Source organism: Neovison vison, chromosome 1 (assembly GCF_020171115.1).
Source record: "Neovison vison isolate M4711 chromosome 1, ASM_NN_V1, whole genome shotgun sequence".
Taxonomy (NCBI): domain Eukaryota; kingdom Metazoa; phylum Chordata; class Mammalia; order Carnivora; family Mustelidae; genus Neogale; species Neogale vison.
Window position 1 is genome coordinate 217328520 of NC_058091.1, and position 71911 is coordinate 217400430.

General features: G+C 44.2%; 1 protein-coding gene and 2 long non-coding RNA genes across 3 annotated transcripts; 2 read left to right on the forward strand and 1 right to left on the reverse strand.

Moving 5' to 3' along the window:
• The first annotated feature begins 9552 nt into the window (after positions 1 to 9552).
• Positions 9553 to 22531, forward strand: LOC122901139. The gene is made up of 3 exons (XR_006383369.1): positions 9553 to 9584; positions 20819 to 20980; positions 22460 to 22531. It is a non-coding gene; the product is annotated as an uncharacterized LOC122901139 (long non-coding RNA).
• A 12550-nt stretch (positions 22532 to 35081) lies between these two features.
• Positions 35082 to 42019, forward strand: LOC122918642. Its single transcript, XR_006386650.1, has 3 exons — positions 35082 to 35186; positions 35745 to 35812; positions 38982 to 42019. It is a non-coding gene; the product is annotated as an uncharacterized LOC122918642 (long non-coding RNA).
• A 145-nt stretch (positions 42020 to 42164) lies between these two features.
• TMEM174 (transmembrane protein 174) lies at positions 42165 to 43810 on the reverse strand. Its single transcript, XM_044267315.1, has 2 exons — positions 43054 to 43810; positions 42165 to 42865 (listed from the first exon to the last, which is right to left on the reverse strand). The coding sequence occupies exons 1-2, from the start codon at positions 43677 to 43679 to the stop codon at positions 42760 to 42762; spliced, it is 732 nt and encodes a 243-aa protein (XP_044123250.1). The 5' UTR covers positions 43680 to 43810; the 3' UTR covers positions 42165 to 42759.
• Between the last annotated feature and the right edge of the window lie 28101 nt (positions 43811 to 71911).

Consider the following 71911-nt stretch of genomic DNA (forward strand, 5'->3'; position numbering starts at 1 on the left):
CCCGGGCTTGAGAAGAGGGAGAGCAGGGAAGGACAGTGAAGGACTCGGTGCCTAACCTTGAGTTTTATGATACATTCATTTAGGGGTTCGAAACATACTAGTTTTGCTCCACAAGTCGCCGCCAGGGCGGCCACCGAACCCCTCCGACCCCCGTGGAGGCCAGCTAGTGCTACGTTGCGCGGGGTCCGCGTGGACGCGCCACTTGAACAGTGGGGACAATCCGCGTCATCACGAATGTCCTCCCGCTTAGGGCTTTTTTGGAAAGTCTCTCTCGAAGGTCTGAGTGGGGAGACCCGGGCGTAAAGGCCTCCAGCTAGGAGCCAGGGGCTCCCCTGCCAACCACCCCTTGTGACCCCATGAGAGCGCTACGCTGACCAGTGCCCGGAGGTCTGTGAGGACCGCGTGGGAGGCCGCGCCCCGCAGTCTCGGTCTCCCAGCGCGGGTCAGGACCCGCTGCAGTTGCTCTTGTGCCCTACGAGTCGCGGCGAGAAGGGCGCAATGTCAAGATCGTTCTTCCAGCCGAGCCGGCGAGCCAGGGCCTGCTCCCGCCTCCCGCTGGGGAGGCGCCGGGCCCAGCCTGCTTCAGGGCCCCGCTGAGGGCGCGTTTCTCGAGATTCGCGCCGCACGGTCGGCCTGGGGGTTGGGAGAGAGGGCAGCAAACAAGATCTTTCTCCGGATGGGAAGCCCCCTTTCGCGCCAAAGCGGGGCGGGTAAACAGGCCGCGCGAACGTTCCATGGAACTGGAAGCCCGGGGACATTGCTGGCAACCTCCTACGCCGACCAAACGGGGTGAGTTACAGTTTTAGAGCAAATCTCAAGTCTAGCGGTTTAGCTGATGAACTCAGCTTCTACTTTTAAGAAGCAAATAAAAATTCAGATGGAAAAGGCTAAACGAGTCCCCCTCTTTCTCCAAAGAGCTGCGCACACCCGGTCCTTCACACTGCCTGCACTACTACAGCGATGAAACGTTTCTTTTGTGGGTTAGGTTAGAATAAATCTCAACCAAAGCTATAAAAAAAAAAAAATAGAGGTATTTTTGCCACTGCCCTTCTGCACATCTCATGTTTGTGGGTGGTATCTATCAGTCGTACATAGATAGAGGCATATATATATTTGCAGGAGTGCATACTGTGGGCTCAAATTTGCATTCTAAAACTCAGCAAAAATAGTTGTGGATCCCATCATATGTGCTATGCTTGAGCATGCTGGCCTTCCCAAAGACCAATCAAAACGCTGTTTTATTTAGAATCTCCAAAACAGAAACAAACTGTGCTTTTAGATGAAGCTACTCTACATGTGAAAAAATGATGTGCATACTTGTATTCACAATAAGATGTTTAAAATTCATTTATTTCTCTAAGCTGACTCCAGGGAATTGTGGGTAGGGTTAGGTTTGTCTTCTTGCAGGGGCCTTTAGGCCAAGTCAGTTCTTGGCTCCTAGAGTAGTGCCTGATACTGTAAAACACTACATTTAGACAGATTTACACAGAACAGAAGCTTTACTCTCACTCTTCAAATTCCAGCAGAACAGCTTAAGGGGTTTTCCTATGTTCCAGACAGCCTGACTGTTTTTCCAGGTTAAATGTTTGAGCCTTAGCCTATGGCAGCTCAACTAGAATCATAACATTATTGAGCACGGAAATGAGATGTGTTATCAGATATATATGTGTGTGTGTGTCCACATTGTGGAACAAAGATATTTTTAAAGATACAGGTACAATAACCTTGATGAAACAGTATATATATATACACACACACACACACACACACATATATATGAGATAAAAACTTGGAAATGAGATTTACATGTAAGAAAGACATGTTTTATGTGTAGTCCTTCACTTGAAACTGTCTTCAAACATTTTTTCCTCCCTAAACAATATTTTTATGAAGGCAAGCAATGGGTAAAGATAGTATCAAGATTATTTTTCCAGACCCCCTCTGAGTGAAACTGATTTCTTTGCACTGAGGCAGGATGATTTTCCTCTAACTTGAAAATAAGTGACTACTATTGACATTGGTAGAAAAGCCACTCAGAAAACTGCTTTCCCCCCTCTGCTAATGAAAAGTATATTGTATTTCAACCAAATGAACCCCAGAATTCTTTAACTGGACTGCCAGGTATATCACCATTAATAAATAGAATGTAAGTGCTATTTTGGGAGATGGGAAGCTCCTCTGGTAGGTCCTGGGCGTGCAGAGTTATGCTTATAACAACACAGATACACTTCAGGACACAAACTGTGAGAGAATATTCAAGTCAAATACATATGTACATTTTGCAAAAGCAAAATATATTTGCATTATCAGAGTTAGAACAGAGACTAGACTAGAAATAATGCTCCCTACTGCTACATCAATTCATAGCTGGTAAGATCATTTTAGAACTTTTCTTCCATATGCATTTAGTTGCATGTGTATGAGGTTTGGTGCAACTATGACATATACCTCCAAAGCACCCAAGAAACCTGAAATAGTTAAGTTACCCCCTAGATCTCTCTTCCCTTACAGGTCTTGCTTATGGAGAATAGTGGAAAGTACAATGTTCTGAGTTAAACAAATATTTAATTTGCTCCATGTCCAAGGCAAATCAGATTTCAGGCCAACATATGGGCTCCAGCTTAGGGCTGGAGACATAGTCCCCATTGGGCCGGGGGTGAATGATCTACGTGGTCATTGTCGGAGGTTTTGGCTGGGCTAAAAAGATTCTGGGTCATCTACCTTCCCAAGGAATGGGGAGAGACTTGAGTTCTTCATTCTAGGACCCATCTTGGGTTAAAGTTCCCTGAAGCAGGCCCAGAATGGTTGATGCATATTTATTTATTTTTTTAAAAGATTTTATTTACTTATTTGACAGAGATGACAAGTAGGCAGAGAAGCAGGCAGAGAGAGAAAGTGGGGGAAGCAGGCTCCCTGCTGAGCAGAGAGCCCGATGCGGGTCTCCATCCCACAACCCTGGGATCATGACCTGAGCCGAAGGCAGAGGCTTTAACCCACTAAGCCACCCAGGTACCCCCGGTTGATGCATATTTAGAATTTAGCTTATTTGTCTGACTGAGTTCCTTTAGGTCAGGCACAATGATTTACTGATTTAGGGTTCCCCATACTTAGCATCATGCCTGGGACATGGTAAATACTTGATATGGATCAGGTAAGTCACTTCAATTTTTCAGTTCCTGGGAGAGAAGCTCTCCTTCATCAGGGTCTTGGGTCTTTAGGGGCCTCAGAACATCTAGATACATGCTCTGCTATCATAGCTATGAGCCACACGTGACCACGTGTGCTTGGAATGTGGCTCGTCCAATGGAGATATAGTGTAAGTGTAAAATACATATTAGATTTTGAAGACTTAAGATGAAAAAAAAAGAATACAAGGTATCTCATTAACAATTGTTGTATTGATTCTATAATGCTATAAAACTTTAGGTATATTGTGGTAATTAAAATAGAGTTGTGGTAGACTACTTTTAAAATGATTCCCAATAACCTATACATGTAATTCCCTCCCCAAGAATGTAAACTGGACATAATAGGTCAATGCTAACAAATGAAAAATAGCAGGAATGATAGAATATAACTTCCAAGATGAGATTTCAAAATCTACAAAACACAGCTTCTATCTCGGATGCTCTTTCTCCCCTACGTTAGCTTGTTCCCTCTCCTCTGTTTAGAGCCCTCTCTCCAATAACGGACATGCTGAAGATGCCAAATGGAGATGAGAGGCCCTGGAGGATGAGAAGTCACATGGAGGAGAACTGAGGCACGTCGGCCAATAGCCAGCACCAAAGGCTGGCCATGTGAGTAACACTTTTTGGAAATAGACCCTCTGGCCCCAGTCAGTGTAGCCCAGCCAATAGCATGACTGCCAACCCAGGAGTAACCCTAAGCCAGAAATGATCCAGCTAAATCACCGATGCATAGCAACTCTAAGATAGTAAATGTCTGTTTCAAGCTAAGTTTGGGAGTAACTTGTTATACAGCAATAAATAACCAATACACAATTATGAAAATTAATTTCAGTTTTTACTTTTTACAGTGTGGCTCCCTGGGTGGCTTATTCGGTTGAGTGTCTGACTCTTGATTTTGGCTCAGGTCACAATCTCAGGGTTGTGAGATCAAGCCTGCGTGGAGCCTTAACATTCTGTCTCTCGGGGTGCCTGGTTGGCTCAGTGGGTTAAAGCCACTGCCTTCAGCTCAGGTCATGATCCCAGGGTCCTGGGATTGAGCCCCACATTGGGCTTTCTGCTCTGCGGGGAGCCTGCTTCCTCCTCTCTCTCTCTGTCTGCCTCTTTGCCTACTTGTGATCTCTGTCTGTCAAATAAATAAATTAAAAAAAAAAAAAAGATTCTGTCTCTCCTTCTCCCTCTGCCCGCCTCCCCTCATTAGTGCTCTCGTTTTCTCTCTTTCTCTCCCTCCTACTCTTTAAAAAAGCAATGTGACTACCAGAAAAATTTAAATAGCATGTGTGGCTCACATTGTATTTCTTTTGGACAACACTGGTCTCTGTGGCTCAGATGGGAGACAAGTGCTTTATGTTTAATTTAGGACTCTAGGGAGCTGGACTCTAATTTATGATCTAGAAAACCATGAACTATTTAGGTGTAAATCTTACAAAATATGTTAAAATCTATAACCCCTTAGCTAAACCAATTTGTGATACTTCCTTATTAAACAACTGTGGATTGAGAGTCAAGAGTTACTCTATTTCCAGTTTAGCCCCTATGTAGCTGGAAACTGTATCCAGAGAAACTACGTTAATGTCCCTTCCAGCTCTACTATTTTGATTCAGCAACTGCTCACTTCAGCATTTTCTTGCTACCAGGGAGCAATGGTGATGCTGGTGATTGCAAGTTCAGCATTTCTTGTGGTATCCAACCAACATCAGCCCTTCTACTCTTCTGAAATAGCAGAGTGTGGCAAGTGGATCAATATAAGTAGACAATCTGAGACAAAGGAGCAGTCTCCAGCACACCCCCTAATTGCTCCCACAGTCCTCTGCGCCCCTCCACAGCCTTTCCTGGAATCCTTACGTCTCTGGTCATCATCACTTCTGACTTCAACAACACAGAAAACTGTGTTTTCATTTAGGAGTTTTGTAGCTAAGCTGGGAGTTGGGAAGAAATGAAGAACTTAGCTTTCTATTTATTTGTATTTTCAGAACCACAGAGAGCCAAGGTGATAATTAGAAAAACATTTTAGAAAACTGTATTTTCTATTGGATTGTATTTTTCTAATACGGTGACAAGCTCTTATAAGTTTTCAATGGCTAAACATATCAATTTCCATCTTTTGACCAGACGGCCACTCTTTTGAGTCTCTTTTGCTCTGACTCTACAGATAATTATGGAATAAGAGCACATTACAAAATGAACATCATCTTTTGTGCTTTTCTTCTACAGTTAAGTAAGAAATTCTCTCCTTCTGTCTTAAAGACACTTTATTTTGACAGCATGATTGCAGATATAATTAATACATAGCACTTCGGCGGGGAATGATTTCTGTAGTTACATTTTGACCAAAAGTAGATGGTCTTTTAAAAGGCTATCACTGATGGTTCCAGTCACTTAAAGGTGACCCCTGGTGAATGTTGTTGAAAATATTCCAACTTTGGATTTATTGGGTGATTAAGTGAAGGGCAAGTGCTGGCTACACAGGCCATCATTCCGTAAACACTAGTGGATAGTGGCTGCTCTGAAATTTTGTATCAAAAAGCCGAACAGGTTACTAGTGTATAAATCAGCATTACTTTAGCAGCTGACAGGTATTGTTTTATTATATTCATTTCTATGAGGTCTTTAATTTCCAAATTTTTATAACACTATTTTCATGGATTTTAGATTTTCCTTTGGAGATGAATTTTAATCCTATGAGGGAATGGTAAAGTGGTGTCACTGATACTGAGACAACTAAAAATCAGAGCTTTATGTTAAGTGATGATTTCAATTCTAGATTTTGGTTTTCAATTTTCTAAATCTACATAATTTTTTCCTAAAAAATTGTTAATGTTCTTCTAAGTACACAAAAGAAAATCAGCCATTTCAGATGATACCAAAGCTTTTCCAAGTTTTCAAAATAACGGGATTAGAATCGTGTGTGTGCTATTCTGTTTTCCATAGGCACCGACCCAGGCATTGCTTCACAGAACTAAGCAAGTTGGCTTTCCAAAACATACTGAACAGATGCTTCTGATAACTTTCTGAAACAAGTCATGAACAGCACAGTATGTTAGAGTGGGCTTATTTAAATGAAGGTCCAGGAAGTGATGGTTCTTGGTTTTTCATTTTTATTCTCATTTTAAAGCCAATTTTCTGTTCCTTAACATTTAATATTAAGCTATATCCATCCAACTCTTGGAGAGTTTGTATTTTTTCACATTTTCAGACACAACATAAAATTTTTTTTTTAAATAAAGAAACCTATTACTTTACCAGAGAAATTCTATTACTTTCTTTAGGAAATGATGATTTACATTATAAGGGTTTAGAACCTGGAATTTTATATCTTCCGCTCTTAGAAATCAATCAAACCATTTTCAGGCCTTTGCCTCCTCTTTAATCCTCCTCCTTCTCCACCCTTCGACCTCCTTATCCACCCACTAGACCATCTCCCATCCTTCCCAAGCCACACACAATCTTGTTATTCTTCATTCTCTCTAACTCTCTCTCTCTGAGCCAGACCCTCTACCTTTGGTGATTGTGCAACTTGAGCAGACCTGTTCCAGTTCCTGAGCCTTAGCCTAATTCAGCCTCTGGTGAATAATCCTGTTCCTTCCCCCACCACCCCCAACCACATTCAGCTGCGTGATAGGATGCTCTCTTCCTCTCTACCTTGCCAGATGCCAAAGAGGACTCACAAGGAGCTTGCCAGACAGACCCAGCTTTAGCGAAGGAAAGTGCTTACAAAGCCAGGAAAGGAAGAAGCAGTTCTTCTGAGGACTTAAATTAATGTTAAAAAGAAGGAAAAGAGTTGACAAGCAGTTTTCAGGGTATGCATGATGCTTCCAGTTGTCTTTCTGAAAGCCTTGCCTGCTGGTGCCCCAGTGTCCCCAAGGCACTCCCACATAATTTGCTGTCACTGGCCATGCAAATATTTTTTGAAATCGCAATTCAAACCCAGACTCACAAACAGGTGCCTTTGAGTGCAATCAGGATAAAATACACATGTGGCTATTATTCTCTTGCTTTGAAAAGGTGACGAAGGGCATAAGGGACTATCAGGCGAGGCCATCCCATCCTTGGGTAAATTGCCATGAGCCCCTGTGTGGATCCAGACCCTCCCTTTGTTTGAGATCCAGTATGTGATCCTGCAGATGACTGACAAGGGCAGACTTGTAACAACATTATTTCAGGAGGATAATAACCAGCCATCATAAATTCCTTTTTTAATAGTTTATTGCAGGTTGTAGGCTATTAACCATGGTTTTATTTTACAACACCAAAGAAAGTAGTAGTTCCTTCTTGCTGCTAGTCTCTAAAACCACTGTAAGACATTATAGTACCCTCAGAGAAAACCTGGCCTTTCATGAAATGAATCATAAATAGCTGAGTTAAGAGAACGACTGTTAAAGAGGAAAAGTGAGGAAGGAAAGAGAAAAAGAAATATCTGTCTGAGATACAAAAGAAATGTTCTGAGAGCTCCTTCCTATACAAATAAAATTGGAACCCAACTTTCATAGCCACACTTACTTAGTCTTACTTCCCTGGGCGATAAAGGAAACTGAACAAAGAAATCTCTAAAAGCTTTAACCATACCTATGTAGGAAAATGAAAATGAGTTAGGGAGTAGCTCATTCTGAGATTTCAACGAGGAGTGCCCGGTTCCGTTTCATTTTGTGTTCTGTTGGGGGTACACCATTTCATGGCTAATTCCTTGCAGTGAAAGAGAGACATTACAGTTTTCATTAAAAATCTCATGTTTTCTCAGGATTTTTACATCTTGACTTCAAGGCATGCTGCAAGAAGTCTTCACCACTGTGAGATCTTATAGTTTCAGACCACACAGCAGTACCTATGCTGTCAGTGGCCATCACGAAATAGAAAATAACTTTATAGATATTGAATTAGAGGAGATAGTTTATAAGAGCATGTATATCTCTTTTTTTTTCCTTTAAAAATCTTTTGGTTTTCTTTGGAAAAATATAGAAGCCCTGAAGTATCTTTTTGAAAAACAATTCTTGTGAAACACACATAGAGTTAAAGCCATGCAAGTCAGGTACATATGTGACTAATCATATTTTTGATATATCTCTCTGCCTAATCATTAACTTGAAATGCCATATAAGAATTTGTAATCCACAGTAAATTATTTCATAGAAATAATTTAAGAGGGCTGCTAATGTGAAACATTCTAGTTTCCACCAGCAGTTTGCTGCCAAACGTTGTGGGAAAAAAAAGGAATCCCAGATATAAGTTGACATAAATTATAGTGAATATAAATCTCTAATGATCAAGTGGCAGTTAGAGATTATTGCATTTAGAAAATAGGGAAAAAACACATTTTACACCATAAAGTCTTTCCAGGGTCCATTTTACATATTAGGAAACTGGATCTTTAAAAATCCTCTCAAAGCCTTTTAATTTCTTTGTTTAATGCCCTAGACTCAGTGTTGTACTTTTCAAAATATATTGTAATAGTTGAGTTTATTGAGCATAGGAAATAGAGGGGGAAATCATATTTTAATTACCAGAGAGACTGCCTAAGCTCTATGTTTAAAATGTTAGAAAATTTTAGCTTTCAAACTAAAACCTTTCACTTTTTTCAAATGTTCTTCTCATAGTATCCTTTTTGCAGAAAAAAATAAGAATAACTCCAAATGATAATTATCCAAGTAATAGTTAAGAGAGGTTCCCCCCCCCTTTCAGATTCCTAGGTTTTCTGCAAAGCTGGAAACATTTGAGTGGAAATAATGTTCAGATTATAAAAAGCAGCAGCACATGAGTGAAATCAGGCAGAATTGGCCTGACAGGGGGTCAGAAAAAAGAAACAGTGACATGCAGCCACTCAAATGGCAACATTATTCAGGTAGAAATCCATAATTAGCTGAATTTTTTTTGAGTTTAAAGGATTACTATAAAGCACAGAAGGAAAATAGTAAGTCTGGTTGAGAAAATTAATGCCCTTTCCAAATCTTCATCCTTTCCTTCAAGATGTGACTCCAAAGAAAGACAATTACGTCAAAGAAGGTTAGAGGCCTAATTCCGAACATTGCCTTTTAAGCACATTCTAGAGACCTATTAGACATCATGTAAACTGTAGACAGCAGTGTTTCTACCACCCCAATACTAAACATCTGTATGCCAGCTTCTTGAGAGCAGAAATGGAGACATATGCATTTAACATATTCCAAGAGTATAGTCACAAGGGAAAATCTACCTTTCACCATATATGGCCATAGTGCAACTCTATCCAAGAACTCAATGCAGATATTTATGTAATATCTCCACTCCTTCTCCCTGCAGGTTGGCAGAGGTTTAAGGAAATTCTTTGGGGAGGCCCCTGCAAAGTCAGTCTTCTAAAATGTGAATGGTGTTGATGGAAAAATCTGAAGTGCTCTTTTGAGCATGAATTGGACTATCACCACGTGGGTATGTCAGAGAATTTCTTATCAATCTTTCTAAAAATATCAATAGGTATAAAACTTACAGTTGTGATGCTACTAGACATTTCATTTGTGGCAGAGTTTTTTGCTTGCTTTGTTTGCTCTTGGTAAGGTGTGATCTTGGCCCATTTGATTGGGGAATATCTTACTACGCACTCAGATTCTAGTAATGGAAAAGAAGAGCTACGGGATAAGGTGAACACTGGGTGGCATTTTCTAAGTCAATTTATAAGTGACTTTGGGAAATTGTCCCACATGACTAGCTTAACACCTTGCTGATTATTAAGGAAAAGAAATACAAATAAAGGGCAGAGCTTCAATAGTGGTATTCCAAAGGAGACAGAGTGTTAGGAAGGACACAAATTTTTTCACAAGTGTAATTTGCTTAATTAAATCAGTATAAAATGAGCATGCTTGAGTACAGGGTATTTAATGAACATAGAGCAGGTGTGATAATGCAGTCATATAACTATGATATTTTACCACAGAACTTTATTATTTATTTTTAAAAGATTTTATTAATGTATTTATTAAAGATTTTATTTATTTATTTGACACAGAGAGAGAGAGATCACAAGTAGGTAGAGAGGCAGGTAGAGAGAGGGGGGGAAGCAGGCTCCCTGCTGAGCAGAGACCTGCTCCCCCAAGTGGGGCTCAATCCCAGGACCCTGAGATCATGACCTGAGCCAAAGGCAGATGCTTAACCGACCAGGCCACCCATGCACCCTTAGTACAGAACTTTAATGGTACATCAGAAAGGCATGTCAGAGAGACTGGATTCTAATTCTACTTTGCTCTTTACTGGCTTTCTGACTGTGGCTAAGTTCCTCATCAGAAAGAAATGGAGATGATCATACCGTACATCCTTACCTCACAGTTCCTATGAACATCAAATAAGAGAACAAATACAAAATTGCTTTGAAAACTGTTAAACACTCAGAAGCACAAGATACTATTATTACCATATTCTCTACCACCCTGCAATAATAGAATGCCATTTTCATGTCACTGCTAATGGAGGACTCCCACTGGGTTTTCTTTTGAAAAATCCAAAGAATGCCATTGCCTCCACTGCTGCTCCCTGGAAGGGGCCCTCTGAGTATGGAGGAAGGGCCCTGCTGGCTCAGTGAGCATCACCCACTGCTCTGGATGGACACTCTGTGTCCAGGGTGCTTTCCAGGAGGAGGGGCAGCATACTTGTGCCCACAGAGAGAGCATGGCTCTGCAAATCGTCTTCTACCTGCCTGTCTCCCACACAGGTTAATATCAAAAAATCCTCTCAAACTTCCAGCATCAGAATATATGTTCTGATGATAGAGAAGTTTCAAAATGCCATCGCTGCCTGGCCTAATCTCTCTTTATCTAACAGTAGTACATTTACTGCTTCTCTATTCTGCTCACCCTTCCTGCAAAATATATTATATATTATATATAAAATGTGTTCAGTAAATTGCTTCCTAGTAGTAGTTTTAACCACAGGGTTCTAGGGGCGGGGTGGGGGAAGGCCTTAAAAATGTTAATTATCTGGAGCATAGAGCTTAACATTCTGGACTCCAAGATGGTATTTAAGCCTATTTAGATTTTCTCCAAATTCTTTAAGGCTAATGCAACTTCTGAATGTATCTAGTAATCTCTAATTATTTGTGGAAATGGTAGATGTGAGAAGACCAGATTAAATCCACAGATAATCCCCAAATCTCATTTTAGCCAACATTGTGGCTCTTTTCCCACCAAGCCCAGCACTCGAAGGACCATTAAGAAGAGCTGAGTGGAGTTTCAAGCTCCCTATTCTCCTGACCACCCTCTGATGGAGAAGTTAATGAATCAGCCAAACTGCTGGAAAAGAAGCCAGGAGAAAGGATACTGAAAAATCAGGAGCCTGGGCCATGGCCAAGGTAGAAAAGCAGAAGGCCCTGGAGTCCTAGCATAAAGGAGCAACCCACAGAGCCACACCCTGGGAGCACTGGGCTTCAGTTTCCAGGAGTAAGGGCCGTGCTGTTTGGTGGTGCTGCCACACTCAGACCATGCTGTCTGCCCAGTGTGACCAGCTGTGTGTTCATCTAGGGTGAACAAGACAAAGCTATAATCAGAAGCCTGATTCCCTGGCTCATAGTAAGAAGGACCAGGCAGTGGACTGAGCCAAGTGCTCTCTCTTCACTTGAACAGAATTTGCTAACAGGATGAGGAAAGGAAGAGGAAACAAAGACTGTTTTTAGGACCATTTTGTAAATCCCACTGCCTTGCATTTTATTGGTTTCTCCTCTTGGTGCTTTCTGGTTTTTCTAATACAGTGGCTTATTAAGGTCATAACAGCAATGTCTCACTATCTTTTTGAATCTAGGTGTAGTTTGTTTTTTAAGATTTTATTTATTTATTAGAGAGAGAAAAAGAGAGAGCAGTAGGAGGCGGAGGGGCAGAGGGAGATGGGTAGGGACAAGCTGACTACTCCTGGTGAGTGCAGAGCCTGAGAAGGGGCTCCATCCCAGGACACTGTAATCTTGACCTCAGCCAAGTCAGCCACTTAACTGCTTAACCCGAATGAACCACCCAGGCACCCCTTAGGTGTAATTTTAATGAACATAAAAGTTGTGCATGGTCTATATAAGGGTTATCTGAAATTTCAAAATAAATATCAGTGAAACAAATCAGTGCAAGTCATTTTAGAATAATTTTTTCTAGCAGATGAAACATTGTATGAAGCAGTTTAATGTCTATAATGTCTACTAGGTAAAACACACACACACGCAGTTTGATTTTTGATAGCCTCATCTCCTCCCCCCTTTTCCTGGGCCATTTCCATTTATGTTGGGCTCTCTCGCCGTAACTTTTGGAGAGTTTTGGTTCAGCTGTGTCAGGAATTAAATTTGGAAGCAGGAAGAGGAGAAGTGGAGACAATTTGATGAAGGGAAGAGAGCCCGTTTACTGTAAAGTTTTGGGGTGGGATGATGGAAATCTGTGGAAGTCTGTACTATACTAAGAGATAAAAGACCAGCGTGGAGGAGCTACGGTTGGCAAAAACAGAACAAAGAGGGGTGACCAGTCAATTAGATGTAAAAAGCTGGCTCCTGAATTTCAACTCTGAACCACAGAGCTCAGGATTAGCATAACTGAGTCATGTTCAGAATTATGTCCCCTCGGCCCATGCCACCTCCGGGACTCGATATCGTCAACCCGAGAGTAATGCCCAGACGCCAGAGGCTGGGAGGGCGGATGTGGACCTTGGCAAAGAAGGGACTCTGAAAAACAATCTGAGGGGTGTGAAGTGGCGGGGGGGGGGTGGGAGGTTGGGGTACCAGGTGGTGGGTATTATAGAGGGCACGGCTTGCATGGAGCACTGGGTGTGCTGAAAAAATAATGAATAATGGTTTTCTGAAAATAAATAAATTGAAAAAAAAAAAAAGAAGGGACGCAGGGACCTTCCCCACGGAGGCTGCCGTGATTGCCCCTGGCTCTCGTCGGCTGCTGGGCCCCTCGGCCCGCACAGTTCTCCCGCTCCCAAGCGTCCGTCGCGCCGGCCGGAAGGAGCAGCGCATCTAGAGCCGCTGCGGGGTATAGCCGGGTGTGTAGGCGCCTGATGGCGGGGGGGTCTCGGGCCGAGCTCTCCCCAGAGGCGGTTTCCGAGCTCCCCGCTCACCAGGGTCCCGGCCGCCGGAGCCCCCGCCTCCCCTCATTCCCCTCATCCTCACCCGCGCGCCCCTGGCTCCTCGGCCACTGTTCTTAGTCCTTCTTTCCTGCCCCCCTGCGGCCATCGGGGGGAAAGCAGCGCGACCTCTCGGTGGTGGCTGCCAGGGCCGCCTGCACTGCCACTTCGACAGTGGGTACCTGGGTCCTGCGTGGATGCGCTGCGCTTGGGTGGGAGGGAAGGGCTGCTCTTCCAGGGGGGACAGGGGTGATGCCGCACATGGGGCATGGGGCGATGTCCCATGCCTCGCCTGTGGGGAGGATGGCAGGGACACACTTTTCACAAGGCCAGGGCTGACTGCTTCCTTACAATGACTTGATGAGCCGCTGAAGGGTGGGGACAGTCTCCAGTGTGGCTGGAGAAGGAGGAGTGTGAGGGTTTCGCAGACTAGGGTTTAAGGCCACACGAGTAACTTGTAGCCACCACCTTTGCAGATCAGGGCTTAGGTGTTTACTGCATTTGGAGTCCCCCTTTGGCTGTCTGCTGGCCCAGAGGGAGTCACAAATGAGGTCCACATTCTGGTAATCCGTGGGTGCCCCCGCCTTTCATTTAGCTAATGCAGCCAGTGAGGTGATGGCTGCCAGAAAATGTTTCCTATTCAACATTTCTCTCACAAAGACAAATAATGATGATGATGATGATGATGATGAGTCTAAACATGGTGAACTTCCTGTCGGGGCTTCCCTTACCCACCCTGGTTCCTCACTTAGGAATAAGACTTGAGTAACAAAGATTAGTTGGAGACCTACTGTCCTTTGTACATCCCAGGTTTCTGCTCGTTCAGTGTCCTGTGTCAGGTGAAATTATTCATGAGGCTCTGAACAGAGTTGATACGTCTTACTCCTTCCTCCTAGAAATTCCAAGTGGATTTAAATCACTCCCTAGTTGCTGCAGAGGGTCTGTGTTTTATGGGAGTTCTCTAGTGAGCTTTGAAGTATTTGCTTACCAAGTCTGTTTCTCAGCTTCCAGCTCCTGAATGAATTACCCAGCCCTTCTCTCTGCTGCCACTCCCCCTGCCCCTTCAAGTGTGAACTGTGGAGATGTTCTCTAGACAATAGCTTGGAATGTGAGCTCAGGGACCGATCAGTCAGTTGCCAGTCCTGGGACACCCATTTGCTACATGCTCGACTGAGAGATTTCAAATGTCTTGTGGAACATGCAGGGAATGGGGGCCGTTGAACCTTATTCTGTGCACAGATTTATCCCTTTCTCACAGGATCACTTAACTAGCTTCACCATTTAGTATCTAGAGCCTGTCGCCTTGTCAGGAAAATGGCCGTTAGCATACGCATACTTTACTCATACTCCTACTTTAGAGAGCGCATTAAAAGCCTCATGTTGAAAACATCTTGGAGCTTCTGTGAGGATTGCCACTTGCCAGAGGTTAGTGTTAATTGATGTCAGGCAGGTCTGTTGCAAAGACTGTAGACTTTTATTTATTTTTTGTTTGTATAAGGGCTAGAGAGGGTAAAGAGAAAATGGGCAGCTAAGGCCCTTAGGGGAGCCAGGCAGCATTTTGCATGACCTGCCAAGCTACTTTAAAAAGCACTGTCATCCAGCCTTCTGGAGGATTAGGATGGGACATGGCTAGGTTGTGTGTTTCAGGGCCTGCGCTTATTGTCCCTATGCTTAATGTGTCACTAAAATCACCATTTCTCTCATTCACACAATGTGTTCAAGAGGTAATTAAAGACTTCCCTGGAGGTTCATGAGCAGAGACGCCCCTGCTGGAGTGGAGATTGGTCACATTCTTATGTTTTACCTCACCAGGGGCCTCAGCTGCATAAGGATTCCTTGATTCTCCTGCTGGGCTTTCCCAGGAAAGGGCAAGGACTTTGTGACACTCTTCTTATTTAGAGTTTTACCAGAACAACATCATCAACAACAACAAAAAGTAAAACAAACAAGAAATCAAAATATACGAAAGCATAGACATCTGGCAAGTTTACAAAGCGCAGATTTCTTACCCTAAAATAATTAAAGCCTGTCAGACTTCGCTGATGCTGCCTCTGGCTGGGCTCATAGCTCCGGATTCCTTGTCACCCACATCACTGCTGATTCATCAGAGGAAGGAGTTCCTGCCACTCTGCTCCCTGGTCTTCTTCAGGGACCTCAGCTTGGCTGGACTCTCACTTTTGAGCATTTCCCAGTTCGAAGTTGAGGTTCCTCTCTGCACCTCTTGGCAGTCCCAGGATTTTCCAGAGCGGCATGCAGGGAAGTTTGGGCCCTCACCTGTCACTCTCTACTTTCAGGCCCAGGCAGCAGGCCCCAGACCCACCCATCCAGAAGCCCGCCTACTCTGTATTCACCCTCCCCTCCCCACCTCTCCCCAGCCAGCCAGCAACGCTGAAAACCACCTGTTTTGTGTTTTGAAAGCCTGGAAACACCCCATCCTCCACCCTTACAGACCTCCCACTGCGTTCCAGTTTCCTGTCCAAACTCCAGATTTAAGTTCTCAACTCAACTGAAGAACATAAGAGCTTGCTGCATATTCAGGCCTTTCCTTCCTGGAGCAGAAATACAAAAAAACACACAGGAGGAGTTGCCAAAGTTTCCCCTCTCAGGGGAAGAGTGGCCTTGTAAAGTTCAAGTCCTGGCAGCCAGTTACAGGTCCTCAGACTTGTCAAGGTCATCTCTGCAGGCTACCATGTCACTGATTAGTCCCCTCAAATGTGCTAGAAATCATTTTACAAGCAAAAACTCTGCCTGTGCTATGGCATGTACTATGAAATCACAACCATCAATGAACAGATGCACATAGACACCCAGAGGAAATGATGGAAGCTCCTGACTGGCAGATTTTGAATGTTCTGGTGATGCTAATTTGTTCAGTGATGCTTTTAGCTTTCTGCCAGCATTTGCTACCAGCTACGTGGGAGCAGGTGTCAAAGACTGGAGGAAAACTTTTGGAAGGTAAAAAGCTAAGAAGTGACAAAGCTGTCCCCATGTAGTAGGTGAATGGTGGCCATCCAAAAGTTATTTCTTCTTCCCCAGAACCTGTGAATGTGTTGCCTTGCATAGCAAAAGGGACTTTGCAGATGAGATTAAGTTAATGGCCTTGAGATGGGGAGATGGCCCTCCGTGGACCCAGTGAGATCACAAGTTTCTTTATAAGTAGAAGGGGGAGGTAGGAACATCAGAGTCAGAGAAGTATTTAAGATACTGAACTGCTGGCTTTGAAGATGGAGAAAGAGGCCAAAAGAATGCTGAAAGCCCCTAGAAGATGGAAAAGGAAAGGAATGGGTCAGCCTCCAGAGCCTCCGGAAGAAATGCAACTCACCCACATGTTGATTTTAGTCCAGTGAACCCCGTTTCAGACTTCTGACTTCCAGAACCCTAAGACAATAAATTTGCATTATTTTAAGTCACTAAGTTCATGGTCATTTGTTACAATGACAACAGGAAATCAGTAGTCTCCATTAACTAATTGTTTATGTGACTTGTGAATAGAATCCTCTCTTCTGGATTTGATGGGAACACTCTGGTACAAGACAAAGAAAAAGACAGCATTTCCATTCATTTGTTTCAAGAGCTGTCATCCGTCATTAACTTATCACCAACCCTAAGCCAGGTCCTGTGCTTAGTCACTGATAAACTAGCAAGAACTTTTTGTGCACTTGGTATTGTTATGCACTTGGTAAAACTGAGGCTTGGTGTAGTTCCCACACCAGTGCCTCCCGGTGGAGAGAAAGGATACACCTTCTACTTTAGCGAATTCCAGAGTCCTTGTTACCTCCTTTTTCTGCCCCTCTAAGCCACTGTTCTTCATCCCCAGGCTGTTCTGTCTATAGGAACGCTCACTCTCACACTGTCAGAGAACCGCCTTTTTCGGCCATTGAAGGTGGCAAGCCGCCATCAGTACTGCTGCTTGGAAAGCTCCTTTCAGTTGCCAATATGGTTTGGGTTGAACCTCCAGCCAGTGGCATAATCAGACATTCTTCGTGTGCAAACTGTACTTGGCTCTATCAGTTTACAGGATAATGTCCATTTTCAAAGTCCCAGAGTGGGGAGATTGAGTAGATTGGGTAGTCCTCTTTCCTGACATGACCTTGGCCATGCCACCAGCTTTATAAGCCCCACACATACTTGCAAGGGGTGAGGAGGGCACCAGTGAGTGGCCTGGGTGATGGACACTTGGCCTGGGTTCAGTGACTCTCAGTCTGACTGCATTCAAATCACCTCAGAAGCTAGAGAAACCTGTCAATGCCAGGTACTGCCCCAGGCAATTAAACCGTACTGTGTATGGTGGGGCCTGGGCATCAAGGTACAGGTCCACTCTAACATGCAGTCAGGATCACTGAAGGATCCCTACCCAGTTGGGTTATATCCCTTGCCAGAGCCTGCTGTCACTGTGAGGATTTCTCTGGGTGCATCTGCTCTGCGAAGCCAGTAACCATGGTTGGTGTCTGAGCCCGAGGGTGGCTGTCAGGAGAGCAGGTAGACCCTCATTCGTAGCACACTGCTTGGCTGTGAAAGCATATTAGGTCTCTGCCTGGGAAGATGCTTTTTAGGGTGACCAGATATCTCCATTTGCCCAGGACTTTAGGGGAGATGGAGTGTTCCAGACATGAGACTTTAAGTCCTAAAAACAGGCAAGTTTCAGGGATTTTGAAAGCGAACTGGAAGTTTGAAGTCCACAGGAGCAAACTCTCATGGTTGGGCGGTATGTTCCGGCATCAGAGGAAGGGTGTGTCTATGTGTGTGTGCGTGCCAAAGTGTGTGTGCACACGTGTGCATGTGTGGAAGTCTATGTGAATATCACATGGGTGTGTGTGAGGAATTTGCCCATTCGTGTATGAGTGCAAGTACATGAGAGCACGTATGTGCATGTAGATAGAAGTGTGACTGAGTGTGTATGGACATGTGTATGAGTGAGAATGTAGGCATTCTGGGGAAAGGGGCCTCACCAACCCACAGTCGCCCACTATAGTGGCTTCTAAAACATCTGAGCATGGGCCAAGGCAGCTGGCCCTGAGTCCTGCCAGAGAGCAGCTTAGAAAAAAATTTGCCCTGAGTGGTTCAGTGAGCTCAGGGGTAGAAATTGTACATTTATTTTGCTCTATGACAGTATAATTAGCTTTTCCTCTTGTGAGGAATGAAAGGGCAGTGTGCTTTCTGACAGCTGTGGGAGCTGCCTTCCTGCCTGGATAAATCTAGTATCCCCCGATATTGCTACACCTGTTTAAACAAGGAACAAAATAGATATTTATTTGAAGTTCAAGAGGCCATGTGAGCCATGGCCTAAATATAGGCCTGGATATAATTATAAAGATACTTAATTCTTTGTTCTGAAAGACTTTTGCAGCCTGCTGTTCTCGCGGAGGCTCTGGCCGTTTCCTTGAACACGTCCTTCTCAGAATAAGTAAAGGCAGGGGTGAGGAAGTCCAGTGGAAGGTAGGGTGCCAGTCTGGGGGAGCAAGGGAGAAATGATTTCCAGACCCTGTTTGACCATCAGAACTATCAGGGAAGAGGCTGGGTAGAGATGTCGATCTCTGTGTTCTCTCCTAGAGATTCTTTCCTTGGGCTTGGAATGGAGGGCAGGAATCTGTATGTTTAAAGCTCCCCATGTGATTCTGATGATTACCCAAGTTTGGAAACCTCTGACCTAAGGCACTGGGGTGGGGGACTCTTTCCTGTGAAGAATTTCTGGGACTAGATCAGGAGTACTAATAATTGCCATTTCCTGGACATCCTTCACATGCAGGCATGCATCTTCATTCCCATTTTGCAGATGAGGCAATTGAGTTGTTTCCTTCATTTCTGTGCTGTACACCAGAGCTCTTCAGGGCAGGAGTTCATTCTGTGCTTTAGGTCATAGGCACTTTGAGACTTTAATGAAAGCAATTCTCTTCACAAAGCAAAGCTGCACATGCACAGAAGATTTTGCCCAGTTTTGGAGGGTTCCAGGGAAACCCCTGTGCTCTTAACCTGTGGTTAAGAATGTCCATCCTATGCAAGCACTCTGGAAAACAGTGTGGAGGTTCCTCAAAAAACTGAAAATAGAGGGGCGCTTGGGTGGCTCAGTGGGTTAAGCCACCACCTTCGGCTCAGGTCATGGTCTCGGGGTCCTGGGATCGAGCCCTGCGTCAGGCTCTCTGCTCAGCAGGGAGCCTGCTTCCTCCTCTCTCTCTGCCTGCCTCTCTGCCTGCTTGGTGATCTCTCTCTGTCAAATAAATAAATAAAATCTTAAAAAAAAAACAAACTGAAAATAGAGCTACCCTATGACCCAGCGATTGCACTACTGGGTATATATCCTAAAGATACAAACGTGGTGCTCTGAAGGGGCACGTGCACCCGAATGTTTATAGCAGCAATGTCCACAATAGCCAAGCTATGGAAAGAACCTAGATGTCCATCAACAGATGAATGGATAAAGAAGAAGTGGTATATAGATACAAAGGAATACTATGCAGCCATCAAAAGAAATGAAATCTTGCCATTTGCGATGACGTGGATGGAACTAGAGGGTATTATGCTTAGTGAAATAAGTCAATTGGAGAAAGACAACTATCATATAATCTCCCTGATATGAGGAAGTGGAGATGCAATGTGGGGAGTTTGGGGGGTAGGAAAAGAAAAAATGAAAGAAGATGGGATCGGGAGGTAGACAAACCATAAAAGACTCAATCTCAAAAAACAGACTGAGGGTTGCTGGGGGAAGGGGGACGGGAGAGGTTGGTGTGAATATGGACATTGGGGAGGGTATGTGCTAGGTTGAGTGCTGTGAAATGTGTAAACCTGGAGATTCACAGACCTGTACCCCTGGGGATGAAAATACATTATATGTTTATTAAAAAACAAACAAACAAACAACAACAACAAAAAAGAATGTCCATCCTAAAGGACATCCCCTAAGGGAAGTCCACAGACAGGCACGATGAGCTTGATCCTCAGCAGGCTGAGTGAAGGCTTATGGGGCACTGTGGGACTTACGGTATTTCAGGGCACCTGGAGGGAAGCCATGGACCCAAGAACTAACATGAAACACAGGCTCTGCTTCCAGTTTAGTTGGAAAGACATGACTGTGCAGAGGTTCAAGGTAATATATTCCAAGCCCACTCAAGGGGTGCCCCTGAGCGCAGGGAGGTGAGACTGCATTGTAGCAAGGCTAAAAGGTGAGGAGGTGAGACTTTGGGGGAACCTGGTGTGAGCTCGCAGGAAGAAGCAGGAAGGAGTCTTGGCAGGGGGAGCTTAGTGATGCTTTGGGGGAGGAGGGGAGAAAGCCATCCCAAGGCAGAAACAAAGAAAAGCCATTAAAACAAAACAAAAAAATGATTCTGTGTGTTAAAAAATGACTCTCTTCCCTGCCATTCCCCACCCAAAAAAAAAGGGAGGAAGAAAGGAGGATAAGAGAAGAAGAGAAAGATATGTTCAATAGAGTGATAGCATTTGTGAACATTTAAAAATGTTACACTGAACAATTAAACTACTTTAACACAAAATATAATGCTAGATAATTATGCCTTACAGTTACAGAAAAATATAATTACAGAATAATTACATCATTTACCTAAAACACATTTTATGTTTCCCCACAGATAACGTGGCCCAGTAACAGGAGACCTACGGTAGTCACATAGGAACCTGTGTTAGTTTGTCTCTGAGACTCTACGCATAGCCTCGTTTGAAGATTATGGTCGGAAGTCTAAATCTGAAGCTCTTTGTGAAAATGAAGTTTGAGCCAAAGGCACTCCTGCCAGGTAACAGACAATGACACAATGTGCCTGAGGGTCGGTGCAGGGTAGAGTTGGGGAAATGGGTATGTCTGGAGCCATTGGAGAAGGCTCTGAGGCCCCACTGTGTTTCCTCCTTTTCCCTGTAGGGGGAGCTGCTGCAATTTTGAGGGAAGGTGGAGTCCCAGTAGGGCAGAGGGAGAGGACTCAGGGTGTGGGAGAAGCTGGAGCCTGGGAGACGAGCCAGGCAGCAAGTACAAAGAGGCAGATGCAAGGAGGAGAGCCCGGACAAGGGCCAGCGAAGGGCAGATTCCAAGAAAGCAGGATCATCTTCCCCTTGAGGCATGGGGAAGAGAGAGGAGGTAGAGAGGAGCTCTGGTTTTGCCACAGGGTGACTGGAAAATGATGGCTCCACAGACAGAACCAGAATTCACAGGGCCTGAAATGTGAACACAAGTTCTGGCGGGAGGCAGGGAGGCTCACCCCCCAGGTTATCTCATTGGTGCCTCCCCTCAGTAAGAGTATCCTGATACTTCCTTAAAACACAAATGCTGCAGGCAAGGTCCCCTGCTGGCCTGGCACTATGTTCCCTGAAGGGTGCCCAGATTCTGAGGAGCACTGCTTTTCCAGCTAGGGAGGGCCCTCTGTCTGCTCATAAGGTGAGATTTGGGTTCTTTAAATAGACAAGGCTTTTTAGCAACTGCAGGGCAAGATGCCTTGCAGATATTTGCGGAAAATTGTAATGACAATTAAACATATAAAAATGAACAGTAAAAAACAAACCAAGAGTGAATCTGTGGTTACGTGGAGGCAAAAATAGATGTGCAGGCCCAGAGGGGCTTCTACTCTTTGGTAGTAGCAGGGATTAACAGTGAAATATGCTTAAGAGAAAGGAGAAGTGTGGGGTTAGCTACCTATTTCCCACAGTGGTTCAGTTCCGTACAGGGAACTATGAGTTTCAGAAATGCTCATTGCCAGGGGCACCTGGGTGGCTCAGTGGGTTAAAGCCTCTGCCTTCGGCTCAGGTCATGATCCCAGGGTTCTGGGATCAAGCCCCGCATCGGGCTCTCTGCTCAGTGGGGAGCCTGCTTCCTCCTCTCTCTCTCTGCCTGCCTCTCTGCCTACTTGTGATTTCTGTCAAATAAATGAATAAAATCTTAAAAAAAAAAAAAAAAAAGAAATGCTCATTGCCGCTGTCTGGGATAGTGAAATGATTTCTTAGACAAAGTAGTTTCCTGCTTCTGAATGCAATTTCTTTGCATAACAATGAGCTTACTGAACCCACCCAGAAATCATTACAAGATTTTTTTTAGCCCATTTTTAAAAATGATTAGAAACATGTGGAGAATCTGATTTCCCATGTTTAGACAAAGCTACATATGACCCCTTTTAAAGAATAATTGTAACATAAAGATACATTTAGCTCTATTCTCATTTGAAAGAACTCCTTGCAGGGACGTGTGATTAGTTCTAGACACTAAAATGTGAAATGTCTCCCCTCGCCAGATACTGAATCTGCTGATCCCATGATCTTGGACTTACTGGCTTTCAGGCTGTAAGAAACAAATATTTGTTGCTGATGACCCACCAAGTTTAAGGTAATTTTGTTATAGCAGCCAAAACGGACTCAGACAATGGATGTTTGTGTCGTTTCTAGTTTCCAGGGCTGTGGCTGACACCCTTTCAGTATCTCTTTGTGCTCATGCATGAGAGATTCTTCAGAGTACATAACAAGAAGTGGAATTACTGGGTCACAGAGAATATTGATTTTCAGAACTGTTTGGTATTGCCAAATGATTCTTAAAGAGGCTGTACAAGGTTATACTGAAGGCAGCTATTTTTAGAGCTTACATTTTACTCTCATATCTTTGCCCTTGGTCCTCATGTAGACAATGTTATGCATTCACCTTTAGAAATCTTCTAAACTAACCACTTTTATCGTACATAGTTGTGTGTTATGACACTTTAAAGATTTTTTTAAAAGACATATTCATTGCAAAAAATTAAAACAGTTCATTAAAGTGTTCATAAAAGGTAATAATCACCTGATATCCTAGCACTCAAAGAAAACCACTATTGCCTTTTTAATGAATATCTTTCCAAACGTTTCTGGTGCAAATGGATATGTGTGCAAAGTTGCATAAATGGAATCTGGCAGGCTAGTTTATTCCCTGCCTTTTCATTCAACAGTCAGTTATGAACACCTTGAGATAGTTGTCCAAATCTGCAAAACTCCTTGATTTCTTTTGGCTTGGAGTGGCTTTGAAGTTAGAAGATGAGGGGAGGGGAAGGGAGGAGAGAGGGCTAATAGTGGCAAAGGGCTTGGTACATGTTCCCTCTGATTTCCTCATCCCAACCATCCCTGGAGGCAGGTGCTACCACCCAGCCTACAGATGGGGGAATTAAGGTCATAGCAACAGAAGCAACAGACTCAAAATTCAGTAAGTTCTCCCCCCTCATCGCACTGCATCTACTCCCCCTGTTCACCCCTTCTCCTCTCCCATGGGGCTTCCTCAGTCCCTTACAGATGCAAAGGGTGAAAGACACTGGAAGACCCAGAAGATGGGAGGCCCACGTCTCACCAAAACCTTGGTGAAGCCCACAGGGGTGAGAATACAAAAAGCTTCCCTCACTGAGGTAAACATCTGCTTTCCCTCTTCTCACCTCAGAAAAGACGGCAGCAGTGTATTCCTGAAGGCCCTCTGAGGGGCATTAATCTTGAAGCATCTCAGAGGAGAGGGCAAAGGGCCATGCCTTGGCTGGGTGGAAGCAGCCAGATCCTGAGAAAGGGTTTGAACCAATCCCAGACTTGCAAGGGGTAGGAGGGTCAAAGAACACAGGAAGGCAGAGATCAGGGTAGCTAGTGGTTGTCAAGTCTGTGTAAGTCCCTCTCTGAGCTGCCAAGCATGCCTGGAAGACCTATGGTGAGGAGCTGGGGTCAGCTGTGGCTTCATGTAGCCGAAGGAGCAACAGTAAAGAGGGAAACCACCGGGGCCCAAGGACATGGCCTCCCTTCCCACCCCTGCCATTGGGTAGCACCACATAAGCCCACATTTCTAGTAGGCTCCCAGGATTGGGGGAGGGAACACCCTAATCTTTTGGATGCTAAATTTTGTTTTGGAGAAATAAAGGAAAGTGTCATTTCTTGAATTGGCTATTGTGGCCTCAAATGCCGAGCTGATGATACCAGTATGCAACCCATACGGTCACCCAGAGCCCTGCCCTTGGTTTAATGCTCTGCCATCACCATCTTAAAACTCTTGGTAAATTTTTGAAGAAGGAGCCCCACACTTCCATTTTGCAGTCATGCAAATTACATAGCAGGTCCTGTGAAAATGCATGTCTGCTGTATGCCCATAGGGCAGACATTCCAAAAGTTTTCCATATTTAGAAGAAATCCTCACTGAGAAACAGGAGCAGTTATGAGAATGCTAACTACTGACCAAAGCCACTGTGGGGTTGCCTAGATACATCTCTCCCATGAAAACAGGGTTAAATATAAAGGGAATATGTGTCATGATGACACTAAATATGAAAACCATGGTGGTACAGAGAAAGGGGTGGCCACGATGAAAGCAGAGCGGCTGGGGGTGGAAGCAGGGAGGTGTTTTCTCATGGGTTTCGGTGTTGAAGGCTCGAAAGTGCCAGTGAGCCCTGACATATGCATCTCCAGAGCCCCGGTCTGCTCCCAGGAATGAGTGCTCGCCCAGCGCTGACAGCTCCAGGAATGCTGACGGTTCAGGGCATTTCTCCCTGCAGAGACCCCACTTGTTTTTAGGCCTGAAATTTGCACAGAACTTCAGAAGTTATACATCAATCTAGAGTCTTTGTATATATTTGGAACTGAATAATCTACTTTTGAAGCTGTCAGATTGTGATGTTTATGATGTTTTTCGCTTGGTTTCCAGGTTTTTGGAGCTTAAATGACTGCTTTATGGAAGAGGATGCTTTTTTCTAAGGTTCCAAAATTCGCACTGCTCTAGTTGGAAGCTCCCAGAAGCCCCCTGCAGGTGGTTAGGTGTTTGTTGGTACTGGACAAAAATATCCCCTGGAGATGAGAGGTCTGGTGTGACAGGTGTGACCAGGGGCCAGGAGCCCGGGGTGCAGCACCCCTGGGACACAGACTCCCACCTGCCTCCATGTGTTCACTCTCCCTCACTGCAGGGCACTTTCTCTGTAATTAGCACAGGACAGCTGCCTCCAGTTCCCAAAGGTAGCCTTAACCACCCACCGCAGTGTATCAGGCACAGACTGAGTGCTAGGTTCAGGTGCTTGCCATGTTCTGGGTGCAGCTCTAAGCCTCTCTCATGGGTGATTCTGTTTAACTCTCAGAACTGCCCAGTGAAGCAGGCGCTCTTATTACCTCCTTTCAACAGATAAGAGAAACAAGACACTGAGAGGCCAGAGAAACTGACGCAAGCTAGCAAGTGTTGGAGCTAGAATTCAAAGACAGACTGAGCTGGTCAGTGGGATCTCAAGGTCGCTTACCCAGCGGGTGGGGAGAAAGAGGAGGCTAATTACAATAAGGACCCCAGAGCAAAGGTGCAAGCTGACACCCAGGATCTCTCCTGGGTGTTTGGACATGAGAGAGACCACAGGGCAGTAGCTTCATGGGGGAGATGGTGATGCCAAGCAGCAGGGAAGCAGGGCACCCTGCACCTCTCAGACATTGACCACGGAAGGGCTCCACCCTCGTGGTGCCCAAGCCAGGCCAGGCTCATAGGTTTGCAGTGAGTGACTTGGGACCGTTCTGAGCATTGCCCAGTGCAGCTCACCCAAAGGCCCTGGGGCAGTCTCTACAGCAGAAGGTACTGTCGCCTGAAAAAAAGACCAGGTTCAGTGAAAGATCTGGTCCCCCAGAAACTTGGAAGCCAAGATGAGCTTTGCTCTGCTTTGTGCCCTAAGGGTGGAATATAAGGGAGGTGGGAAGAGTCTGCCCTAGGTACTTGAAACAGCTGTCAGAGCTCAGCAGAGGTGGTCACATTCAGTGTAAGAATAGGAGTGTGTGGGTGAACCTCTGAAAATGCCAAGGAGGTAGATCAAAAACAATATTGGCAATTTGGTTTGTTAATTCTAATCCAATCCAGCCAGGAGCTGACTGTCCACTGTGGCCAGGAGAGGGTAGGTGAACACAGTGAACCAGTTAATGCAGGAAGCAGGGGCAGCCAGCATGGGGAGGACAGACACACTGGGTTACAACAGAGGACAGTTGGGACACTTGTGTGAGACATTCAAGAGAGCCCTTGAGCCTGTAGGAAGGAACTTGTTGCGGCTGCAGCATTTCCATGAGCAGAAGCTGGAGGTCAGTGTCCTGTGAATATTGTTCAGACTCTTGGGAATGAGGGTTACACTTACACACAGGCAGATGTGACCAGGCTGGCAGCATCAGCTAAGTGTCACTGCCGCCCATGGTTCTAGGTGGTCAGGGGAGGCTTCGTGGAGGGAGTGAGTCTTGAGCTAATCCTTCAAGAATGGGTGGGAATTAAAAACATGTGCAGAGAAGGGGAGACTATGAGAGATGGAGAGACCTAAACATCTAAAGGTATTTTATATTATTTATTTTTTAAAGGATTGTATTTATTTATTTCACAGAGACACAGTGAGTGACCGCACAAGCAGGGGTTGCTGCAGGCAGAGGGAGAAGCAGGCTTCCCACTGAGCAGGGAACCTGATGCGGGCTGATCCCAGGATCTGGGATCATGACTTGAGCCAAAAGCAGATGTTTAACCAGCTGAGCCACCCAGGTGCCCGCTAAAGGTATTGTAAAATAGAGAAAGTCACAAATTAGTATGGATACCATGATTCCTTTTTTGTTAAAAACATGTATGAATAGGGGCGCCTGGGGGGTGCAGTCAGTTAAGCATCCAGTTCAATTTCAGCTTGGGTCATGATCTCAGGGTTCTAGGATCGAGCCCCACATTGAGCTCCCTGCTCAGTGGGGAGTTTGCTTGTCTCTGTCTCCCTCTGGCCCTTCCCCTGCTGTTCTCTCTTTCTTAAATAAATACATAAATCTTTTAAAAAGTATGAATATATACATCTGCATATAGGTAGTCATAAATAATAAAATAATGACATATGGAAGATTATTTATTAAAATCTTAACTATGCTGTCATTATTGGGCAGTTTTTACTTCTTTTTGTTTACCTGTATTTTCTAATTATTCTACAATAAGCATTTGTTACTCATGTAAGGTATGGAATACAGGCTGCCCTAAGTCCTATCAATATATTAATACTTCACGTAGGAAGCTACTACCTAACTGTAAGCTGGAATTCATCCAAGGTATTACTGGAGTAAGAAGATTTCTTTAATTCCCAGTGGATATAACATAATGGTTTATGAACATGCACTCTATAGGTTTGATTCTGTCTCCACATCTTGCTAGCTGGTGAAATAGAATGATGATAGTACCTACCTCCGAGGCTCTTTTTGAACTCAATAAATGTTATTATTAGCTTCTCTCTCACCTGCCTTCCGCATACCCAGACCCTTACATGAACAGCCCTCTCAACCATCACCATGAAGGTGGTGTAGACCCACAAGGGCTTCTCAAAATTGAATATGTATGTGAATGATCAGAAGATCTTGTTTAAATGAGGGACGCCTGGGTGGCTCAGTTGGTTAAGCGGCTGCCTTCAGCTGAGGTCATGATCCCAGCGTCCTGGGATCGAGTCCCGCACCGGGCTCCTTGCTCAGCAGGAAGCCTGCTTCTCCCTCTGCCTCTGCCTCTGCCTGCCACTCTGTCTGCCTGTGCTCACTCTCTCTGACAAAAAAAGAGGGTTCTGACTCAGGAGGTCTGGGCCTAAGAGTCTCCATTTCTAACAACCCCAAGGTAATGTCATGCTGCCAATCCATGGACCACACTATGAGACAAGAAGGTAAGGGTGAGTTAATGTCTTTATACAATATCCAGAAACAAAAGTGCCCTTAAATGTATTCAGATGTTACCTGTCAAAAGGGTTCTCTTCTCCCTTGGACAGCACTCTGTCCTGTCCACAAGTAAATTTAAACACCTTCTTCTGTGTGCTGGGTTCTGGGAAATCGAGGTCTCTATTTCAAGACTGGGCCCTGCCCTTAAGGAGCTTGCATTCAACACCTAAGCTGTGAAAAGAACTTATCCCCAGCTAAGCAAGGGCTCCAGACGGTGAGTGAATGAAAGCAGGACCCCAGGGTCTGCTTTAAATGCTTCAGAGAACTCAAGTCCAAATACCTCTGAAACATTGAGGATTAACACATGCTCCGGATATGGGATCGCAAGAATAAGTCTTAACAGTTAACGGATGAGTCATGTCTCTCTACATAAATATATGCTCCCAGAGGGTCTGTGAGGTTGTGGTGTATTGTTTTCATAGTTGCAAGTCCTTCCATTCCTGGTTGAATGAAAGAACCAGGGGTTGAGATATGGAAGTCATCTGGAACATAAATACATAGGCTTGTGGCCCTACCGTGTCATTGTATCCATGGAACATGTTTGTCTCATTTGGCTGCATTTTGTGGGGCTTTCAGCTCCCGCTGTATTCCATTTGAAGATTATTATTTACTATGGAAACAGTGATGTCAAGTTGATGTGGGTGGGACTCTGACCATGAAGAAATACAAAATAGTTCATCACATAGGGTGCAAGTTATTATTAGACTTAGCAGTTGCCAGTTTGGGCAGGCACCCCTGCCCCCGTGTTTGCAGGGAGCAGGCTGGCAGGCTGTGGGGTGGCACACTTGGGTGAAAGTGTCCATTTTCAAAGGCATGAGCATCTTGGAATAAAGCTATCAGCCCTGCTGAAACAGGACTTGGTCTGCCAACAGGAGCAATAGGAACGGAGAGGTGATTTAATGGGGGCCTGTGGACATAAGTGATCCACTGTGGGAAGATTTTCTTGAGCGATGATTGTCCTAGGAAGCCAGAACTCTCTTCTACGTGAGGAATTTCTATCAGGTGGGGACCCTTTGGAAGGAGAACTCCTGGATAATGGAGCTCTCTGGGAGTACTTGAAGCCAAGCAGGCGTGAGGTGGGCAGGAACTGCTGTGGGAAGCCATGGGGCCAGAAGAGGGCCATAGGCCTAGCTCATGGGGGCAGGGGTTGCAAATAAGACTTCCCAGTAATATCAGTCATTTTTATCAGGTGCTAGTTATGTTCCAGACATTATATCCTTTGGTTCTCTCAATAAACCGTGTATTTGACCTGAATTCTAGTGTTGCTTCCATCTCACAGATATGGAAACCGAGACTAAGGGAAGGCAAGAACTCACCAAAGGTCTTAACAGAGTGATGAAATGAGACAATGAAGTCATTCTGACTCCAGAACCTACTTTTTAAAACACTACTCCATGTCCTTAAAGAAAAAGATGGAACCAGGACCTCAGAGTTTACTGTATTCTACTCAAAGAGTTTGGTTATCACTAGATCCATGAAACACACCCCATGGTCTGGAGACATGGCCCCCAACCGGGGGTGGGTGTGACCAGGTTCCCTCCTCCAGTTTTCCCTGGTGAAGGCAATGAAATCTTGGACCGGAGCCTGTGAGAGAATACCATTGCCTTACTTTACAAAGCTCCAGGCACATGCTAAGCAACACAAGAGGCCCAGACTGTTCCACTCAATGGATAAAGGGGACAGAATTATGGCAATTTTCATGGAAATACTCAAAGTTACTCAGCCAGTAAGAAGCCAAATCCTGGGACTATGACAAGACAGCCCTTGACTGTTCTCCTCTTTGCATGCGGTCCCAAGACCTGGTGACTGCGGGTGAGCTCGAGGGCCACTGAGGTCCCAGAGCACCTGCTGATCCAGCAAGACAGTGTAGGAGGCCCGTTTCACAAGGCCGAGTAAAGATGGAGGCCCGGAGAGGGCTCAGCCAGATTTACAGCTATTTAGCACTTCATCTGTTGGGACATACTCTACTTCTTAGCGCCCAGAGCCACCTTCTCGTGTGGTTTGTCCCCGCATTATTCCCCTATACACATGTTCTCTGAAGCGCCGCTGAGTGTTTCCCTTGTGCCAAACATGGGGTCTTTGGGTGGCAGAGAGGGGTCAGTGGGGCCGTCTGACCTAAGGCCCCAGCTCTAGAAAGAGGTTCCCAAGGAGGAGGCTACATCCCCAGGGCTGATTTCACCCACAGACTCTAGCCTCTAAGTCTTTGTGTAGGAATTGAAAAGTCAAAGAGGAAAATGAAAAGAAAATGATTCCCAGCAGACAACATAAACGAAAAAGCTCTGTGTAGAGGCTCATGAAAAACCAGTCCTCTGCTTCTAATGGTATCTGGGTCTGATAGGGAAGGGACCTAAACCCACACACTCAGGCTATGGCATAAGTCTGGGCAGGTTATCCCCAATATAGCTGCAGGGGACACCATTCACATCAAAGTATACGTGAGTCAGACCATTGGTTTTCTTAAACTTGGTTGCACATTGGAATCACTTGGGTGACTTTAAATATTGTTGACATCTTGTTCCCTCCTCTAGAGATTCTGATTTAATTGGTCTGAGATGCAGTGTTGGTACTGGGATTTTTCAAGCTGTTCAGGTAGCTCTAATATGTGGCCATGTTTGAGAACCACTGAATTAGACTATGCTGTGAATGGTGTCCACTGGGGGATGTGTGGTGTACAATGTCTTAGCCTGTCAAATTGGCCCTGCCCATACACATATGTCATCTTCAATGACCTGAACTTGCTAGTAGGGGAGATCACAGATTAAATACATACTTCTCTGCCTCTTGAGTCAGTTTCCCTGAGGTTGAAGAGAGTGTAGGTACTGACCTCTGAGCCTTTGAAGGCTCTCTTATACTTCCTGCATCCTTCTGAAGGATGAGGGAGAGGCAGGGATCTAATCCTGCTGAAAATGGGGAGTTTGTCAAGCTGGGTTTTGGAAGCTGCACGTCTGTCACTCTACCCAGGGGAAGCATGCTGTTTTGATCTCCTGGCTGAGTGATTTAGGCCCTCAGAAGAATCTGGCTTGTTTCCCCTGATGCTTAGGTTATAAATCAGCCACTGTTAGCAGCTGCATTTTACTCTGTCAGACCACAAGGGAACTGTAGTAGTTTTTACTGAATTAGCAACTTAATTGCACTAAATATAGCTCTGATGCCCTAAAGAAATTATGGCAGCTCCCAAAGGTGTCTGGCTTCCTATACTCTCCCCCCTCTCTCCCCACCCTGAACTCAGAGAACCAGTTAAACTCTGAGCAATTCAAATCATTAAATCCCAGCTTCTGGAATGAATGTACTTTGTTTTGAATATGTCAGTATCTTTAAATCCTGTCATGTGAATTTAATGTCACTGTGTCCCTAACAACTAATGTCCTTCACATGTGAAGATGGAGGACATGGAAAATCCCACAAAAACCTAGAGAAATGAGACAAGTATGTGACACAGCAAGTTCTTGGTGTCATGGTCCAGTCCAAACCTTGCCTGTTTTATGAGTTAGATGCTCTGTAACTCATTGATGCTTCCCGCTGATGAGTGCATCTGTTGTTCTAAAATTACAAGGCAAGCTTCTTGGGCTAAAACCTTACATCTGGCATGTGTATTTAGACTTGGCATTTCAAAGTTAGTATTTTTGGTTCAGCAGAGGGATTCAAAACAAATATTTTCTGCAAAGTTCCACATTCTTGAGTGGATAGTTGAATCTAGCCTGAGTGAGAGAGGAAGGACCAAGTATGGAAGAGGCTGCTAGCTGCTACCCAGCATCCATTCTACTATCTTCCCTTTGCAATAGAACAGCAGGAACAAAAATAACCCTATTTCCCAGAATGCCTTGAGCTTGGTGAAGCCATAGGACCAAACTCTGGTTGGTGAGGCAGAAGTGGAAGTAGAACATGGAGCTTCCAGGAAGGCTTTCTTTAGGAGAATCTAATCAGATGTGAGGTTTGTTCTTTTTTCATTTCTTTTTCTTTTCTTTTCCTTCTGCCTTCTATAATGGGGACATAATGCCAAGCTTCCACAGTCACTTGGGACCATGAGATGACTTTGAAGAAGAAAGCAAGGTAACGAATAAAAACAGTGGAAAGATTGGCATCCGAACCACCAATGGTAGGGATAAGCCCTGTCCTATCTACATCTGGGCTTTTATATGGAAGAGAGAAATAAACTTCTCCTGTTTGAGTTGCTGTTATTTGGGGTTTTTAGTGACATGAAAACAAATCTAACTCCAACTGATGGATCATGATAGCGTAAAATTAATAGAAAAATAATTTATCTAATGATGTTAGATATTTTGGCCTATACCCCCAATGCTAGAGTGAACAGCATTATTTGAGGAACCATATGTAACAATTTCTTGCACTCAGCAAGGTGAAGCAACTTGCCTGAAGTCACCTGGCTAATAACTGGCATCCCACCCAGGATTGTACTTGACCCTGCTTTCCCTGTCAGGGCAGCATGTCTTACTAACCACAACTCTGCAGACGTTACAGTTCTTGATCAACAGTGTCCCTAGCAGGCTGTGCAGTGGTCAGGCCTAGCCTGAGTCCACCCCGAACCCAAGGAGCCTGAGGGAAACCTGGTTACTCTGGAGATGCCCCCCCTTCTGAAATGCGCCAACCTTCATGAGTAAGTCCTTGGTACATTTCTCCTTCATCCCGTCCTCACCTGTGATGCTCCCAGAAAATGGTTATAGACTGTAGAACAGGAGGGAGGAGACTGCTCTAGGGTTCCACAAGAAGTTACATTTGCTTAAAAGATTTTAGCAACAGGTGATCCCATTGACAAGGTTTGTTGACCTTCTGCAGCTGTACGTTCAGATGAGGCTGGTTACCGGAGTGATGGTGTAGCATGAGACGGCCCGCAGTAACTGACGTGGCTGGTTATGGGAATGCGATCTGTCAACCCATCAGCGTTAAGGAGAGGGGAGGGCGAGCCTCTTTGTTTATTTGGGCCATTCTGGTTCAGTGAGTGCGGGTGACAATGAAATTTGCTCAAGAGAATTTTAAGGCTTGCCCCAGAAATACCAATTAAGGGACAAGCTGTCCACTTCTCTCTCTACACTGAGAATAGTTGGTTATCTCACTGTGGGGCCCACAGCAGAGCCGTGAGGGCCATGTTAGTTCCTGGGGTGAGGCGGCTCCCTCCATGGACCCCGAGGGCTCTGAGTGTACGTAGACCCAATGCTTGGCTCTCTGTCTGCCAATAGCATGAGCATCCTGAATGTTTGCTGATAAAGACTTGAATGAATTTCTGAGTGCCTGTAATGCTAACCCTGAGAAATGTTTTCTCAATATCATACCTTGATACAATGGTTGGCATGGGAGTGAAACCCAGTCTTAAAAACACATAAATAGTTATATAATCCACATAAAGATGGGCCCTTTGTGGCTAATCTTAGCACACTCTCACACTTAAAGAAATAATTTGCTTTCCCTACATGTAACAGAAAAGTCAAAATAAGGGTGGCTTAAACAAGATTCAAAACTTTTCTTCTCTTCCGTTTAAAAGAAGTCTAGAGTATACAACCAGCATCACAGTCATTGAGGACTCAACATTTTCTGTCTTTCTGCTCCATCTTTATAAGTAGCTTCTATTCTCAGGGTCGCCTTGCTATCTGAGCTGGCTTCTAGGTGTTCTGTGACTATGTACAAGTTGTAGTCTTTCAGAGGAGGAAAAGCAAGAAGCCAAAAAAGGAATTTCCCTAGCTATCTATTTTCCAGGGAGTCTTTCTGGAAGCCTCGTCCCCAAATTTCTGCTTACATCCTGTAGGACAGAACTTCATTACATGCTCAAACTTAGCGGCAAAGGAGACTAGAAAACGTGGTATTTTAGGTAGCATCATTGCCCCTGCTTCTTATCTGTCCCTAATCATATAGACCAGCTGTTCTCAACAGTTTGTCTCTTGGAAATCTCTTATACCCTTGAAATATATTGAGGAACCAAAGAATTTTTGTTTATGTGACATCTATTAGTACTTACCATATTAGAAATTAAAGCCAAAAAAGATTAAATATTTATTTGTTTAAGCATTTAAAAATTACATTATCTATATTAAATCATCACATTGTACAGTTTAAAATCTTACCATTTTACTTGTCTGTTATACCTCAGTAATGCTGAAAAAATTTTAGAAAGCACTAAGATCTTCAAAAAAGTTAAAACATAAAAATAAAAATTACAGGGGCGCCTTGGATGGCTCAGTTGGTTAAGTGTCTGCCTTTGACTCAGGTCATGATCCCAGCAGGGAGTCTGCTTCTCCCTCTCCCTGTGTCCTGCCCCCTGCTCCTTCTCTGTCTCTGTCTCTGTCTCTCAAATAAATAAGTAAAATCTTTTAAAAAATAAAAGAAAATAAAAATTACAGGGGCACCTGGCTGGCTCAGTTGGAAGAGCATGCAACTCTTGCTTCATCTTAGAATTGTGAGTTCAAGCCCTATGTTGTGTGTGGAGATGACTTAAATAAACAAAGTAACTTTAAAAAAATAGAGAAAGGAAAAAACAAATAAAAATTAAAATGATATACCCTTTACATATTAAATACCATATTATTTCCTATATGGAAAAAAAGGTTAGAAGAGTGGTATTTCTTTCTAATTTTTAAATTTTTGAAAAATATCCAACAGAACACAGCCAGATTCTCATATCTGCTTCTCCATTGAATCTGTTGCAATGTGTTGTTTTGGTTGAATTATATGAAGAGAATCTGGTTTCACACAGATGTATAAGTTGGAAAATATAGAAGTTTTTTTAAAGCTTTTCAGATAATCGTAGGTATTATTCTTCAATACTACATCAAAACTCACATGGAAGTTTCTTAAAGTCTAGTTGCAGTGTGGAATCTGAAATCATATCAATGAATATTTAGTACTCTAGTACATGAAAACCCATTGGTCCATCTAACATGTTGAACGCATGTTGTACAGGGGCATGATTTTGAAACATCATCTAGTACTTACGTGGAAAATATTTGTTCACTGTGTTATACGGTCCCTTTGAATGTTGGCACATCTTGTTATATAATATTTTTTAAAATCACATTTTTAAGAAGTTGTCAAGCTCATGACGATAGAAGTTTTTGAGAAATTCTCATTTTCCCTTGAAAGGTTGAATGTTACTGTGGGCCACAAATGCTGTCAGTTGCTTCTCTTGAAGTGACAGACTCACTTTGTTCAGGTTTGAAAAGATGTTAGCTGAATACACAAGTCTAAGTAGCCATGGGGTGCCTCCTGCCACAGGCCTTTGAGAACCACAGAGGAAGCTGGGAGGTCCGTCTGGGCGTCAGCGGAGCACCGGGACCAGAAAGGTGACCCCTGAGGGTGAGTACCTGTGGCCTCCAAGGGGCCGAATGAGATGCAGACACACCCTAGTCTAAACCTGTTCTCTTTGGAGCTTTGCAGACAGCTTTGTTTCCCTTCATAGTCTATTTGCCCTCTGAAAAATTCCAAACATGTTTTTCTCGCTCCTGTTCAGACTGTTGAGGGATCAGAGCATCCTTCCTGGCTGAAGTGGGATCAGGCCAGCCTCAGAGACCCAGAAGGAAGCTGGGGAGGGGGGAGGCAGGGACCAGGAGGAAAAGGGCCGAGGGTGGCTGCTGCAGGCACTGATGTCCTTGCAGGCCCATCCAGAGAGGAAAGAGGAGAAAAATGGTGCACAGTTAGTCCTGTAGCTCCTTCCAATGAGGAATCAGGTAACTTAGGTTGCTCTCTGTTTCACCTCCGAAGGTACAAAGGTAAATGAATGGCTGCTGAGGTGAGCAGGTTTTCAAGGTGTGACGGTGGAGGCTGAGTTGAGAAAATGATCAAAGAAAGAAACTGTGGAATCTGACTCATGATTCTGTGCTGTGGCTATGTTGACATTGGTCTGTGTTTACCTAGCATTGAACAGGAGCCCACAGAGGACTTCAGTGACAACATGGATGTGTGAAAACTCTTTCACACACATGGTGAGTGATGGACAGTGAACACTCGGTTCTGTCCCCCGTGCCCTTATGTGTGTGTGTCCATGTAAAAGTGTGGTTCATATTACAAGGTACTTGTGTCCACATATCTGTATACATACTGAATTTGCATCTTTGTGTCTTGTGTGTTTATCCGTGGGATATATAAGCAGCGGTGACAATGAACATTATTACCTCGGGACTGAAGAAGATGATGTTAACAGTAAAAACACATGGAGAGAGATCATCTCCTTCTCTTCTTTTTCTATTCCTTCTTTTTTTTTTTTAATTAAGATTTTATTTATTTATTTGACAGAGAAACAGCGAGAGAGGGAACACAAGCAAGGGGAGTAGGGGAGGGAGAAGCAGGCTTCCTGCCGAGTAGAGAGCCCAATGCAAAGCTCAGTCCCAGGACTCCAGGATCATGACCCAAGCTGAAGGCAGCCGCTTAACGACTGAGCCACCCAGGCGCCCCTCTTCTTCCTCTATTCGAAAAATAATTTTTTGAACAGGTTGTAAATGAACATGGTAAAAAAAATTCATTAATTAGCATGGACTAAAGTGAAAAATGAATCTCCCACACTAGCATCAGAAATGACCATTCTCAGTTCTTATATATATCGAGAAACATATATATTAAAAAAGTGTACACACACACATTCCTTTTTAAAATTTATTTCTTTAAGCTAATAAATGTGAGGATTCTAACAGGAAGATCACTGACTTCTTACATAAGCTTCATTTTCAGCCCCTTGTGTATCATCAGACCCCAGCACACATAGTTGTGTCTATGATTTACACAAGTGTAAGTTTTGTGCTAGGGGACAAATTCTTTCTTTCAGAGAAAACTTCTGGCACCCAGAAAACTGATTTCCTTCCCAGTTCATCTGGTTATTAATCTTCTTAAAAGCTCACGACAAATAAAATTCCTGTATCTGAGACCTTTGAGGTATCCCAGAGGCAGGTGAGAATCATTCCCATGGAGTTGTCTTCACTTTCTGATTTGTCATCAATTCTTAAGAGCAATCCAGGAAAGGTTTATTTAGTACAGCTCTCTGTTGATTTTATAACCAACTGCTGACTGCTTGGGACATAAAACTCTTGATGATTTACAGGTAGTAAATGGGCAAGAAATCCATAAATCACATTCTATAAGAGAGTATAAGTGAACACATACGCACACATACATTTATACTAACCACCTTCAAAGGAGAAGTTGTAGGCATGTCCAGAAAATACATTCATTTTTAGGGGTGCCTGGGTGGCTCAGTGGGTTAAAGCCTCTGCCTTCGGCTCAGGTCATGATCCCAGGGTCCTGGGATCAAGCCCCGCATCAGGCTCTCTGCTCCGCTCGCTGCTTCCTTCTCTCTCTGCCAGCCTCTCTGCCTACTTGTGATCTCTGTCTGTCAAATAAATAAACAAAATCTTAAAAAAAAAGAAAAAGAAAATACATTCATTTTTAGTTTGAGGAGAATAGGGAACTCATTGGTGAGAGGTCCCCAATCAACCTCTGTGAATTCGATTGTACCAGGTAATATTTTAATGTTCATTTGCCCATGATTTACTTACTTATTTATTGTAAAGCTGTAGTTACTTATTCTAGAGAGAGAGAGAGCAAGCAAGAGGAGGGGCAGAGGGAGAGGGAGAGAGAATCTCAAGGAGACTTCCTGCTCAGAGTAGAGCCCAACGTGGGGCTCCATCCCAGGACCCTGAGCTCACGACCTGAACCAAAATCAGGAGTTGGAGGCTTAACCAACTGAGCTACCCAGAGCCCCTGCCTAATTCTTAAAAAAGACTCTGTTCTCACTTCTGAAATGTTCAAAGGAGTTTTTATGATTTCTAGAGGTAAGAACTTTTTTTCCTACCAAGTCAGAAATGCTAAAGGTTGTCAGAGTTTTGAGATACACCTGACACTATTCCGCAACAGATATTTCTCAACTAAACATTCACTCGAAGATCTCTTTTTGTTTTCATGTATTTATTTCTTCTAGGCCCATGTTTAGGATCATTCCTAGTAATGTGCTAAAATCAGGAAAAACAAGTTTCTAATTCCAGAGAAGTCCTAGAGTTTCAGGGAACTGACAGAGGAAGAGATACAAAGTGAAGAACCCTGAAAAACATTTTTGTCTGGAAAGTGAAATTTAATAAATACGAATCGGCTACCATGAATAATTTGTCAACTGTGTCTGCCTCCCAAAAGATGGTATAGCATAACTAGAAATTTAGGATGCATTTAACAAAAGCTAATCTCATTTGATCCTGATTCAAGCAAAATGAAGAGCTAAAAATAAAATAGAGTAAAGTGGGATAAGTTAAACACTAACTAGATATTTGATGACATTAAGTGTAAATTTTTTAGACATAATAATGGTGTGATTTTTTTTTGAGTCTTTACCTTTTTTCTTTCTTTCTTTTCTTATTATGTCTGGTTAGCCAGCGTATAGTACATAATTAGTTTCTGATGTAGTGCTCAATGGTTCATTAGTTGCGTATAACTCCCAGTGCTCATCACTACACATGCCCTCCTTACTACCTGTTACCCTGTTAGTTTTACCTTTTAAAGATATACAATGAAATATTTTAGGATGACATGATTACCTTTTTAAAAATCCAGTTGGGTGCTACAAATATCAATCATTATGTGGTACTCCTGAAACTAACAAAATGTTGGACGTCAATTATACCTCCATTCAAAAAAAGAAAAACTGTTAAAAAAACCAAAATAGGGTGTCTGGGTGGCCCAGTGGGTTAAGCCTCTGTCTTCGGCTCAGGTCATGATTCCAGGGTCCTGGGATCTCCCCCCAAGTCGGGCTCTCTGCTCAGTGGGGAGCCTGCTTCCTCCTCTCTCTCTGCCTGCCTGTCTGCCTACTTGTGATCTCTGTCTGTCAAATAAATAAATAAAATCTTAAAAAAATAAAATAAAAAGATGAATAACCCTGGAAAAAAATAAAAATGCAGTTGAAGGATTGTGGATGGGGTCTAAATGAAATAGGATGGGCCGTGAGTTGAGGTTGGTGGTGGCCACACAGGGTTTGATGTACTGTTTTCTCTACTCTTGTATTCATTTGAAAATTTTCATAATCAGGAAAACACCAGAACAGCTAGTTGCTCTAGAATGCTCCTGAATTATCTATTTGATAGATAATTTCTTTATTTCACATTTGTTGTTCGACAGGAGCCAGGTGCTGGCTGTGTGGAGGAACCTGCATGGGGCCAAGTGGTGTGAGTTGCAGACAGCGCCCTGGTGACCTTGACAAGCACAGCCACTACTGAGAACCAGGCAGGAAACTCTCTTTGTCGGTAAGAAGTCTACATCTCGGTTCCTATGAGGATCTTCTGTTTGGGGGAGCAACACCAGCCACCAGGGGGACATGGGGCTTCAGCCAGCTCTGCTCCAGGGATCCAACAGTCAACAAAACCAGTGAGGTACCCAGAGGTCAGAAGCTGAAAACAGATACCCACAGCCAGTTCTTCACAAACAAGAGGTTTTATTTTTATGCTGTACCCCCACCCTCTGCCAAATAAGCGGGGAGAGCTCTGAAAGCCTGGCATAGGGGAGCAAAGGAAGAAGGACCGAGGTGTCTGGGGAGTGCCCCACCTGGGCTAGACACCTCCCAGGGTTCTGCAGGAGGGAGTGAATCCAGACCCACACTGCGCAGGGGAATCTGTCCCTCTGTGGGCCCAAGGGCAGAAAGAAGACATCCTAAGAGCTTTGCGAAAGTATCTTTTCCTTGGTGGCCGGGCCTCACCTCACAGGCCTCAATAATTCCTGTCCTACCCTGTCAGGATGGTCAGCTATCATCCATCTCTCCAGCCAAAAGACCCAGCCCTAGTCGGCTCCTGGGAGATGTTTCCAGACAATATTACATTCTTAAGGACCCTGTCTCTTTTGATTAACAAGACCTTTTAGTTTTCTTCTGAATTCTATATAAATAGCCAGAACATGTGCCCCACTAAAGGCAAGGGTGGGGAAGGGTGTTCCCTGGTGCCCTGGTCTCTTGGGTCTGAACTTTGCCAGCAAGGTCACTATTACCCCCAGATGACTCTGGGTCTTGGCCAAACCAGCAAGTGTTCACTCAGATCACAGCTCCCTTCCCATTTAGGCTGTTCAGTAGCTTTCCGGTTGCTCTCCAGACACAACCTAAAAGGTTCAACGAGGCTGACCTCTCGGGTTCTGGCCTGGGCACTGAACCTTTGAGCATGTGCCCGAAACCAGGGCCACTTCCCCCACTGATAATCTCAGGGTGGATAACATAGCCAGGACCAGACAGACTTTAACCCACTGTCCCAGGGATGCAGTCCTCTATACTGCAAGAAAGAATGCTAAAAGGCAGACTTCTGGCTGACAAACTGGAAACCTGTCAGGAATATGTCCTTGCTGGTCAGAGAGACCAAGGAAGGACCTGGGGTTGGGATCCAAAAGCCATGCAGTGAGCTTACCATCATGCTGATGCCTGCCACCCCAAATAAAGACAGAGAGCATGTTGTCCAGAAGCCAGAGAGCAAGGGGGTGGATTGTCGGGTAGCAGAAGGCATCTCTGAGTGCGGCTGCAGTGGGACCATCAGTTTCCACAGCCTGTAAGACACCCCCTGACACCGGAGGGGTTGCCAGCCATCTTCTTCCTTCTCTTTGACTGCGTATCAGCAGCTGTTCCTTCAGCTCCCAGCACAGTCCTCAGACGTCAAGATACACCCGTTGCATGGCTATCCAGTGTGAACAGCGCTCCCTGGGGTTATGCAAGTCGAGGCCCTTGACTACGTTTCCTCAAGCAGGCCCCCATGACCCTCTTGAAGCGTCCAAATCCCTCTTGAAGCTACAGGACCCTTTTTGGATGTTGGAGAGTAACTGGTCAGATCTCTCCACCCCCTGCCCTCCAGACAAGAAGATCTATGAGGGCAGAGCAGAAGCTGTGCTCTCTGGTGGTTGAGTGTTTCACTTCTATATCTCCACTTGATTGCCCATGTTTGGCCACAGGGGAGATACTCAGTAAATGTTGAATGAATGAACACATTCCCATCCCTCCACTCCTGCCCCCGACCATTGCAGGCCTGCCACCCACCCTGAGCTCCTGAAGCTCTGAGTCCATTTGGGAGGCATCAGTTATCTCTATGTTATTAGCCCTTTTTCTCTCTTAGGAACAGTTGGTGCTGAATCATTTTGCCTGGAGATAAAGACTCCCCAAGGCCACTTCCCTGCATGTGGGACTTCCAGAATGCCTGGGAGAAATCGGCAGTCCTGCCTGCCCAGCTGCCACACGTGGACACATCTTTTTACTGTTTGAGCTTTCCTTGATGTTCATTATAACCCAAATCCAGGAAACTAAAGCTGTGGGCTGAGTGAGGATGAGCAGGGAAAGGGGGTCAGGGAGGCAGGCATGCAGGGTATAATGGCCAGTGGGTATGCTGCTGGTGATGCATGGCTGTGTCCCTGTCCCCGCACTTCCTCCCCAGAACCAATGGCCCTCAGCTAGGAATTCAGTATTTCATGAATATTGCTTCTGTAAACGGAATCCTGTTTTTCCATCCCCTTCTATCATCACACATCAAAATGAATTCTCACATAGAAAGGTTCTATTCCTAAGATAAAATACAAATCACAACAATAATGTATCAAGTATATTTTAATCATATCTTTGGAAAACTAGATGTTTTTGATAAAAATTAATTAAAATCACTCCTTATATACACATAGTACCAAAATTTTAAGGTATTGCTAAATCCTGCTTTGGGATGAGTGTCCCTTATCTCAAGTGACAAGAAAATATTTTCTTTTAAAACCCGACAGTTGTAACTGTCTCTTCTTAAATCTTTGATCTCTTGTAGTTGTTTATTATATAGTTCAGATTCAGGAAGATTAAGAACACCAACTTCTTTTATAAAGAAGGCAAGCTTGTCTTGACCATAAGGATTGTTTCCATGATTCATGATTTTCCAGGTACTGACATGAGGCTCTATTTTGTCTAATTCAGCAGAACTCATAGGTGCTTAGAGAGGTCCCCATGTTCTGTTGGTCACTGGGCCCAGGTAGCTCTTTTCCAACACAGATCCCAGCCTAGTGGGCAAACCAGGTTTTAGCCTTGCCAAAGAGTCACTGTGACCCAGTGATAACTTAAGGATTTATTGACACCGTTGTCCCATCATATTTATTTTGTATGGTTTTTAGTTTATTTTGTAGCCAGCTATCTAATCCCTTTTTAATTTTTTTAAAAAACTTTTATTTATTTATTTGACAGATCACAAGTAGGCAGAGAGGCAGGCAGAGAAAGAGAGGAGGAAGCAGGCTTCTTGCTGAGCAGAGAGCCTGATGCAGGGCTTGATCCCAGGACCTTGGGATCATGACCTGAGCTGAAGGCAGAGGCTTAACCCACTAAGCCATCCAGGTGCCCCTATATAATCCCTTTTTAAAATGGAGATATTATTTTATTTTATTCCACTAAAAATTTTTTGCAGCCTTTAAGATACCCAGAGTCCTCAAGAGACACTGGATGGCAACCATGTTGTTTGGGAATCTGCAAACCCTCTTGGGGGGCTGAGAACAGGTGCTAGAAAATCTCCAGTGAAGCCTATTTTCTCTTCCCTGCTCTCTGCCCACCCCTCTTCTCACTGCCATGGAAACTCCCAGTGTCACAATAGCAGTGATTTTCCCTTTGGCTGTTGGAATTAAAATTGAGACACCAGGGCCTTCCTTTAGGAAAGGGGTGGGTTGTGGACCAAGTGAAATTTTTGCCCATGTCCATATGCAGGGAATATCCAGCTATACCAGGAGGAAAGTTCCTCCACCCCCACCTAATTTTTTCCCATCTCAGATGTTTTCCTTCCTGTTTCCCCTCCTGCCCCACTCCCACTCCACCCCCCGTTGATTGGTATCTGTCAGTCTGGTTGCGCTGCCACAACACCTGACACCTCATTTGTCAGCAAAAATGACTTGAATGCTGTTCCTTTGGCATCATAGTCTAGCGAGGGAGGGAGTATATTTCCTCATAGGGGGGAGGAGAGAAGCAGGCAGACACCTCATCTCCCAGCTGTGTCTCTTCTAGCTGGTCAGCATCAGGGCTGGATCTGAAATGGGAGCGGAAAACACAGACCCATTACAGTCCACACCACCTCTCTTGGAACCAGTGCCACCATTTTGGCAACACACCACACAGAAGCTTGCCTTCTCCCAGCCCTTTCCTTACACACCAACAAAGCCATGGGCCACAACTGTGACAGTTGGAAGAGGTGCATCCCCACTCCACACAACATACCTGTCATTTCCACCGGCCACAAAGGAAGGGTATTCTGGGTCACCAACAAAAGCAGCGTTCTCTGAAGGATAGATGGTGTAGTACTGAGGAGGGCTTGGCGTGGCGGTCACCACCCCTCCAGGTGGTATGAGACCACAGGGGTTCACTACTGGCTGCAGGTAGGTGGTGTTCATCCCCAGGGGTTCTTGAGAACCATAAGGAGGAGGGATATACTGCACCACAGTGGCCCCATGGAAGGTGATGGGTTGGTTGATACCAGTGAAAACAAATGATTGTCCTCCCGCCATCTGCTCCGAATCCAGGACCCTTTCCTCACTTTCCTTGCACGCCTGGCAGGAGAGCATTTTGAACTTGCACACGGCAATCAGGATGAATGTCACCCCGACTGACAACAGGATAGGTCCAAGGAGCTGGGTCCATTCAAAGTGGGAGACACCTTGGTATTTGATCCAGCCCATGACGGTGAACGTGATCCCCACCAGTCCCAAGAAGATGCCTGAGAAGAGCAAGGTGGCCCCCGCCTTGTCGTCATCGGACACCTGGATGTCAGCGGTGCTGGGTGTGTAAGGAGTGACGGAAAACACGTTGAGAGGGAAGTCCTCCAAGCGACTGCTGCCTTGCTCCATCGTCTGTCCGTGATCACCCCGCTTCCTGGAGGGGAAAGGGAGTGTGAGGGCTCCTAAGAGCTGAGAAGAGCAATCCCAGGCTCCGATCAGTTATGGAAGAACTTTGGGCCTCTGTGGTTAACAGAGTATAACACGCAGAAGCCTGAACTTTGTTTCAAAGAATAAAGGTCTGAGAAATGAAGCTTGAAGTTTTCTCATACACTATCAACAATTGGAGGTTTCCGTTTTACGATTCAGTGACAAGCTCTCTCTCATTCACATTCATTCACTCGTTCAAAAACTACTTGAGCCTGTCCTCATATGCTGGGAGGTGCTTTCCTAGATGCTAAAAAGCACTCTTCCAAGGCCTTTACCAAAACCAGGACTATAGAGATGGCCGAACTACCTCCAGGGCCTCTGGTGGGACTGGGGCCCTTGATGTACCCATTACATGCTCAGACATCTCATCCACTTTTCCTGCTGAGTCAGCTCATGCAAGTAAACAGACACGCATTTCATGACTCTGTGTGCGTCCTTCCCACATCAGGATCTTGAGCTGGGATGACACTTAACCTCCCACGCCTCTCACTGAGCTCTGAGGCACAGCTGTCTTCTGACCAGCCTGTGTGCCTTTTGCTTTCAGATGTGAGGAAAAGCTCCAGCTGTGGGTGAGGAAGGACACCCTAGGAAACTAACCACATCACTGGCAAAGGTCAAATAAGCATCAGGTATGAGCTGGCGTCTAGGGGACACTTGTTTCACACCCTCCCTCCCTGGTGGCAGCACAGCCCTCGGTCTCCAAGGTGAAGTCAGCAGCTATGTTTTCAAGGCTGATGTGTTTTTGCAACCAAACCCAAGCTAATTGAGGGAAGAAAGCTTCGCCTTCAATGACATTATCTGGCATTCATAACTACAGAATTGCAAAGCAGCCCCATGCGTTCCTTCTTCTGCAGAATAGTAACTGTAGCCCTTTTTTCCTTTCCTGCACAGGTCTTAACCAAACAGATGTCTTTTTTCAGTGGTTAAATATTATATTATCTTTCTTTGCCAATGTTGAGCAGAAGGTCCAGGAAAACAGTTTCCCTCTTCCCAAACTTTCCCGATGATAAAAATCACCAGGGCTACTTGTTTAAAAGGCAAAATCTGAGTTCCTTACTCAGACCAGAACCAAAATTTCCAAGGACATCTAAGAGCCCCAAGTGGCTTTTCTCATCAGAATCTTTGTAAACCTTACTGCAAGTGCTCCTGGGAGACTTTGTTGGGGGAGACTTTTGGTGGGGATTTTGTTCCCCACCAAAAATGCCTCCCCCCCTGCTATAAGATAAGGCCTGTAGTCTCTAACTTCATTTCAAGATGGGAAAGCAAGCAGGTGACCCTCTTGGGTATCTTCTCAAGTGTGTCCCCGAGCAGCCAGTGTGGAGTGCTGCTGTAGTAGGAGCGGTCTGCCCTTTTCCCCACCGAGCTGGACCAGAGATCTAGGGAAGCCAGCTTTTCTCTTTAATCATTAAAATTTTGCTCAGCTAGACAAACCATAAGTGACTCTTAATCTCACAAAACAAACTGAGGGTTGCTGGGGGGAGGGGGGTTGGAAGAGGGGGGTGGGGTTATGGACATTGGGGAGGGTATGTGCTGTGGTGAGTGCTGTGAAGTGTGTAAACCTGGTGATTCACAGACCTGTACTCCTGGGGATAAAAATACATTATATGTTTATAAAAAAATAAAAAATAAATAAAGATTTAAAAAAAAAAAGAATAACACACACACACACAAAATTTTGCTCAGCTAGCCTGACATTCTCTTCATGCTCTTAATCCCTGAGCTAACCGCTGAAATAGACCCTGGAATTTAGAAAAAGCTAGGCTCTCAAAATTCTTCTCAATCCACTCAGTTTGTTTCTCATATGTCTTTAGCTACATCCTCTTGCAGTTGAGAGAATGACTGGGAACACTCAGAGAGCTGAGCTGAGAGATCACATTTATGAAAATACCCCATAAAAGCAAAACTGGAATGACTTTCAGAGCAAACAATTCAGGAATTTCTCTAGTAAATTTCCAAGGTCACCTTGATTTAGCCTCTCATTCCAAAAATTTCAAACTCTGTATGTATGATAAATAGCAATTTAAAAAAGCCTAACAAACCAAATTCATTAGCATATTAAAAGAATTATATGCTATTATATGCTATGACAAACAAGGATTTATTCTTGGAATACAAGGATGGTTCAACATTCAAAAATTAATACATCACATTATCAGAATGAAGGAGGGGGGAAAAACTCTATGTATTTATCTCAATTGACATAAAAAAGTGTTAAGGATTTTTTTTTAGAATTATTTATTTGAGAGAGAGAGAAAAAAAGAGAGTGTACATGAGTGGGGCGAGGTGCAGAAGGAGAAAGTCCCAGGCCGACTCCCCGCTGAGCATGGAGCCTGACTTGAGGCTCGATCCCAGGACCCATGAGATCTCCACCTGAGCTGAAATCACAAGTCAGAACCTCAACCAACTAAGTTACCCAAATCCTCCAAAAGTGTTAAGGATTATTGAACACTTATGATGAACCAGGCATGATTCTAGGTGTTCAGTATACATGGCATCATTTCATCCTTTCAACAACCAGGTATAGTCAATCACGAAAACTATGTTGAGCTCCAAGTCCTGGGGTCATGTTCAGGTTTGACCATGGCAATCTCACAGCAGCTGGGCCCTGGACACCCACAAGCACAAAAGAACATCTGACTCTGCTTTTCCCTCTAAAGTCATTTGGATTTCTCTCTTTATTGTTTAGATCTTATTTAACTAATGATGTGTTTAATAAAATTCTTATACATACATCATTTCCACACATAGATAACTTCAAGAATTATGTAGTATAAGTATTACATTTCAAATTTAGTAGATTGCATATTATTTCAACCATTAATGTATGTCAGCATGGAGAGAAATTTTTTAAAACAATAAAATTATTTTAGTATGAAAAACAAAAAGAAAATGATGCTGATAATTAAGCTGCAAACCATCCTTAGATATTTTGCTTTCGCTAAGACTCTACTATGTACATTTTTCCTTTGCCAGGTGTCTCGATGTTCGGCTCTGGTACCAGTGGCACTGGAGAGAGATTGCAAGGTATGAGCAAGGAGAAAGAAATTACTATGTCGTATTTTGCTTGTTCTTACTGTCATTGTCACTCCAGGAGAATTCATCATCTTGGCAGTAACAGTTCCAATTTCCAGGGGATTCCCCCCAACACATCCAGACCAGCCTCACTGGCCCCTTCAGAAATACCAGAAATATCATATTGTATATTTGCAAGTTGCCAAGGAGTAAATCTTAAAAGATCTCATGAAAAAAAAAAAAAAAGAAAAATCCTGTAACTATGTATGGTGATGAATAAATATTAGATCATTATATTGTTCACATGAAACTAATATCATATATGTTAATTTTTTTAAAATGACCAGCACCAGCAAGATAGTGCTTCCTCCCTGTAGGTTTTTGGGTTTTGTCTACGAGATCACCAATTTATTAGAGAAGGATGTAACTCCGGGGCGGGCAGATGGAGTTTCCATGTTCTCTCAGACCACACCAATCTCACCACCACTTCATGTGCTCACAACCCTGGATGTCCTCCGAATCCATCCTTTTGGGTCTTATGGAGTCTTCCCAGAGTCTCTTGGCCCAAGATCCTCTAATGTCAGCACTCACCAAGTGGCATTTTCCAATCAAAAAGCTGGGCCCCACCTTAATGGAAATATACTTACCAGATATTTTGGATTTAATGTGTTAATTTGTACAACTGAAAGTAGTTTTAAAGGTATACATGATGGGTTGACTGAAACTTGGACTCTCTAGTGGTCTATATTCAATGAGACTGAGATACCGGAGTTTCTGTGGTAAAACAGAGGAACTCAAAGACATGAAGAGATAGAGATGTGGGAGTGAATTTTTCATGACTGATTGGCCCACCTATTTCTCACCTCTTGATTCCTTCACTAACGCATTGACAAATACCCCAGTGTGAAGAACACTAGCTACCTTGAAAAGCTTTCTGATGGCTATTTTCTATAGGCCAGGTATGAGGTCAAGAGATTTTACCAGTGAGGTAGTCTCCTTGATTTTAATGGGGATGACGTGCAAATTTCAGACTAGTAGAGGCCAAGTTGAAAGCACTTAATAAGCAGAGACAAGATGAGTGCATTTATTGTAATGGGGAATAGGAATAAAGGATTACCAGAATATTTTGACCTGTAAGAATCTGTGGTTATGGCAAATAACCACAATTCCTAGTGTCTCTAGGAATGAAATGTATGAGCATCCTACAAAAATGTTACAAGATTTATAGAACAGGAAAAAAATCCAGATCTGGAGTCCAAAATCCTGACTTGTGTTATCATAATGGAGAGTCAAGACTTCTTAGCAAGTTTTCATACTTAAGCTGCTCAGAGACCTGGAGCTCCGTAACAGAAGAGGAAACTAGGTTCCCTCCCCCTGAAAAAGAACTCTGCAACACTGCCTCAAGAATATTCTTTTTTTTTTTTTAAGATTTTATTTATTTATTTGACAGAGATCACAAGTAGGCAGAGAGGCAGGCAGAGAGAGAGAGGGGGAAGCAGGCTCCCCACCAAGCAGAGAGCCCGATGCGGGGCTCAATCCCAGGACTCTGAGATCATGACCCGAGCCAAAGGCAGAGGGTTAACTGAGCCACCCAGGCACCCCGCTTAGTTAATTCTTGATCAGAAATGCTTCAGTCCAAAAGCAAGTGTTGTACTGTTGACTGCTCTATGAATTATTATTATTTTTATTCATTGAAAAAATATCCTACAGTAGAAAGGGTCAAATTTTATATAAAATGAATGAGTCAATTACTCACCATAAAGATAAAGGGTTCACAAAGTTGACTTAGTCAACAAATACTTTCTGAGTTTCAATGCTAAATATTATTGAACAACAACTGCAAGGGGAAACTGGATGTTTTTCTTGTACATGATGTCACTATAACAAAATTAAATTTAAAAATTGAAAGAGGAGACTTACCTGATCACAGAGACTATAAGCCATTCGAGACAGTTCATTCACACTGATAAAAATTTTGCAGAGAGTAGAGAAAGAATTGGTTCTTACAAATTGATGTAGAAAAAAAAAGTCATCTGCCAGAATGATCACTGCATACCTCGTGTCGGCAGCTACGATGATTTGCTCCGGCTAAGATCTCCACCTAGAACACCAGCTACAACTGAGTCACCACTGGATTAAATTTATACACAATCATTCTTCAAGATTCATCTGCCTTCTTTACAGGCCAAATAGGTGAGTTCAACAGGGATGTGAGAGGTATCATCACCTCTCTCCTGCACCTTTGTCTTAGATGGTGACATTCATTTCTGCCATTCCCCCAAGAAAGTGGCATTACTTTTGTATTTCTTTCATAATAAGGAAGAACTTCTACTTGGCACTTCCTCACTCCACAGGTTAGAGAGCCAATTGGGGGTTTGCCAGTTGCCACATATTTTGTATTCAAGAACTAGTGAAATAAACGTGGATTAGACTCATGTAGACTTATAGACCCTATTGGCACCTTTGTCTTTTAAATAAGACAAAACTCCATGTATCACCTGACCATCAAAAGCCCCCCTCACCACTTTTGGACTACAGTGGCATTTTGGGTCCCTAGAAATGAGTGTCTGTTCAGAGTCAAGGTATATCAATTCCCAAGAAGTAAGGGCAAATGGCTGTAGGTCCTTGTGGGGGTAGCTGGAGGACAACTTAAGGAATATCCTTGATGGGGCGCCTGGGTTAAGTAGGTTAAGCCTCTGTCTTCCACTCAGGTCATGATCTCAGGGTCCTGGGATCAAGCCCCACATCGGGCTCTCTGCTCAGCGGGGAGCCTGCTTCTCCCTCTCCCTCAGCCTACTGCTCCCCCTGCTTGTGCTCTCTCTCTCTCTCTCTCAACGACTTCCGTTTAAGAAAATGCAGAGGCAATTTATTTAGGGGTGGTGTTCTCAATGAAGGCAATGGCTGCTGGAGACATTTCAGGACCCCCATCCTATTGCAGATTTCTGTGTCCATTGTTATGTGACCACCTGGGCATGTCCTCACAGACAACATTATAAACCAAAGCTGTCCCCTCTGGGCTCCATGTGCTCTGCCCCTCCCTCTGTCTCCACTTGCAGCAGACATGGGACTAAATGAATCAGAGACAAAATGACTTTCTTTAAGATACAGGTCCAATGACAAATGAAAACTAGTCAACTAAAACTAAGTGCTTTGAATAAGCAACAAGGTTGCTGAACAGGTCATTTAGCAGATCCGTTATTTGAGAAATTAACCCAGATTTATGACCCTGTTATGTATCTTTTGATAAGAGCACTCTCTTTTCCATGAGGCTGACTCTTTCAACCCAGACTTTTCCCAGCCACATCTAGGGAGCAGAGCCACTTCCTTCCAAAGCAGTCTTGACACTGACCTTGCAGGAAATTCCAGGCAATGTTTTATTTGCTGGTTTGATTGAGGTTTCTAATTACAATGAACTTTGTTTCTTAACACTTTGTATAGATACTTTCAGACTTTTTTCCCCTCTTACAACAAGCTTACACATTTTATGGATTTGAAATCACATTAATCTTTATTAGTCTTTAACTCTCTTTTTGCCTAGTGGCTCATGTCATCCTTCCCAAATCCATACAGTTTATTTTTAATATTCTCGCAAAAATGACTGCTTGGGGGCAATTACAGCTGGGAATTTCTGAAACATGATATTTCAAGATAGCAAACAGAGATCAAGGATTAAGTTCATTTTTTGCCACAATAATAATATCCTTAATCTGAATAAGAATCCAGGGTTAACAATTTTTAAAATTTGGTAATGCACTGTTGTGGCAAGAGTGTCAGAAAAGAGACCTCTTTAAATTGACTGGTGAGGTGTGCCTAGGTGGCTCAGTAGGTTAAGCGCTCAATTCTTAATTTCAAATCAGGTCATGATCTGAGGGTCATGAGATTGAGCCCTGAGCCAGGCTCCCCACTGGTGGAGTCTGCTTGAGACTCTCTCTCTGCCTCTTCCTCTGCCCCTCCACCTGCTTGTGCTCTTTCTCTCTCAAACAAATAAATAAATGAAATCTTTAAATTGACTAGTGAGTACATGACTTGGTACAGCTTTTTGAGGGGGGAGGAGAGCAATTTGGTAATAGCTATTAAAATTTAAAATCCAGGGGCGCCTGGGTGGCTCAGTGGGTTAAAGCATCTGCTTTCGGCTCAGGTCATGATCCCAGAGTCTTGGGATCGAGCCCCATTTCAGGCTCTCTGCTCAGCGGGGAGCCTGCTTCCTCCTCTCTCTCTGCCTGCCTCTCTGCCTACTTGTGATCTCTGTCTGTCAAATAAATAAATAAATAAAATATTAAAAAATGTTTAAATCCACATAAGATTGAAGAAGATGCAAGTATTTTCTTCTTGGAATGTAACCTACATATATACTTTATACAAAAGAGTGTCTTCACAGACACTCTTTCGGTGTGATTTCTCCCATCTTGCTGCTTGGCTTTCAAGAGGGAGTGTTCTAAGAGTGAGCATTCCATGTGTCTCAGGTGGAAGGTGCAAGGGTCTTATGACCTAACTTTGGAAGTCCCAGAATATCACTCCTATTTCATTCCATTGCTCAAGCAGGCTACTAAGCCAACACAGACACAAAACAAACCGAATTAGGCTCTTCTGTATGGGAAGAGGGTTGAGGTCACAGTGCAGAAGAGCCTATGGGATGGGAAATAATATTGCCATCCTCTGGAAATACAATATGCCACAGAGAGATACTGACTTTTTCACTGTCTAGTCTACGATCCTCCTTGAACTTTTGTCCACGTGGACGTCCAAGTGTGTTTCAAGATTTTAGACCAACTGCATTTGGATACTCATTCAGTTATGTTTCGTTAATAACCTCATACTTCTTTACAGGCAAGTTCTCCAGGGGACTCACAAGGGCAATGCTGTCATAGTCGTCAATGATATCAAGTTCTAAATTTTCCTGGACTTCCTTGCACATTTTCACGGTTTGTCAGACTTACCCATCATACTTCCTGTTTTTAACCACCAACCCACATTCTCAGTTAAAAATTATAATTTTGAAATGATTATAGTTCGAAGAAATCAATGAAAAGTGATGCTAAAACCACAAAAACAGCCCTCAGATGCTATCAGAGAACTATTGTGGGAAGTGAAACTAAGCACGGTCACGCATTTGTTAACAAAACATCTGATTGAACACATTGTGGGTGGGAAGGAAATTGCTTTGTGGGAGCCCGTGTGTGTGTGTGTGTGTGTGTGTGTGTGTGTGTGTGTGAGAGAGAGAGAGAGAGAGAGAGAAAGAGAGAGAGAAAGACAGAGAGAGAAAGATATCCAATGCCTGGAACCTCACCCTTGATAGATGAACCTGCACTTAAATGTCAGGTGTCTACAAATCAGTGGGAGGTGAGTATTTGGGAGGAATCTCAGTTTGAAGAATTCTCTACTGCTGACCTGTCTTATTTACTCAAATTATAGCTGGGACAGCAGGTAGTTCTATTCCTCTTTTACAATAAAAAGACACAGTGGTTGGATCATAGCTGTATGGTGGTCGTGCAGAAAATCAAAAACCATCCCCATGTATTTTACTTTGTTACAAGAGTAATAAGAATATTTGGAGGGTGGGACAGTTGCCCTGTGGATTCTGTACATTTATCCCATTCTGTTGGCGGGTGCTTCCTAATACCCACGTGAGGAACGGTACCTCAGTTTTACGGATGATTAATCCCAGCAACAGGCAGGTATGTTATCTGACAGACCAGCAGTGTGGGAAGACAATCTGCTTTCCTCAACTGTTTTTAAACTGCTCTTCCGTGAAGGGCGCGCACCTGCTGACGAGGGATCGCTCTGTGTTCCTCAGCCAGGCAGCGTCGGCTGAGGGTCGCTGGGGCAGACCGTTCCTAGGATGGTTTCTCAGACAACTTTCACACTGCTTTTTCTGACCGAACTGAATGCTACCTTGATGGGGCTGGAATGTAGGTGGCAGCCACTGACTTTTTCACCAGGCAGGAAGGTGGGGCCCCCAAGGGCCCAGCTGCTGGCCTGAGGATCTGCTGAATGGGGGAGGCCTGCCTTCCGCCCGCTGTAGCTCCTTTCTAAATTCAGGAATTTATGGACTTGTGTATACCACCAGAGGAAGTTGTGGGCTTGTAAGGCCCCGTGTGATTCAATTACACTCACCTTTTTTTAGGTCACCTGTGCCATAACATAACACAAACACAGGAATGATATCACATTCCCAGGTTCAGGTTCATAAGGAGTATGGCATTCCTGGGTGGGTGGGGTGGGGTGCGGGAGGGTGGGAGAGGGGAGGGCGTTTTTTAAAAAATCCCGACTATTTCTGATTCTGCTGCTGGGAGTCAGAGAGAGGTATTTAAGAACAAGTGACTGAGGGGCACCTGGGTGGCTCAGTGGGTTAAGCCACTGCCTTCGGCTCAGGTCATGATCTCAGGGTCCTGAGATGGAGCCCCGCATCGGGCTCTCTGCTCAGCAGGGAGCCTGCTTCCCTCTCTCTCTCTCTGTGCCTGCCTTTCTGCCTACTTGTGATTTCTCTCTGTCAAATAAATAAATAAAATCTTTAAAAAAAAAAAAAGAACAAGTGACTGAAATAAGAATGATATGGCAGGGGACGTAAGGCTTCATTAGCACTGCTAAGTATGTTTAAGTAACAATTGCAGTGGGTCTTATGGTCCCCTAGGTGTCCAAACTGTCCAATGCAGTGGTTCTCACAGTGTAGGCACAGGACCATCGGCATCAGCATCATCTGGGACCTTGTCAGGAACGCATATTGGAGGTCCCACCCCAGGCCTACTTAAGAAGGCACTCCGGGGTTGTGGTTCCCTAGATCTGTGTTTTAAACCAGGTGATTCTGATACTACCCAATTGAGAACTGTTTCTCTAAAACAAGTTCCCAGATTGTTTCTTTCTTCTCTCTCTCTCCTTCCTTCCTTCCTTCTTTCCTTTCCATTGTGTGTGTGTGTGTGTGCGTGTGTGTGTATGTGTGTAAATCAGGCTATCTCTAAGTTCACTTCCACGTCCAACAGTCTGTGATTCTGTGATTATCACTAAAATGATTCCAGTGTACAAACCGAAGGCACATGTACACATCATCGTGTGTGTGTGTGGATGCCCACACATGGGCGGTGGTTGAGAGCACAGGCTCTGGAGGTTTCTCTGTAGCCAGATCCTGGCTCTACTAATCACTGGTGTGTCACTGGGCCAGCTCTGAAGATCCTCTCATTTGTTTATTTATTTATTTTAAAGATTTTATTCATTTATTTGATAGATCACAAGTAGGCAGAGAGGCAGGCAGAGAGAGAGAGGTGGAAGCAGGCTCCCTGCTGAGCAGAGAGCCCGATGCGGGGCTCGATCCCAGGACCCTGGGATCATGACCTGAGCCAAAGGCAGAGGCTTAACCCACTGAGCCACCCAGGCACCCCAGTTTGCTCATTTATATAAGAAGCAAAGAGCAGTACCTCCTTCAGAAGAGTACGAGGACCCAGTGAGATCATAGCCTAGTAGGCTGCGTGGCTGTCGGGTGTGTGATTCTTCGATCACACTTGCTGCATTTCTTTGAGCTTTACCCTTGGGTACTTGAGGAACTGGGTCCCTAGTGGGGTTGGAGCCCCAGACTCTACATATCCAGAGACCCCAAAACCATAGCCTGAGTGTGTGGGCTTAGCTGCTACTAGGCCTGAAGGTGGACCTTCTCAGATTCCTAGGGTCAGTTTAAGCCTTACCCCAGCAGAGGGAGGCACGTAGGTAGAGTGCGTATGTAATTCTATGACTGCGTCGATCTCCTTCTCTGGGCAGCTTAAAAAACACCAAGAGGAAATGACATACCGATGTCAGATCGGCAGAGAAGGGGAGAAAGAGGCTGGAGACAGCGGGCCTTTGTGATCTCTCAATGTCTGTTTTATGTTTGTTCGTTTTTGTTTTTTAATGCTTTTGTGGCTTGTTCTGCCCCCTCCAAGGAGCAGAAGGAGTTAAGGTCTGGGTTAGAGGCAAGATGCTTCTGTGTGTAAAGTTTAGGGGAGCGAGTGTGTCACATGGAGAGACACGAAACACCCCTGCACACCTTGTCGCCCCCTGACTTCACAGACCCCAGCAGCTGAGCTGCGAGGGGTCTTGCCAGAGCTTCCTAAGAAGGCTGAATGGAGACAAAGCCCTTGTTGAGCCAGAAATGGGGAGAGAGGGGTGGCCCGACAGCCAGGTCTGCTTCCTCTGAGGGGGAGCTGCGTGCTGCTCAGCCTTCTGGATCGTTCTCAGAGCACTGATGTGGGAGGGAAGGCAGAGGCCACCCAGTGTGAGTTGCTGCTGCCTGAAATGGAGCTCGTTCTCCCACGAGGAGGCAGGCAGTGACTTGAGAGGCTGCTCCCCGCAGCTGCTCCCCACCCGCAGCCTGTTCCCAGGCACCACATGGCTCCTTTGGCCTCAATGCCACCATGAGAGTAGCTTAGCCTGGGAGACACCGCTCTGCTCAAAGCCACTAAGAACCACAGGAGCGCTCAGGACGGGTTGCTGGCTGGGGGCCTGTGCAGCCCTGGGAAGATGAGTCGGAGCTTGCAGTTATGAGCTCTCTTCAAGGCTGATCTCCGGTTGAGGTCCTAAGCAGCTGCCATATGTCCACCAGCTTTCTGCGGGAGACGAGCCTCCTCCCCTCACACCCCGCCCTGTGAGAGCTCCTGGGGCTGCAGATCTGCAAGGTACTGGGAAGCCTCACCATTCAGAGTGAGAGGCCCAAAGGCAGGCTCATAACTGCTTCAGCCGTCCCACACTTCATGTATTCCTCAGGAATGTGCTCTATGAATTAATTCATGTGGTCCCCTTCATGCAAGCCAAGGTTGAACAATTTGGGGGGCCACTAAATATACTTTCTTCTCCCCTCTGTTGCTCTAGAGAACCCATCAATAATTTGATTCCAGTTAGCTGGAATGCCAGAAAAGAGAACATTCTGCAATACGAAACAATGTTCATAAAATGTCATGGTGGAAGGACCCTTGGAGACCAATATCCAACATCCTGAAGATATTTCTTAAATGGAGCTGAGTAAAAAAGTGCTAGGAGTAAAATGAAGTCTGTAGCACAATGTAACGTATGAAAATTAAAAACCCATACACAAGGGCCCCCTGGGTGGCTCAGTCGGTTAAGCATCTTGCCATTGGGTCGGGTCATGATCCCGGGGTCCTGGGATTGAGCCCCAGTTTGGCCTCCCTGCTAAGAGGAGCACCTGCTTCTCCCTCTGCCTCTGCCCCATCCTCCCTGCTTGTGCTCTATCTCAAATAAATAAAATCTTTTTAAAACACCCATATACAGAACGAAACTCACAAAACTACGCCCTATTGAATGAAAAATATTTTTCACATTGATATGGTCGCCTCTTGGGAGAAAAAAGATTGGTGCTGGGAATGGAGAAAGCAGGGAAAGAGGAATTAGGAGTGGAGGGAATAGGGAGGGGAAGGGAAGGGGGAGAGGGAACAGAGAGCTGAGGGGAAAAACAAGTAATCATGATGACAGCAAACCATGTCTCAAGGAGTAGGAGTCACTCTACCCTTTAGAACAAAGTTCAAACACAAAAGGTAAAAGAGGAAGCAAGCTGTGGTGTAGTTCCTTCACTTCACACTTGGAGAAACCAAGGCTAGAGAGATTAATTCTTTGGCTCTGAGGTTTCATTGCCATCAGCGGCAGAAGCCAGGTATTCTGACTCCAACTTCACCGCTCTTTCTACTACGTCAAACTGCCACACATGTATTTGTAATATGTTGATCCCTACCCTTTTAATGAGTAATTCATTGAATTATAGTTTTAACTAGAGAGGTTGATCATTGCTGGTCTAACTCATAGGTTTTCCTCAGAGAAGCTACCCCACGCTCCCGAAAGACAGTAGCCTTGCTGGACACCAGCTGACCCAGCCCTCCTCCTCCTGCGGTGGGCATCTGCTCTAAGGGCAGCCTCTCCCAGACACGGGGAAGGGTGCCCAACCATGCTGGTTCGCTCCGGACCGAGGGGATTCCCAGGAGGCAAGACTTTCAGTGCGCACACAGGAAAAGTCCTGAACCAACTGGGACAAGTTGTTCATCCCATCCAGAAGGGACTTAGGACCTGTGTGCAATCAGGTTCTCAGAAACTGGGAGATGGAGGCCGTTGCCTGAAATAGAAGCGCCATGGTCTAGAAAGATGGCAAGGAGAGTTGAAGAGCTACCTTATTGATCACATGTAAGCGAAATTTACAAGTAGAAACTACGAGCAAGTAGATTGATTATATTTTAGGAAAGCTGACTTTCAGTAGCTTCTTCCTTAAAAACCACCATGGCTAATTGTAGATCCTTGTGGAGACTTTTTCCAGATGCTTCTGTTTGCTGTTGCTGCTGCTTATGGTTTTGCTTCCAAGGAAAGGGACACAGCAGACTCTTCTCTTCTGTGTTAAAGCTTATTCTCTCCAAATCATGATGCTTATCTTCCAAATTAAAAAGAAGTGAGTAATATCCAGCGCATTCAGAAATCTCTAAGTTGGGAAATCCCAGAGCGACTCCTAATGGACTCCCAACTCTCCTCCTGGAGCTCATGAAGCTCTTAATCAGCCAAAGCTGAAGTGGCAGATTGTTTTTCCCAAAGGGAGCTATGACAACATGTCCCTTTTCTCACCCTCTTCTGACATTTTACTTTGACACCCCGGAGCTACTGTGAATGTCGCTGCTAATGGCTTACAGCTGATCCCAGTCCAGAGACTTGCCCTTCGCCAGGGGGAGCCTTCTATCCCAGAGGATTACGCCCAACACCAAGAGGACCCCCAGCCAATCCCCAAAAGCCAAGCTGACATGGGGACATAAGGCCAGTCAGGCTGACGCTGGTCTCCAGCTGAGGACACATCCTTGCTTAGCATTCCCATAACCTTGCCCTCCTCTCTCTTCTCCTGAAAGTACTTCCCTCACGTATTGCATGGATAAGTATCTCCATTCCAGGCTGTATCTGGAGATCCCAACCCAGGACAGACTTCTCCTGGGGAAAGGAACATTTGTGGATGATTGATTGAAATCTATGAGTCGTTTGTGTGATTGTGATTTTTTTGTGCTAGAAAGAGTGCCTTCTTTTTAGTAATGTGCTATACTGGTATTGGCTTCCAGATTTCTCGATGCATAACCATTCATTCATTCACTGAGACTTTCATTTAATAGCATTTATTGGCCACCCATGATATGCATAGAGTATGGAATAAGACCTGTTTTTTTTAAAAGATTTTATTTTTTAATACATTTGAGAGAAAGAGCATGTGAGCAAGGGGAGGGGCAGAAGGGGAAGGAGAGGGAGAGAGAGAGAATCTCAAGCAGACTCGTGCTGTGTGCAGAGCCCCACTCCAAGCTTGATCACAGGACCCTGAGATCACGACCTGAGCCAAAACCAACAGTTGGACGCTTAGCCACTGAGCCAGCCAGGCGCCCCCTGACCTGGTTTTCACTTGGTGAAGGAATGTATATTGTAGCAGTGTCACCAAAAACTCTAAGATAGAATAAAATATAAACTACAACAAAGTAGTAATCTACATCTCGAACGTAGAGAAAGCAGTGATTGATTTTGACTTAGAAAATAAGGGAAGAAAGACACATGAGGGGGGGAGCATTTCAACAGAGCCTCCGAAGGGGGTAGCATTTTGGTAGCTAGAGGGTGCAAGGAAGGACATTCCAAAAACAGGACCACCATGTAAAAGGCACCCATTCCTGGGGAGACATGCTGTGTTTTCTGACGTTCCTGAGAAGCAGTCTGCCTCCCACTATAAATGTGCTTATCTCTGTTCTGTTCAATATGTGTTGAATGGATTTTTTGGTAGGTGCCCTAGAGGGCAATATTATTCCTCTTATTTGTTTATTTTTGGAAGGAAGTCCTGTGACAGCCCCAAGAGAGCAACATCACTAGGTATTACTTACAGCAGCCACCACAGGGATTTCCTAACCTTATGTGGTGACAGGAACCACAAGAGCCCTTGGCTGGCCATTTTAGCCTTAAGTCAGCACCATCTTCGGACAAGAGAAGCCCAGTCCGATGTCTCCTCTGAAGCACCCCTCCAGGTCATCACCACCTCTGAGCCCCCAAACCAAATCTCCATGGCTGGGTCATCTGCCTTTGACCCTGTCAGCTGCACCCCCAGAGAGCTGGCTCACTACCACAGCGCACTCACAGCCTCCCTCCAGAACCATTTGCCCCAGGGATAGAGCCTCTTTTTTTTCAGATTTACATAAGTATGGGTACTGTGATGGTGCTGCACAAAGGTGGTCAATTAATGTTTATAAAAAAAAATTTGATCTACCTGCTAGACCAGTCTCTTCCCAATGAGAAGGGATCCCAATCAAGATAGAAGTATTGTTAAAGCAGGTCAACAGGACCAAAGGACACGTGTTGGCTCTAATGGCTACAAGCCCTGTGACTTTTCCCTAGCCATGCAAGGAAGCAACAACAAGAAACTGAATAGACCCTAAAGGAGGTTATTATCCTATGAAAGTCAGCAATTCACCCAGAGGAACACTCCCAGTCTGCTTTGCCACGGAGGGGTTTGCATGCGTGGGTGACCTAACTATCCATCTCTCTGGTGAGTTTTCACAGGATCTTCCTTTGTATCTTTCTCTATTTTGCTACTTTTTCTGTCTTTCAATCACTTTGAGGCTTGATTTTATTCATCATCTTAGGCTCCCCATGTCTCTCTCTATTCTCGCCTCTTCCTTCTGACTTTCTTTCTGAATTAACTGGGATTAGGAGTACACCAGGATCTATATCCACACATAATATGAGGTTTAGATTTTCTGTTCTTTTGTTTTTATTGAGGTATAATTGGCGTACAGCATTGTATGAGTTTCAGGCATACAACATAATGATTCAACATTTGCAAAAGGATCGCCACAATAAATGTACTTCGTATCCATCACCATACATAGTTACACATTTTTGTTCCCTGATGGGAACTTTCAAGATTTACTCTTAGTAACTTTCAAATAAGCACTACAGTGTAATTAACTGTAGTGGCTCAGTTTTAAAGCCGTGCAAGTACCGTGCATAGTGGAGAAACTAGCTGGGTGTTACTGGTATTCCCCCCACTCCCTTGCTTCCCCTTTGTCTCAGGAAAGTCTCTTCTTGCTAAGCCTCTTTCCACATGGGTTATGATCTTATCCCCTGCCTTAACTTTCCCATCTCCCTGTCCTAGCCCCCCCACTCAGGTCTGCAGACACTCAAACCCTCTCCTTCCTTCCTTCCTTCACAACCATCACACTATTGCACCGGATTTCTTGAAAAATCGTTAACACGCCATGCCTCCATTCCACACTCCTGTGCAATCCCTAAGCTGTGCCCCCACCATACCCCTCCATCCTTGCCTCCCACCCAAGGAAAATTACTCTGGCCCTGACCCTCAAACCAACAGTGCAGACTGATCCAGTGAACTTTCTACAGAGCGCTTAATTTTAGGGAGGGGACCACGCACCTGCATCCTTCACTCATTGCCCTCACCTGTGAAGGCGCAGACTTCCTTTCTCTCTCTCTCTCTCTCTTCCCCTGAGACTCTGCTCTCCTCCCCTCACTGGCTCCTCCCCCTACTTGTGAAAGGTCTCCTGCTTTCCTGAGGACAGGCTCCCGGCTTCCGGATTTCTTACCTTCCCTCCTCATCTCCAGGACCTCCCTTACCAAAGCCCTGGGCAGTGTCTCAGTGTATCACTGAGCCTGGGGTCTGAAGGGAGGCATTTTCATGCACAAATGTAGCCTTTTGTAAGATGTGTGTAGCCTCCTATAAGGTGCTTCTGTTTTTTACCTGGTTTTTACCATTTAGCAAATAGGGCCACCTGGGCCTTGTTGCTTCCTGGGCCTTGGCTCTGAGGCTTTGGGATTGGCCCACAGAACTCAGCTGGGAAGCACCCTGTGCAGGCTCAGAGAAGGTTCAACCGTGGTGGGGGGCATGGGGGTAGCTAGTTAACCATTCACCTCCCTCCTACTGGGGGCCCCAGCCCCAGTGCTCCTGACCCGTGTTTGGAGCCCGTCCCTGCACCCACGTGGCCACGGAAGCCAGAAGCCCGCAGTGGCAACCCAGACTTCTCAACGCGCCTTGTTGCTGGGATTCTGTTCACAAGCACTTAGAAGAAAATCATGTCTTCGTAAGTGTCTTGTTCTAAGAAAAATGTGCAGATTTGAGAGTGTGCCATAACACCTTAACATGAGATTTTCTTCCCCCAATTATTGTCATCATCATCATTATTATTATTATGGAATGTTGGTGGGAAATGTTGAAAGGTCAGGAAAGTTGAAAGTACAGTGAAAAGCTATATATCCTCCATCTTCTCCAACAGCTACGAATATCTGCCAGCCTTGTTTCATCTCTCTGTATCTGTGTGCATGTGTTTTTAACAATTCTGCGTATTACTCAGTGATCACCATGATAAGGATAGTCGCCATCTGTCCCCATACAACCTTACTACAATATTATTGACACTGTTCCCTCTGCTGTACTTTTCATCTCTGTGACTTATTTATTTTATAACCAGAAGTTTGTACCTCTTAATCCCCTTTACCTGTTTCACCCATCCCCCCACCACCTCCCTTCTGGCAACCACCATTTTGCTCTTTGTATTTATTACTCTGTTCCTGTTTTTTTGTTTTTGTTTTATTTGGGGTCCACATATAAGTGAAATCATATGGTATTTGCCTTTTTCTGTCTGACTGCTTTCACTTAGCATGATGCCCTCTAAGTCCATTCATGTTGCAAATAACAAGATTTCATCCTGCCTTATTATTTTTTTTTAAAGATTTTATTTATTTATCTGACAGACAGAGATCACAAGTAGGCAGAGAGACAGGCAGAGAGAGAGGAGGAAGCAGGCTCCCCGCTGAGCAGAGAGCCCGATTCGGGGCTCAATCCCAGGACCCTGGGATTATGACCTGAGCCAAAGGCAGAGGCTTAACCCACTGAGCCACCCAGGTGCCCCTCATTCTCCTTTATCACTGAGTAATATTCCAGTGTATATTTGCTACATCTTTTTTATCCATTCCTCCATTGATGGACACTTGGGTTACTTCTATAACTTGGCTATTTTAAATAATGCTGCAATAAACATAGGGGTGTATATATCTTTTCAAATTAATGTTTTCATTTTCTTTGGGCAAATATCCAGTAGAAGAATGCCTAAATCATATGGTAATTTTATTTCTAATTTTTGGCAGAATCTCCATACAGTTTTTCAGAGTGGCTGTGTCAATTTATATTCTCACTATCAGTGAATGAGGGTTCCTTTTTCTTCACATCCTCAACAATGCTTGTTATTTCTTGTCTTTTTGATACTAGCTATTCTGCCTGGTGTGAGGCATGACCTCATTATGATTTTGATTTGCATTTCCCTCGTGATGAGTGACATTGAGCATCTTTTTCTGCGTCTGTTGGCCATCTGAATGTCTTCTTTGGAAAGATGTCTATTTGGGTCCTCTGCCCATTTTTTAATTGGATTGTTTGGATTTTTGGGGGTTGTATTTTGAGTTGTGTAAGTTCTTTATGTATTTGGACGTTAATGCCATATCAGATACATTATTTGCAAATATCTTCTCCCGTTCTGTAGATTGCCTTTTCATTTTGTTGGTGACTTCTTTCACTGTGCAGAAATTTTAAATTTTGGTATGGTCCTAATAGCTCACCTTTTTTCCCCTATTTTTTTAAAGATTTATTTATTTATTTAACACAGAGAGAGAGATCACAAGTAGGGGGGAGTAGGCAGAGGGAGAAATAGGCTCCCCACTGAGCAGAGAGCCTAATGCGGAACTCGATCCCAGGACCCTGGGATCATGGCCTGAGCTGAAGGCAGAGGCTTTAACCCACTGAGCCACCCAGGCGCCCCTAATAGCCCACTTTTGTTTCCCTTGCCTGAGGAGACATGTCCATAAATATGTTGCTTAGGGGGCTATCCAAGGGATTATGGCCCGTGTTTCCTTTTAGGGGTTTTATGGTGTCGGGTCTTATATTTGGGTCTTTAATGCATTTAAATTTATTTTTGTGTATGGTGTGAGGAAGTGGTACATTTTTTTTTGAATCATTGGAAAGTAAGTTGTAGACATCATGATATTTGAATCCTAAATACTTAAGCACACATCTAAGAATACGGACATGCTTCTCTCTAACCACAAAAGCATTATTACACCTAAGGAGATTAATAATAATTCTACAATATTATCTAAGAGCCATGTTCTATTCAAAATATTCCAGTCATCCTAAGAAACTTTTATAGCTTTGTTTTCACCAAATCAGGATTCATCTGAGATTCACACATTACATTTTGTTATTATTTCCTTTGGGTCCATTTATTTTATTTTATTTTACATATTTTGTTTATTTATTTGAGAGAGAGAGCAAGAGAGCACAAGCAGGGCAGAGGGAGAAGCAGGCTCCCAGCTGAACAGGGAGCCTGATGCGGTCCCTAGATTAGAGGACTCTGGGATCATGACTTTACCAGATGTTTAACTGACTGAGCCACCCAGGTGCTCCTCTTTGGGGTCTATTTAAAAAAATTTTGTTTACTGGGGTGCCTGGATGGATCAGTCATTATAAGCAGCTGCCTTCGGCTCAGGTCACAATTCCAGGGTCCTGGGATTGAGCCCCACATCGGGCTCCCTGCTCAGTGGGGATCCTATTTCTCCCTCTGCCTACTCCCCCTACATGTGCTCTCTCTCTCTCTCTCTCACTGTGAAAAAAAATAAAATCTTAAAAAAAAATTTGTTTACTCATACAAAATCAACATAATTTTAATGCATCCATTTTAAATGTATAGTTTGAGTTTTGCAATATCTACATATATGCACCTTTACAGCAATCACTCCAATCAAAATACAGAATATGTTCTCTCATGCCACCTTTCCAACCAATCCTCTCTTCACCTCCTGTCCCAGGCAACCACTGATCTGACTTTTATCACTGTAGAATAGCTTTACCTGGTGAAGATCTTCAGAAATCTAGTAATATAGCTTGTATTCTTTTCTGTCTGATTTCTTTTGATCAGCATATATTTTTGAGACTCATGTTTATGTACGAGTCACTTGTTCCTTTTTGTTGCAGAGTAATATTCCATGGTGTGAATATACTAGTTTGTTTATCCATTCACCCACTGATCAACATCTGGGTTACATTTAGTTGGAAACTCTTGGGATTAACGCTGCTATGAACATTCTTGTACAAGTCGTTTTTTGGACACATGTTTTCAGTTCTCTGGGGTAAAAATCTAGAAGTAGAGTTGCTGGATCATACAGTTCATTTATGTTTAACTTTATAAGAAGCTGCCAAACTGTTTCCCAAAGTGTTCATAACATTTCACACTCTTTCCAGGAATGTGTGAGAGCTCTAATCTCTCCACAGCCTCACCAGTGCTTAATATTAAAAACCTTTTTGCTTTTTGCCATTTTACTGGGGATGTAGTGGTATCTCAGTGCGGTCTTAATCTGTATGTCCCAGATAACTAGAGAAGTTGTATGTCTTTTCATGGGTTTATTGCACATCTATATAGTATACAGGTGGCCCTTGACAAAGTGCGTTGGAATCATACAGGTCGACTTACATGCAGATTTTTCACAGTACTGTAAATGCATTTTCTCTTCCTCATGTTTTCCCTAACATTTTTTCTCTAGCTTACTGTATTATAAGAATATGGTACATAATACATACAAAATACATAATACATAATACATAATACATAATATTATGTATTATGTACATAATACAAGATACAAAATATGTGTGAACTGACTGTTAATGCTATTGGTTAAGGCTTCCAGTCAACAATAAACTATTAGAGTTAAGTTTTGGGGGAGTCCTTTTTAAAAATTGGGTTATTACTTGTTGTTGACTTGCACCTATGAATCTTTTACCAGGTTTATGCATTATAAATAATTTCTTCCAATGCCTTGACTTTTCATTTTCTTAATGGTGTTTTTTGAGGAGAAGTTTTTAATTTTGATAAAACCCAATTTATCAATATTTTCTTTTAAGATTGGTGCATTTTTAAAAAAAGATTTTATTTACTTGACAGACAGAGATCACAGGTAGGCAGAGAGGCAGGCAGAGAGAGAGGGAGAAGCAGGCTCCTCACTGAGCAGAGAGCCTGATGCAGGGTTCAATCCCAGGACCCTGGGATCATGACCTGAGCCGAAGGCAGAGGTTTTAACCCACTGAGCCACTCAGGTGCCCCAAGTTTGGTGCTTTTTTGTGTTTTGTCTAAAAATATTTGTCTCCCAAGTTTAGAAAGGTTTTCTTCTATGTTTTTTCCTAGAAGTGTTGCAGTTTTAGCTTTAACATGTAGACCTATAATCCCTTTAGAGTTCATTTTTCTATAGAAAGTATGAAACTGTTGTTTAGATTTTTTTTCAAACATGTAGCCAGTTTTCCTTGCACCATTTGTTGAAAAGACTATTTTCCCCCCACTGGATTACCTTAAAAAATAAATCGACCAGAGATACGTGGGTCTACTTCTGGACTCTATTCTGGTCCATTGTGTATCCTATGCCGATACCAATTGTGGTATTATCTAGATGTTATAGTTGCTCTTGAGACCAGTGTGTAAGTCCTTCAAACTGTTCTTTTCCAAAATTATTTTGAATCTTCTGGTCCTTTACAGTTTCATATCAATTTTGTAATAAGCTTCCCAATTTTTATTTTTTAAAATGCCTGTGGAGGTGGTGATTGGGATAGTTTGAATCTACAGATCTGTGGGGAAAACTGACATTTTAAAAATATTGATTCTTTCAATGCATGAACATGGAAAAATCTGTCCATTCACTTGAAGCTTATTTAATTTCAACAGTGTTTGGTCATTTTCAGTACCCAGTATGTGTGTGTATGTGTGTACACATACATACACATACACACACACATATATATATATATACACACACACACACACATTTATCAGAAACATTAATTTTTTGACCTTGTGAATAATATTTCCTTTCCCAGTTGTTTGTGCTGAAATTACAGACATACAATTGATTACTATATATTGACCTTGTGTTCTCTGTCTCTACTGGATGTCCCTTTTTGGTTTTAGTAGCTTTTCCATCAAATCCTGAGGATTTTCTATGTTCACAACCACGTTTATTTCTACCTTTCTGATGTGTATACTCTTTTTTTCCTTGCCTTTTGGCACTGGCTATGACCACCGCAGAATGTGGACTTGGAATGGTGAAAGAAAACTTCCTTCCTTGTCTCTGACCTTAGAAGGGAAATAGTCATTTACCAAAAAGTATGATGTAGAAAAAGAAAAAGATTCAGAAAAAAAGCATTTTACAAAATTCAAAATCCATTCATGATTAAATTTCTTGGTAAACTTGGACTAAAAAGTCGATGGGATCTATCCTTGTTGTTTTCTCTGAAGATTGTTAAGTTTTGATTTCACAGGAAGAATTTGTATGTGGATTAACCTGATAGTTTGAAGACTTACTTTTAAGCGTTACTAAGGCAGATCTAGAGTAGCTAGTTAGCCCTAATCCTGAAGTGTTACCTACTCCAAGCCCTTGGGATTCAGAAAGGCTTTCTACAGTGGTTGATCAAAACTCAAGCATCTCCCATCTCTGCACGAGCTCGAAACAGCTCTTATGTTTACAGCAACATGGTAGCCTTTCTTTCAAGTTTGTGACATCTCCCCCATACATGTAGAACTTAGTATTTAGCCAAAGACTCAGAGGGAATCCCATGGCCTGGAACTCTTTCTCTGGTTAATTTATTCCTCAGAAATATTCTGGTGTGGAAATTCCAGCTGCCCCAACTCGAATCACCTGTCTTGTCAGCTCTGTGAGACCTCTGTATTCTGTTTGGGTGCCCCTGCCTGGGTTGGGAGATGCAGATGCCTCTAGTCGAAAGCCTGGGTGACAGTAGACTCACCTTGTTTGTTTCCTTTCTCTCAAAAAGTCCAGCCCTGTGCCGCCAATTTTTTCATGTCTGTAAACAATTATTTAATGTTTTATCCAGGGTTCTAATGGTGTATGGCTGAATGGCTAGCCTGTACCATTTACTCTGTCATTGATGAAGGAGAAGAGTCACCAGTCTCTTAATTAAGAACAGAGGTCAGCAAACTTTTTCTGAAAGAGCAGGATAGTAAATACTGTAGTTTGCAGGACACACTGTTTCTGTTGCACTCACTCAGCTATGTCATCGTAGCACAAAAGCAGCCACCCACGATACATAAGCTAATAAGCATGACAGCGTTCTAGTAAAATTTTATTTACAAAAATAGACAACTGACTTGCAGGTCATGGTTTGGCAGCCTTTGATCTAGAACAGTCTCTCTGCCTGTTTCCCCCTTGTCGTAGATTCTTTCAAGAGCCACCCCAAGTCATCTTCTGAATCCCCCAAATTCTGGGTTCAAGTACTTATTTTCTGAAGATACTGTGTAATACATTCCTTCATCTCCTGTGTTTTCTGTGAACTGGTAGGTAGGACAAGAAGCTTTACAAGAGTGACGTTTGATATTTGGGGGCAAGAATTTTGTCTTAGGTAATGCTGGGAATATTAGCTTTTGACAAAGCAGCATCAAAGTCAGTGCAGTTGTGTTTCATTCATTGATGAATTCGGTCACTCAGCCATCTACTGTCCTTCCATTGAGAATCTGTGGTGCACTCCCTCTTCGAGGTGCAGTGCTGAGTGTCCTGACACGCCCAGCGATGTGGTCCCACCTGCCGGCAGGACTGCTAAGGGGCAGAAAAGCACAGTGCTAAAAAGCCAGCCCCTTGCTCTGTCTTCCTGGCCCACTGTCAGAGGACTACCTTGACCTGAGGTAATTGTAGAAGTCCAGATTCACCAGTTCCTCAGATCCAATGAGATAGAAAGAACCTCTTGGTGAGATCCAGAAATCTGAATCCATACCCAATTCCATTGTTAAAGGAGGTCAAAGGAGGGGTGCCTGGGTGGCTCAGTGGGTTAAAGTCTCTGCCTTCGGCTCAGGTCGTGATCCCTGGGTCCTGAGATCAAGCCCCGCATTGGGCTCTCTGCTCAGAGGGGAGTCTGCTTCCCCTTCTCTCTCCCTGCCTGACTCTCTGCCTACTTGTGATCTCTGCCTGTCAAATAAATAAATAAAAATCTTAATTAAAAAAAATAAATAAAGGGAGGCCAAAGGGAAGCAGATGTGATGAAAGTCACCTCGTAAGGGGGGAAGCTCTTCACCTGGAAGGAGGCTGCATTTCCTGACTTCCCACTGGGTCTACCAAGAAAGAAAGACATGTCTTGCAGCCCAGGGGTCAGACGCCCTCCAGTTAGAGGAGAAAAGGCTCTTGGTCTTAAGGACTGTGATGATTTAAAAATATGTCGACAATTCTTTGAGACTCCTTTGTTCAAAAGGTAGAAGTTGATGCCTCTCTCCTTGAGTGTGGGCTGACCCTAGTGGCTTGCTTCTAGCAGACAGAATGGGGCAGAAGTGATGATGTTTGCCCTCAAGACTAGATCCTGAAAAGCACTGCAGCTTCCTCCTGTCTTTCTCTGAGATCCCTCGCTCTGCAAGAAGCCAGGCGTCATGCTGTGCAGCTCTGTGCAGTCCTTGAGGAGAGGAACTGAGGTCTCCTGACAGCAGCTGGCATCACTTGCCAACCCTCTCCTCCGCCCCCTATGTCTCCAGCTGAGGCAGCCAGCTTGAAAATGACACTGTGCAGGGCCCCGCATGCTTTTCTGTTTGACACATGTGTCTTCTCAACCAGCTGCTGACCTCACAGTGAAATTCCCAGGCAGAAACCTACTCCAGGCCTCCAAAGAATCGAGACTTGGAACGTCCACCCCACCCCCGGGTGAACTATGTTTGGAGATGACGCTATTGCCCCTTCCTTCCCCACAGAGCACTCTTTGGAGGCTTCTGTCTGAATGGAAGGCAGCTGGGCGGCCCCCCTTCTGGCAAGGGAACAGCTTTTCTCTGTGCCGAGCCAGCAGCACGTATGGGTATCAATACTGGCACCTTTATTTCATTAACACCCTGTTCTAACAAAGCCAGCTGACTGACCATGATTTTGGAAAAATAATAAGACAGCGCACTGATGCCAAAATACTGCAGTCAACTCAGTAGGGCCTGTGGAAAAAAAGTTAAAATGAAAGGACTCACCAACACCTCCTGGTTTAGAGTGAGTCTAGGAAGGAGGGAGTGGGGACCCCCCGCCCCAGATGGTCTGAGTTTGCGTTTGACATCTCTCCTCAAGGTAAGAGTGAAAAGTGACTTTGCTTGCCTCCACAGAGATTGGAGTTGATTTTGTGTTTTTAATTAGACGACAACTGAGGAAATAATGTGCAAAATATATAAACAGTTCACTGAAAAAAAGATTCAAAAGGCTCCTAATATTTGAAAAGAATCCCAATTCACTCATTAAAAAAATATAAATGAAAACTGCCCTGGGCTAGGATCTGTCTTATCAGACGGGCAAAAATCCAGAAGTTGGATTTGGGTAACACCTCTGTTGTTGAAGTGGTAAGGAAATAGGCACTTGTGTCTTTTGCCAGTTAAAGCGTGAGAGGCACCCCCCCCACCCTCTGAGGAACAGTTGGCATCATCTCTCCCAATCACACCCACATTTCCCTGTTAAAGTGGCCGTGTCACGCAGAGTTTGCTCTGAACCTAGACCTTGTCTAATCAAAAACAACAGAAGCACAAGGGTATTCACTGTGGTATTATTTATAACATTAAAAGATTAGAAACACACCTAAAGATCCATAATTAGAGGAAGGGCTGAGCACATGGTATAGTCACACTATGGGGTACTATGTAGCTATACCAAAAAATGAGAACGGTCTCTACCTATAGAGTCATTGTCAATAGATAGTATTAGATGAAAAAAGCAAGGAGCAGAGTAGCATGTATTTGTGTGTGCGCCTGCGTACATAAACACAGGCCTATAAAATTAGCAATGTTGTATCCCATGTATCAGTATATATGTTGCAATGCATATTAGTGTTCATATATAAAATACATTATATATACATTGTATATAATGTATATACTATACATTATATAGAAAAGTACATTATAAAATATAAGAATCAAAAAGGAAACACCAGGGGGATACAACTGAAACTAATAAGAGGAATGATGACTTAGAGGGGTAGGTGGGACAGGGGAGAGGAGTAAAAGATGGAACCATCCTTTATGTACACTTCTTAATATAGCATATATTTTTTTAAGATTTTATTTATTTATTTGAGAGAGAGACAGCAAGAGAGAACATGAGCGAGGAGAAGGTCAGAGGGAGAAGCAGACTCCCGGTGGAGCTGGGAGCCCGATGCGGGACTCGATCTCGGGACTCCAGGATCATGACCTGAGCCGAAGGCAGTCGTCCAACCAACTGAGCCACCCAGGCGCCCCAATATAGCTATGTTTTATGTGTTCAAAAATAAAGTTAAATTGAGGCACCTGGGTGGCTCAGTGGGTTGGGATCCAACTCTTGATTTCTTTGGCTCAGGTCATGATCTCAGGGTGGTGGGATTAAGCCCCATGTCGGGCTTCACACTCAGGGGGAGCCTGTTTGGGATTCTCTCTCTGCCACTCCCTCTACCCCTCCCCTTGCTCATGCTCTCACTCTCAGTCTCTCTGTCAAATAGTAAATCTTTAAAAAAATTTAATTTAAAAGCAAAATTAACCTTAATATTAAATATAAATGAGGATAAATGACCCCAATTGTATGTCACATTAGTAATACAGAGAAAAATAATTATTTAAGTGACTTCCAATTTTCTACTCTAAGTTTACATTTGGGCTTAATGAAATATATCTTAAGGATTTAAAAAACTTCAAAACTCTTTTCCTTTTCTCACTAATTTTATTAGTAGTAATATTGAATTATGATTCAAAGGGAAAAAGAATCCCAAAGTCAGTGGCCTACGATGGAAAGAAGAGACTGTTTTAGACTTACAGACTCCAGTTTGAGCTCCTTTCCAGAGCTGAAGGGCACCCTAGAAACAGCCCAGCATGGGAACGGAGCAGTGACCTGCCCGTGGTCACATCTAACTGGGCATTATGAGCCCTTTGCAGTGCATAGCCACGAAGGACACAGGTCTGGTGAAAGCCATCAGGCTCTGCCAGACAGCACCCATGGGGCCTGTAGTAACTTGTCACTTCTCACAGAGTGGCAGGGAGGAGACAGGGCCTGTCACCTGTCAGAGCTGGGCTTCAACTCCAGCACTGCAGGTTCCCCAGAGAGAGCAGCAGTAGGAGGGCGTTCAGCTCCTAGCAACTTTACTGCCTGAGCACCACGAAGTGGGAGGAAAGCTTGAGAGCCTGAGGATGAGAATCCAGGAGGTGAGTGAGTGCCTACAGGCCTTTAAATAAGTGCCCTTCGAGTGGTTGAGCATGCGAGAATGTGGTGGCTCATCTACCCCCACCAACCTACCTTACCCACCTTCTAGCCCCTTCAGGCCCAAGCAGCTTCCAGAAAGCAGATGGAGCAGTGAACTTCTAGCACTGACCCCATCTCAGCCCCCCCACCCCGCAGCAGACAGGGGCACTCCCCCAAGTTAGGTGAGGGACAGATACCCTTTTCAAACAATCACATGTGTCACCCAGCTGAAATCTGCCCCCTCCCCCACAAAGTCTTTTTCACTTGGGAAAGCTGCATCCAAGCCTCTCCTTTGCTCCTGTTGGGGCACTCGGGTTGGTGGCAGCCAACTCCAAGAATCCAAGGTATGCCAGATCCCAGGAGGGCTCGTGGCATGTAGACAGACCATGCCTGGTTCCCCACCAAGGGTCAGAGGATGTCTCACCCTTCTGGGCCACCTGCCACCCCTGCAGTGTGCTTCCCAACTTCTCTCTCCTTTGGAGAAGTTCCTACACCAGAAGCGCAAGGATCAGGTTTTCCTACATCCAGGGCGGTAGCAGGAGGAGCCCAGCCCAACGCTCCGACTGGGGGAGCTCTCCTAACTGAACCATCGGAGGCTGAGAGGCACTGAGAGGAAGGAAGTCTCCTACTATTCTCATACTATTTCCCATTTGGACATTTTCAAGCATTTTCCATTTCAACCTGAAGAATGTTTTCTTCTGCTCCACCTTGTCAGGACAAACATCACTGATGCTCCCAGCAGGCCTGACTGCTCCCAACACAAAGAAACATGCCTTCCCGAATACATGAGTCCAAAGTCCCCCAGTCTGGAAATTTGGAAGGACTCCCCATATGAAAGAGGCAAGGGCCTCTGACTTGGTTTCCCCATGCCCCTGGGGTTGTCTCAAGCATCCCTGATGGAGCCG

Coding starts and splice junctions, on each gene's coding strand:
- TMEM174 (XM_044267315.1), bottom strand. CDS start 43,679: ATGGAGCAAGGCAGCAGTCGCTTGGAGGACTTCCCTCTCAACGTGTTT. Junction 42,866..43,053: donor GTGGCCGGTGGAAATGACAG/GTATGTTGTGTG, acceptor CTCCCATTTCAG/ATCCAGCCCTGATGCTGACC.